The sequence below is a fragment of the Odocoileus virginianus genome, chromosome 15, assembly GCF_023699985.2.
Source record: "Odocoileus virginianus isolate 20LAN1187 ecotype Illinois chromosome 15, Ovbor_1.2, whole genome shotgun sequence".
In the NCBI taxonomy this organism is placed as follows: domain Eukaryota; kingdom Metazoa; phylum Chordata; class Mammalia; order Artiodactyla; family Cervidae; genus Odocoileus; species Odocoileus virginianus.
Window position 1 is genome coordinate 12,099,299 of NC_069688.1, and position 72,089 is coordinate 12,171,387.

The following is a 72,089-nucleotide window of genomic DNA, read 5'->3' on the forward strand; positions in this document are numbered from 1 at the left end:
AACATAGACTTAGGTTTATTCTTCAAAAGCAGCACACAATAGAACTGGATGTCAAACTCTGGGCTACCTGACTCCAAAATCCACACTCAGTGCTATCTTTCCAGACCTATGTGAGAAGAGTGTAGAAGAACCTTGAGTGAGACAAGTCTCACAACAAATGGCATAGTTTGGGACGCAGTAAGAGAAGCTGTGCTCTGTGACGTTTAAGTTTAATCAAGGAGAGAAAGAGAGATAAAATAATTAGATACACAAGTAGGTGATAAAAGGAAAGGCAGAAAAAAGCCCAAAGATCAAAATGACTAGCTTCGCAATTTTCTTTTGTCTAAGAGTTCATGAAATAATGTACCAGGCTGTTCTGGCAAGTGCTTAGGACTAAATTCAAATTCCAGCTTTACAAAAGCCATTTCTACTGGCTTTGAATCATGAACATGTATTCAAACATGTATGAACATGAACATGTTCCTTTTGAGTCATAGAGGTGGAACATCCATGGTGAATTGACATTATTGATCTAGTAGCAGCAAAGATTAAAAACCAGGTTGGGCTTGGGTACCCTTAAGAGAGATTGTGCACAAAATGGGAAAAACTTACAGAAGCAGTGTCTGGGTCTTGAGCAAGTTCAAGGTCCAAAGCAAGTATAAAATAACTAGGTGAGTCAAGGAGATTTTTTTTCTACCTTTATATGAGGATATTACAAAGTTATAATTAACATTAAAGGAAAACAGTGTCATATTTACACATTTTTTCCAAGCATCAGTTTCTTTTATTGTACACTGGGGACTATTCTTTGTAAATACTTAGTATTCACTAAGAAAAAATCCACTTTTCTATTCAGCACAATTCGTGGACAATGGGACAAAGTCATTATGAGAACAACCCAGCTTATCCCTCTCCCTGCCATTAAAGGAAATTTCTGGATGAGCTCGTAAAATATCTTAATTTCTCTTGCTTTCCAATTTGCTAAGTGCTTGATAGCCTTACAATCTCATATTCTGGATTTTCAAGAATATGGAATTTCTGAGCTGGAATTCCAAACCCAGAAAAATGGGAAGAGAAAGAACCAGGACAAAGATCTCTGGGCTGAGCAAAAGCCCAGTCAGAGAAGGACTCAAATATGAGGTATAGAATTGGCAGGATATGTAATAGAATTTGATGAAAGAGAAAAAGAAATATTAAGAAATTTACATCTTGCTTACAAAATTTAGTATAACATTGACAGTTTTTTTTTATATTGATTATATTCTTTTGACATTGACACTGTTCCAAGATGGTGAAAAGACAGAAAAAGCTGTTTTTTAATCATTACTTTAGGCAGTGTCACCATAGCCTGTCACTTGCTCCCAGCCAAGAACCACTGCTTTCTTAGATGTTTCCACTTTCTCTTCATGTACAAACCAGCATTTTGCTTAAATTTCCTTTTTGCAAAGAAAAACAAAGCTATAATGGTTTGAGTATCTTAAATGGTTAGTCAGACTTACTGACTAGTTAAGTGACTTAAACATGACTTTCAAGATCTTACCTCAACAAAATTACCAGTGACTTTTTAAGTTCTGTCTTAGTCACTGGTGCAGTGATAAAACGCTTAGTTTAACCAATGACAGTTAGGTATATGTTGTATTAACAACCACATCATAGGGTCCTTATAAGATTTCAATGAGCTAGAATAAGTGAAAATACAATGCACGCTGTAAATTGCCTTCACAAATGCAGGTTTTTATGTGGAAGAGAACATAATTGCAACTTACCTTTATGAAAAAAAAATCAGCAAATATATGTTGAATACCTAAAATCACATATTTGTCATAAAAATAAATGATGTGTTAACTGCTTAGCTGTGCACAGCTCTGGCCTTGTTGCTGAGCAAAGGTTCCTTCCAACTTACTCTTCCATACTAATCATAGACTTGCATAAAATAATACTACGTGAGAACAGTGGGTGTTATGGAAATAACGTGGGCTTTAACTCCCTCCAGATGTTCACTCAGCTATGTATCCATTCATTTAACATTTTTTAATTGAAACTCCAGAGCCTCTTTCATTGAACAAATATTTTTGAGATCCCAGGTATGTTAAAAAAAAAAAAAAGGTAGCATGAGGACAGTATTCAGCTCAGATATGAAAAATAGGAATAATTAGAGGAATAAGAGAAGAATTTTTTTCCATGCAGAGAGAACACTTTGTGCATCAGGATCAAGGATGAACAAAAGTGAATGTGACTAGCCCAAACAGAAGAGATGGGGTTGTGGGCCTAAACTGGAGAGAAAGACAGAAGCACACCCATTCACTGTCCTGCCGACCGCACCAACGATTAGGAACTCATTGAAATAGGGATGACTTAGTCAGATTGACCTTATAGAGTGGACAGAAGTCCATCAGTTCAATGGCAGATGAGGTGGTCCCAGGAAGAGAAGAATGTAACTGGTTATAAAAAGGTAACAGTGAAAGTGATAGACATTGTTCCAGTAAAATGTTCCTGGATATGAGTTGCATATTGATTCTCCACACCTTAGCAGGATATCAAGGCAGCAGTCACTTTACATGTCCAAAACTCAGCTTCCTCATTTGAAAACTGGAATTATTAACCTAAGGATTTGGGGGAATTAAGTAAATGAATGTACATAAAAACACATTGTCAGATCCAAAGTGGAAAATAGCTTCAATCATGGAGCTTATTAGCCATGTTTACTTTAGAATTTTCAAACTAGAATTAAAAGCAAATTGATAAAGATTGTGTTCTGTGAGGAATATAGCTGCTATGAATGGAAGCCAATGACCATACAATGGCCTTGATGGCCCCTTAGGATCTGGTTCCTGTTGTCTGTCTTTCTTTATATTTCACAACTCTTTCTTTTACTTGAACAACACACCAGGCATCTCTTGAAGATACAAGGCATCTCTCATTGCACGGTCTTTCTATGTCAAGTGTAAAGTGCTAAAGTACTTTTAGCACAAGCAACACCGGCCAATTCCTCTACACATGGCTCAGTATTTTGTTTTTCATCTCACTCATCATGTTTTATGCATACCTTACAATTTATACATGTCTTATGTTTATTGCCTGTTTCCCGTTGAAGAATGTAAGCTCCGCGAGAGAAGGGAAATTTGAGTGTTTGTTCACTAATGTATTAAGTGAAATAGTAGCTGACCCATAAAAGATATTCAACAGATGTTTTTCGAATAATCTGAGAGGAATACAAAGACCATATATCCTGGAGCTAACATGTGACAGTTCCTATTCTCCTGCTTCTCAACAACATTCATCAAATTTGTAGATAGCCAAAAATATTACATTGAGATTTTATAAAGGAAGGAAGAACAGATACGAGTGAGCAAAGAAAATTTTAATTCTCAGTGTGTCTATGGAGAAAATAAGGTGGAAGTTAACACTAATCAAATCTCATTTCAGATGTCAGTGGGTAATTTAATAAACTATGGAAGAAAAAGTCCAGAAACTCATGAAATAATTGGTAATGGATATTGCAAGACTATGAAGAAAAAATTATGCCCCGTGAATCTGAAAAATTATATTCCATTAATTACGCTCTTTAGAAGGACTTGTTAAGTGTGCTTATAAACAGGTTCAAAAATTGGTTGAGAAGGTTTTGGCATATTTTAACTGTACCATCTTAATGTAACTTCATTTCTCATAGTATGTGCATCTCAGATCATAGCTCCCATTCTATCCCCACATTGTTACTCCATCATTATCCAACTTAAGTTTTCTTCACAGCACTTATTAAGTCTTGAAACATATTATTTTATGCCTGTTTACTCATTGTTTGTGTCTCCTTCAGGGCAGGATAAGCTTTATCAAGTCAAGAACTTTGTCTTTCTTAATCTCTGTTATAGCCCTAGTAACTCAAAAGTGACTGGCATACAACAGGCACTTGATGAATATAAGTTAAAAAGTTCTTTTTAACTCTTTTTTGTGTATGTGTGGGAGAGGAGGAAGAAAAGGAAGACCAGCTGGGCAGAGCCTCTCTATTGTCCAATCCATGGATTTGGAAATTAAGGTCTTTCATAATTTCATTCAACAACAACTCACTGACGTGTACACGCAGGTTGAAGATAATGAGATGTCGCTTCAGGATACAGGATGTCTATAATTTAGTGAGGAAGAAAGGCAAAGTTCTTAACAATCGGTCTAGATAGGCCAAACAAATGCTGAAGATTGAGCTATAGAACTGAGCCAAAGTAGGGCCAGTGCCTAGGGCAGAAGTGGCCAAGGAAGCCTGCAGTGGAGAAGGTGAAGGAATGAGGATCAGTCACTCCTCCTTCCATTGACTTCTCTGGCCTCTCCCTCAGTTCTACCCTATTCACTTGCTCTTCCATGAAAACATCTTTGCTCTCTGTCGTTCTCAAAGCACTGGCCTTGGTGTGCCAGTATCTCCTTTATTAAAGTACATATACTCCCCACCTTACAAATCTAACATTCACTTCACATTGACCTTCCTCAGGAAGCCCACCTTAATGAATTCCTCCTTACTTTAACTGTATTTCTACAGTTAAAAGCTGTTCACTATACCTGGTACATATAGGCTCCGGACATTGAATTGGTTAGGGAGACAGACATACAACTAATTATAACACAGGAAGCATTAAGTGTTATAACAAAAGCACAATGGGAACAAAGGAGTAGGAATGACCTATTTTCCAAAGAAGCAACACTGAGGCTAAAATCTGAAGGATTAACAGGATTTCACCTGCCAAGACCAGCAGTAAGGACAGAGAAAACAATCAGGAAGGAACACAGATATGAAAATGTATTGCAAAGCATGAGTCATTCAGAGAAGCTGATCTATAGCATACGGAGTGCTGGGAGATTGGATTAGAGTTGTATTTTGGAGGTTGATTGGGAAAACCTTTGGATGTCTCACCAAGGAGTTTAAACTTTGTACTATATACACATGGGAGCTATGTTTAAGAGAGAAATGTGGTATAATCAATTCTGGCTTTGGACAAATAACTCTGCAGAAGAGCAGGGTAGGGAGAGATCAGAAGCACAGTCATCACCCTAGGGATGGTAACTTTCACAGCGCTCTTAAACGACTGTCCAAAATGCTCTGATGTAAAAATCAAAAAGCTATTTTAAGGAGTGGAATTTTAGATGACTGTAATCTTTAGGTTACTTTTCTTATCTCTTTTAAGACCAGCATTATTTTACTTTTGCTATTGTTTTGAGGGATTGTTTTCAACACTTTTAAGTTTGTTAAAATATTTGCCAGTTATGTCCAACATCAAATTTTATGCTTGCTGGGCTATAAATTCCTGGAATTATTACAGTAATAAGGATGCAATAGTATAGAAGAAGGGAGGGAAAAACACAGTGCTATTTCAAAGTTTCCTATGCACCAAATGTTTTAAAAATACTTTATTTTTTATGAAGACCCTGTGAAGAAGGCATTATTATTTACATCTTACAGAAATTGAAACAAAGAGTTTAAAGAAATTGTCCAATATCTCACAGCTACAAAATGACAGGGATGGGATTCTAGATCACGCTTTGGCTCCCAAGCCCATTTATTTCCATGTTACCATTTTCCATTAAATAAACATGAATCGAGAGTTTGCTACGTCTCCTTCATGAGTACTGGACTTTAGGAACATACCATAAGTAAGTTGATTTTTCTTTATTTTCAACATCCCACCTCGTCATGCCCTCCAAAAAAAAACCAAAAAATGTTCTCTACTCTTGTCAGCCATACTCTGTGTTTGAGGAAGCTAAACTTTACAGGTTGTATCACCCACATTCCTTTACTCTCTGGTTACGAATGGTGTCCTGCCATTGGGGGCCATAGGCAACCATTCCAACAACAGGAAAATTCATTTCCCATACCTACTCCCTCTTTGTTTTGTAGTGATTTTTCCATCTCTGACCTTCTCTTGCCTCTTCTACCCTAGAGGACATATCAGCTCCGTAGCATTGTCAGCCCTAAGGTGCTTCTCTATTCCTTCCCTTTGCCCTTGCTCATAACTCAGTAAACTCATCATTAAACTTCTCCATCAGCCCTTTGATGTTGCTATTGCTTTCATTCTGGGGCCCTAACTAATTCCATAATCTCACATTAGACCATAAGCTGCATGAAAACAGGGACAATGATTGTCTTGTTTATTGATTTATTCTCAAGGATAACTAGTTCTTAAAAGGACTGTGATTGTATACAGCCTGACAACCTGATAAAAATAGGTCCTATTGTTTAAATTCCCATATCGAGATATCAACTATTTGCCTACCTTGCTCCCATCCCCAGGGGTTTTCCAATATATTTTGTCCAGCTGTGTTTTTGCCCAGATTTGTTCTTGCAACACCTTCTTTTCACAGAACACTTAATATTCCAACAGATAGAAAAATTCTACTTACTTGGAATAGTTGGAAGATGAAACATTCTGATCAAGTAAATGTAAAGAGCATGGTTGGGGCTAGTTCAATTTCTGTCATGTTATCCCAATTTCAATTGGGATGTGTCCTTCAAACTTTCTGAGCCTCTGCGTGTGTATAGCTAGAATAGCATAATACTAATATGTCATCATTTCCATCTACTCTTGTGAAAATGGGAAAGTTCTTCTTCTCTTACAAGGACTTCAGGTAATTTTCCCATGAGCCTCAGGATTGCAAATAGACCAAGTTTCTTTGAGCCAGTATACGTCCCACACCAACTGTGTATTCTCAAGTATTTGTCAGCTTCAACTCTCCAAGACAAGAAGTCCCAGCCATATGTTCTGAGCTGTTAGGTCTTGATTGAGCAATGCAGACAGATGGGCCCACTGGAAAGAGGCCGAGATGCTGGCAGAACCAGCTCCTAAAACTTGGGTGCTTTCTTTGAGAAATGAGAATTTTCTGGATGGTAGTAACAGTGATGGCAGTAGGGATAGTGTTGAGGGGAACCAGTCTTGTTAAAAGTTGGCTCTCACCCATGTAAAACTGTGCAAAAGCCTGCATCCTACAACACAGTCTTGAACCTTCATGGAAAAGAGTTGTAAGCATTTGATATTATAAGCATTTGTGGCTGTAGAAGGAAGCTTTGCCAAGTCTAGTTTATTCATTTTTAAAATATTTTAAAATAGGACTTGTTTATAAAAATATATGTTATGGGGAAGCTCAATATAATGTAATCTCTTTATTTTGACTTTGTTTATTGTTGCTATTGTTGTTTAGTCACTAAGTTTTGTCTGACTCTTTTGTGACTGCATGGACCATAGCTGGCCAGGCTCATCTGTCCATGGGATTTCCCAGGCAAGAATATTGGAGTGGGTTGCCATTTCCTTCTCCAAGGGATCTTCCCAACCCAGGGATCTAACCTGTGTCTCCTTCATTGCAGGCAGATTCTTTACCACTAAACCACCTTGTAAGCTTATATATATACATATATATGTATATATATATATATATATGCCTGACTATATACATATATATATATGTATATATATAATAGTATAATTATAATTTTGCAATTGACTAATCATCAAACAAAAAAATATGGAAATACTTGGTGATCAGTTAATAATAATAATAATAAAAGATAATACTTGTGAATCATTTACTGTATGTCTAGTAATGTTCTAAGCTATGAGTCCCTAAACTACAGCTGCAAGCCAAATCTAGCTTTGCACCTGTTTTTGTAAAGAAAATTTTATGGTAACACAGCCACAAACATTTGTTTACCTATTGTCTGTGATTGCTTTCCCCACAATAAGAGTAGGGTTGAGTAATTGTGACAGAGTCAGTGTCCTGCAAAACCAAGAATAGTTACTATCTGGCCCTTTACAGAGAAAATGTGCTGACCTCTAAGTACCAATCTAAGCACCTCGCATATTTTATCTTGTTTGCGCCTTTCCTCACCTAAAGTACAGTAGCACCACGCATACCCTGTCCGCCTAAGCTGCAGTTTCACTTGCCATGGTTTCACATACCTGAGATCAACCATGGTCCAAAAATATCAAATAAAAAAGTTCATAAATAAACAATTTGTAAGTTTTAAATCACATGCCTTCCTGAGTAATGCAATGAAATCTCAAGCTGTCTCACTGTCCCACCTGGGATGTGAATTATCTCTTGGTCCAACATATCCACACTGCATTCACTACCTGCCTGTTCATCACTTAGCAGCTGTTTTGGTTATCAGACCAACTGTCTCAGCATTGCAGTGCTTATGTTCAGGGAACCCTTATTTTGCTTAATAATGGCTTCCAAATGCAAGAGTAGTCATGCTGGCAATTTGGATATTCCATTACTTGCCTCATTTATAAATTAGTCTTTATCATAGGTATGTATGTATAGGAAAAACATGGTGTATGTGTAGGACTTGGTACTATCTGAGGTTTCAGGCATACCCTGGGGATCTTGGGATATAACCCCATGCATGGGGATTACTAATGTATGTAGTATATTTATCTTCATCTTGGCGATGAGAAAACTGAGAAATGGGGAAGTTAATTGGCCTAAAATCTCACAAGAGATTCAATCTCTGAGAGTCTGAATCTAGCACCCAGGTAGTCTTACCTTTTTTTCAGGCTTATTTTGACTATTATAACTCACAGAGCCTAGGAATTAGTGAAGAGTTGGAAATGATTCTCTATTCTGTTCTATTAATACCCAGACTGCCAGCTCCTGAGAGCACCAAGAGCCTTTAGCTATAACTGGCATGACCCAAATTTTAGCTTCTCTGAGTCCCTCCTCCCTTCAACTCCTCCTTCCTCCTCAGCTATGCCCCTGACTCCCAAATTCCTTTCTCCATCTTCCCCTACTCCTGGGTGCTCTGCCACATTACTTATTCTTCTGGTCTCACAAGTCTTTCCATTTCATTAGGGTTTTTTTCCCACTTGAGTATAGCTGAGAGGGTTTGAGTTATATGTAGGTAGAGAAGAAAAGTGAAGAGAATTCCTTTGCAGAGTCAAACATCCATAGGCAAAAGAACACTTACAGGATTTCCATCCATGCTATTTGATATTAATATTATTAAGTTAAAAGAGTTTTCATTTCTCTTCTATAGTTTGAATTGTAGTACAAAAGACCTCCTTTTTTTCTAATTTACTGTATGCTGGGCTTGTGGTAAAGAATCTGCCTACCAATGCAGGAGATGCAAGAGACGTAGGTTAGATCCTTGGGTTGGGAAGATCACCTGGAGTAGGAAATCCAGGTAATGGGGTAGTATGGAGTATTAATGGAGTATGCAACCCACTTCAGTATTCTTGCCTGGAAAATTCCATGGGCAGAGGAGCCTGGCAGGCTAATGTCCATGGGTCCCAATGAGCTGGTCACAACCAAGCGACTGAGCACATACACACTGGCTAACTAAAGAAGTGGGGTGGTTTTGGAAAACAGGTAGGTGGGACTGGAGAAACTCCTTATTTTGTGATAACATGAAATAAATGTGGAACTTTAAATCTGCGGGTGGGGAGCAGGAACTGAGCCTGACATACTCAGACTCCCCTCTCATGACTGAAGCAATTGTCCAGAATGTTGGTACCAAAGAATATAGTTTTAAAAGCAACCACTGGGAATTCTTTTGATAGAACATACATAAAGCTACTAGTTTTGGTGACGTTGTTCAAGATTTTACAGTTACTAAAATGAGGACGATGGTAATAATAATGATTATCCTTGGAAGTCCCATGCCATGAAAGTTCCCATTACAGCTATTCAGGGGTGTGTTCTCTAGGAAGAGGGGTTTCTGAAGGAGGTTAAAGCAATTGTTGCAATAGACTCTTAACTGGTTACTACAGAGGCTTTTCTCTGTGGGTCTCCCCAGGACACTGCAGATGGAGTGATCATTCTAACAGGTGATATGATCAAGACAGCTCCACCAGCCCCCATCTCATTAGTACCAGGGCAGAAAAGAATAGTTCTTCTGTTGCATGAACTGCAAAGCCCTTTTAATAATGCACATCATTTTGTCAACACTCATGTGAATTAAATATTTTAATGACCCTGATGAAACTGGAACACTTGACATTGAAATTAAAAAAAAAAAAAAATTAAACAAGGGTCACTAAATGTAGGGGGAAATGAAGAAATTACTTTATAGCCTGAAAGATCTCTATGTTCTAAGGAGTTTTCTACTTTACTTCTCAGCCTTTTGGCCAAGATCAAGTGTAATATCTGTTCTAAGTAGTTTTATGATCCATGGAGTATCCAAAGCTTGCCCACTCAAAGTACCCATACCCTCTTTATTTTCAAAAGCATTTTAAGGTTAAAAACTTTATTAAAATCCATTTCTATAAAAATGCATATATATTATAATAGAAGCAGTACTGGAAGAATGTATGTTCTGAATGTCAAAAAGATTGGCTAGTGTAGAGGGGAGTAGGGTATCACAGTTCAGTGTTGTTTTCTCTGTTTGCAAATGGATAGTATTTGTATGGTGAGAAGAAAACAGTCTTTGAAAAAGCTATGCCCTGGATGGAAAAGGAAAAGAAGGGCTATGTTGTTGGTTTTCATTTGTTTTGTCCCGGTTTGCTTGAAATGTGTGATTATCTTTGAAAGTCTAAGTGTTTCTCTTCTGCACAGGGTAGTAGGGCCAATGTCAAGGTGTTCTGAGTATTAAAAAATGGCAGGTATTAAACTATCTCCCTTTACTTCCTCCATAGTATTTTTCGTATATTTTAGGTACTTTTCTCCCTTCAGGAGGAACAATGACTTGGCCATCTTATCAAATGTGGCTTTATTGCAGAAAAGCTTATATAACACCCTATACTTTATACATAAGGATATCCCCAATGTTGGAGGAACATGGTTCTATGTGAAATTATTCTTTCATTATTGGGTGGGAACTCATGCTGTTGGACTATCATTTCTCATATTTAGCTAAAATTTGCTTCTTTGTTCTTTTTACCCTCTTGATCTTTGTCCTGCAACTCACTACACAGAAAAACCCTGGGTGTGCTCTCTCTTTTACTCCTTGTTTTATATTAACCAGTTGTAGGTCTGAATATATGGATGAAGTTCACAAAGGCTATAGTGTTCTAACCCTAGAAATTCTAGCTTGAATGTCACCTGAGCTAAAGGACTGTCCTTCCTCTGCTACCTTTGTCTAGCATGCAGTGATTGAGAATATTGTATTAGAGAATTCATAAAATCCTAATACACAAAAACAGAAGAAAAATGTCATTTTCTTTAAATCCTATCACGGTCAATGAAAAAGAGTCTCAAGTCTTTATATCTTGAATTCCTTTTATATAATGTCATCACTTACCCCCATCCATGCTTTATCTTTTTTCATGCATTTATTCATTCAATAAATATTTATCAGCCACATATGCCAGGTGCAAGACCGAGTGCTAGGTGCTTTGGGGTATGAAACAATCAGTTAGACATGGGAGTCTAATACCTACATTAAAAAATAAAAAAATCAAACATCCACTTACTTGGTATATATGGAACCAGTATCTAGACAATTGATTTTTGTTCTTGTTATTTGATTTGTTATTTGTTGACTCCACCTAGTTCCTTGATGCTATGTAGACAGCTAGTAAAGGTATAATTCCTGGAAGCATTTTCTCTAGGACAGAACTCACAGAGGATATATATATATATATATATATATATATATATATATAAGCACAGTCAGATGGGAAGAAGAGAGAACAAAGGGGGGAAAGAAGATAAATTTTATTTTTTATATTAATTTTACAAGAAATATCCCATGTTTTATCACCCACATACCACGATGATAGATAATCTTTATTTTTTTTCCATTTATTTTTATTAGTTGGAGGCTAATTACTTTACAATATTGTAGTGGTTTTTTGCCATACATTGACATGAATCAGCCATGGATTTACATGTGCTACCCATCCTGAACCCCCCTCCCACCTCCCTCCCCATCCCATCCCTCTGGGTCATCCCAGTGCACCAGCCCCGGGCACTTGTCTCATGCATCCAACCTGGGCTGGCGATGTGTTTCACGCTTGATAATATACATGTTTTGATGCTGTTCTCTCAGATGATAGATGATCTTTAAAATCCATTGGTGGTAAGATTGATACTGGACTGATCATGAAAGATATTCATGGAAACAACACATCTCTTTTTAAATTTTAGGAAATAGCCTCTATAATATCTAGTGGCAAACACTTTCAGGTCAATGTACAATATATTATATGAGATTTACCTCTAATCCATTTTAAAGATAGAAGATCACCTTTAATCCAGGGGCGAGGTGCTGAAGGAGAATTCTCATCATTGCCTTCTAAGAGCCACTTACTTTGCTTTCTGTTAGAGTTATGAGCCAGTTACATTTGCTCTTCTCCTTAACAAAAGATTGTATCCCTAGTCCTGGCTATATCTATACTTTATCCATTCCCACATAGACAATGCCAATCCCCTCAATTAAAGTCCTGGAATGGAATGGAAGAGTCAGTGAAGAAAACATTGTATCTACTGCAAGAAAATCCACAGTATTCATGAAATTTAGGTGAACTTATTCTTATGGATATAGAATAGTCATTCTTTTTAGATGTCTGATGGCACACGCATGGTGCTAAGATAAGGATTGTTCATTAGAGGAAAGAGGAGCGATGAAGTACAGTAGAGAGTTTTCCTTGTTTGGCCTCCAGCCTCCTTTTCTTTAAGGATGTATGCCAGGTTCCAAGGGAAGAAGAGACTAAAAAGCAAAAATAAGTGTTTTCATAAGACACTACAGACCCTGAGATGGGACTTCTTTGTACTGTATGCCTGTGGTCACCAGAAACTGATTTGAGAGAAACCCCTTCAAGCACTTCTTGAATTTGTGGGTAGGTGATATACACAAGAGTAGAAAATTGAGCCTCTGAATTCACCCAGACTTGGGTCTGAATTAAAGCTCCTGGTTATCGCTTTACAGCTGTGTCTTGAGTGCATGTTACTCCTCCTCCATCTTGTCCTCATAAGAAGTGGGCTCATAGTCACGGGTCACAGATGATTGTGACGATTGTGTCTGTGGGGTAGAATGTTTTCTTTCTTTTTTCCTTATCTTCATATATGTGATGACAAAAATGATTTCACCTCAAGTGTTAGCTCTTTTTTCTTTTAACAACTAGTTCTTCTGAAACTTTTAGTTTAGAACCAAAATACAAACTGATGTGAAGGAAATTGGGTGATTTATAGTACACTGAGTCCCAGCATTATGAATGAATTTTATTCCAAAGGTTCATTTGTATGTAAGTCATCTACCACATTACAGGCACTGAACAGATGCTAATTGCTGGGTGCCTTCCGGTTCTAAATGGCATCTGGCATTTTAGCAGCTCCTCATGCAACTTTGTCCATTCTCCTGCTGCCCCTGAAGACAGTGAGTAAAGCAAAGGCTCACCTCCACTGAAATTAAAATGTGGGTTTTATAAGGATTCTTAATAATTTTCTACCCAGTGAAATATATTGCAAAAAATTGAAAAAAAAAAAAAAACAAAACCAACTAATCCTTATACTTATTCTTTAGCAAATAGTTTTATTCATGTTCAAAGTATTGTTTCAAAGAAACTGGAAGAGAATTCTTCCATCTCAGACTGTCCTCCTCATGAAGACACTTGGATCTCCATCAAATTAAAACTAGGCAATTCACAGGTACTGATTTTTTCCTTCAAATAATCATTCCTTCTCCTCCATCTATGTCTTCTACCAGTGAAGAATACAGTAAGGCAGAAAATGTCAGGATTTGAGGGAGAGAACTTGTGAGGTATGATCCTCAATAGTAAGCAGTGAAAGCATATACAAAAAAAAAGATATATGTAGAAGCATTGCATTTTTGGAGATTAGACAGAACATGTCATGTATGCTATAGAGATAGAAAGTTTCCAGCTCAATAAAATAGATTCCTTTTACCTGGATATCTTATAGAAACTAGGAAATGGGTTGGGAGCCTTGCCCATCACTCCATTTTAGACTGCAAACAGGAGTCCAGTTCAGTTCAGTTCAGTTGCTCAGTTGTGTCCGACTCTTTGTGACCCCATGAACCACACGATGCCAGGCCTCTCTGTCCGTCACCAACTCCCAGAGCTTACTCAAACTCATGTCCATCGAGTCAGTGATGCCATCCAGCCATCTCATCCTCTGTCATCCCCTTCTCCTCCTGCCCCCAATCCCTCCCAGCATTGGGGTCTTTTCCAATGAGTCAACTCTTCGCATGAGGTGGCCAAAGTACTGGAGTTTCAGCTTCAGCGTCAGTCCTTCCAATGAACACCCAGGACTGATCTCCTTCAGGATGGACTGGTTGGATCTCCTTGCAGTCCAAGGGACTCTCAAGAGTCTTCTCCAACACCACAGTTCAAAAGCATCAATTTTTCAGCGCTCAGCTTTCTTCACAGTCCAACTCTCACATCCATACATGACCACTGGAAAATCCATAGCCTTGACTAGATAGACCTTTGTTGGCAAAGTAATGTCTCTGCTTTTTAATATGCTGTCTAGGCTGGTCATAACTTTCCTTCCAAGGAGTAAGCCTCTTAATTTCATGGCTGCAATCACCAAACGGGAGTCCAGCCTTAGACAAATAAGTAGCAGAGTTAAGAGAAATTCTCACATAATCGGCAAACACCAAGTCTGGAGACACCTTACTTCATCGAAAGCTGATTCAAGTGAATTAAGAAAATATTGTTCATATACAAACTACAGAAAAAGAAAAGAAACTATAAGAAGTACAAAAATACGCTTTTTAAGATGACATATTGTAACTAAAAAGAAAATCTGAAAACTAAATATTCAATAAAATACACTGAGGAAAAAAAGCAAAAAGTCACACAGGAAAACTAGGCTGCAATAAAAGAGTAGCAGAATGGGATAAAAATGAAGTTAGGTAAGCTATAAAAAAAGCAAAAATACCAAAATTATAGTAGCAGAATTACAGACCATATTGAAGGCAGATGGAGGCAGAAAAGATGAGAATGTGGAAAATAAAATTAAAATGGTGGAGGAAAACCTGAGAAAACAAAGACATGAAAGTAGAAAGGGCAAGATGGCCACATGAGACTAGGAAAGAGAATCACCTGCCAGTGTCTGGATAATTGCTATACCTGAAAAGGAAGTTGAAAAATGCAACTAAATCAACGATGGCGTATTTAAGAGAAGAGACCTTCTCTGAGCCAATGACCTGAGGATGCAAATGGAAAGAGTTCAGTGTATGCTAAGCAAAATCAGAGAGTCATATGTATAGACACATCCTGGCAGAAACATGAATTTCAAGTTTAAAGAAAAACATTCTACAAACATCTAGACAGAGAGAAAAGTTTCTTCCCACAAGAACAGAGAGAGAATAGCTTCTTTTTAACAACACAATATTTCTCTTGTAATAGGACACTGATCTATAAAATATAAGCCATATGCTACTAAGAAAATTTGATCATGATTAAAAGTCCAGGTTCTAGAGTTAGTGAAATTAAATGCTATACAAAAGGGGATTCATGAGTCAAATGCTTATTTCACCCTAAAGCAATATATATTCCTAAAGGAAATATGTATGTATTCCTGTTTTGATATTATGACACACGCAAATAATTTTAGAATACACCCTAGGGGCCCTCATGCTACTAAGCTGTACCATACTTAACTTTAATTAAAATCTCATTTGTCTTCCTCCCTCATCAGTGTTTCAAAGATGACTTTGTTACATCTTTTTACTGAGCCCAAATAATCTTGACCATCTCCTCTCACAAACAGAAAGCAAAGGTCTCTCTTAAGAGTTCCCTAGGGACTCTTTCACTGAGTTTCAGTAAATGATCTCAATAAATTTGGAGACCATGAATATCTCCAAGATGTTTATTGTTTTTTCTTATGTTCATGACCCTTAAAGAGAGTGTGTTGAATCTTGTCTACTTACTCTTCACAGCTCCTACTTTTCCCCAAATCAGGTGACTTTTTTGGCTCATCATCAAACTATACTGGCTCAATTTATGGTTTGCTTTCTCCATCTCCTAGTTTATCGGTGGGCAACACTTTAACTAAACTCCATTAACAGACTCAGTGAATAGCTTGCACTATACCAGGGTTAATGAGAGAGTCACTGTCTTTAGAGTCCTGGTTTTCAGTGTGGTTTCATCCAACTAGACTGTTTTCTTTGGGAGAGAATATGGTTTTCAGATTCCTTCCCCCGTATGACATTGTGAGCTGAAGATGGTCTTCCCTTGGATTAATGCACTGCAGTAGGAGGAAAAAAATAATTAGCTGCACAGCATATGTCCTTAATGGTTTGATATAGGACCACAAGGGGCATCATGAAGAAGATGAGTGTGGAAAGGATTCCTTTTTATTAAGCTTAGCAGGGGAAGAGGTTTAAGATACTCATTTCCATAGATAAACAAACAAGCCGAAGGAAAGGAACATCTGCTGGGAAGGGCTCCTCCAACATGTAGCAGATGTGTTTCAATAACAAAGCATATCCTGGAAGCATTTTAGGATTTAATTATTTAGCTGTTTTATTGAACTGTGGAGCAAGGGAGTGGGCATGGATTGAGGAAGCATATTGTAAATTTACAGAGCCTGGAAATTCAATTCCGAATGTAGTTTAAGCCTCCACATGCTGACGTTTCTTTCAGAACATATGCTGACTGCTTTTTGGTACACAGATTCCAACTGCAGCCACCATTCTACATGCATGGTGGCAATCACTCTGAATTCTCCTCTCCTCTTCATCACCCCCATACTCCCATCTCTCCCCTGCATTTTTGCAACAACTTCCCATCTCCTTTCACTGCCTTTGGTTTTACCCTGTTCAAAACTATTGTCCACTGCCCACTCTTTCTAAAATGCAAATCTGATTATTGGATCTGTGAAACAAAAAGGGAGTGATGTGACAGAAGAGCTTAGGAAGGATTAATCCAAAGCAAAAGAAAATTGATCAGGAGCAGGAGGAAGAAGGAGAATAAAATAACAGCAGTGGAAACTGTAAAGTACCAAAAGGTTCAGACAGAACAGTTCGGAATCCTGTACAATATACACAGCCAGACTGCAGCTCTCCTGGGCAATACCTTCTCCTAGGAATGATACAGGTTTTACAGGGGAATGTCAGTAAAGAAGAAGATGCCAGTCTGTGTGCAGTTTTGTGAAATGCTAGACAAGTGAAGGAAAAGCAGTCTTATCACAACTGCCCAACAGAGACAAGAGCAACCTCATCCACCTGAATTCCTTCCTGTGGTCTTCCTTGCCCGTGGTATAGAAGTCCAAGAATTTCAGTGTGATATACCAGAACTGCCAGTTTTCTCTCTAGACTGTTCTTCCAAACTCCTACTGTGTACTTTGCACTCTGGCAAGTATTTGCATTTCTCCAAATATCTATCATCTCTATAATTTTACCTGTCTTCTCTCTTCTTAAGATTCTATATAATTTTTTGACTAGATAGTAAATTCCCACCAATCCTCTAAAAGTTAATTTAGATCTCTTTTCCCCTATGATGCCTTTCCTGCTCACCTTTACACTAACTCTTTGTCAGGGATAGCCCCCACAATCAATTGTCATGAAGTCTGGCACTCCAGTCTATGTTTAGCAGTTATCAATTCATATGGAATTCTCCAGGCAAGAATACTTGGAGTGGCTTGCCATGCCCTACTCCAGGGAATCTTCCTGACCCAGGGATTGAACCTGGCTCTCCTGCATTGCAGGCAGATTCTTTACCATCTAAGCCAACAAGGAAGCCCACAAAAATAGAATATAAATTTTTGAGGTATAATGTGCTCAGTTTATGTGCATTGAATGAATGAGTGGCCTGGTCAGGATTGCAAAGTCCAGTGTAAACTGAATTATATGTATGCAGTAGGATGGGGAGGTGAGGCAATGCGGAGACATACCTTCCCCTCTAACTTGGAGAATAAGTGTGACCCAGAAACAATGTTGGCTGGGGACTAGGACATTGGCACAAAGCGACTACTGCTTTTAATTTATTTTATTTTATTTTATTTGCAGTCAATACTTTATTTATGATGCTTTTAATCACAAGTATCAGAAAATTCATCTTATCTAAATTAAGCAAAAATATCCAGAGTTACTTTAGTTTTAAAGAGCCCTTAATCATGGACTCATGGTAAAAGATTAGAATTCAGTTTCTCCCGTCTCTTGGTTGCATTTTCTTTCATGTTGGTTTTATGCCCAAACTCCCTGCAGAAGCCCAAGGCAGTTCCAAGTATACAGCAACCTACTATTGGCCAGTCCAGGAGAGGAGAGAGCCCTCTTCTCATCTGGAAGTGCCACATTAGGTTTACTCTGACAACACCAGGATCCCCCTACCCATAGGTAAAGCAAGATACCATTGCCATATACATGTATTACCAGGTGAATATATACATACATATCTGTATGTGTATAATTATCACGTGTTTTAAGATTTTTATTTTACATAAGTTCACAGAAAGAACTCTGGACTGCTTTAATAAAACATGTCATTAGTTTTATCTTTTCTTCTAAGAAATCACTTCTCATGTCTTCTGTTTCCTCATCTTTTGAACCTAGAAATCTTTAGCATTCCTTCCTACTCTACAGTTCTCTGGAATGACATTATGATTCTAGGGCAAAGGCAGGTCTAATCCCAAGTGAACTGAGAGACAGATAACTCTTGAAATAGACTGAATCACACACTTATGTTTTTGGCTTATTGTGGCAGATTTTATATTTTCAGAGCCCTAAGAACAAAATTAAAATAACAGCAACCGTGTATCAGAGCTTATTATCTGCCAGCCTCAGTACTTAGCTCTTCATATGTTATCTCATTTGTCCTCACTCAACTCAATGAGAAAAGCATCATTACCCCCATTTTATAGATAAGGAAGCTAATATCAGTCACTCAGCTAACATTAATTGAATGCTTACTACATGCCAGATCGTATTCTAGGTACTGAGAAAATAGGGATGAACAAGACAGGGTAGGTCAGCCCTCACAGAATTTATATTCCCTGAAACTGACGCTATTAGGAGTTTGCCCAGCTCTGGTTCATTCCCCACTCTAGGGCAAGTCCAGCTTCGAGAGTGATGTAGAAGCCTATGGAATGCTGTGAGCTCTTCATGGCTCTACCTCTGTGAGTCTGCAGCACAGTCTCTGTAGTGGGCTTGTGGTCAGTGTTGGGCAGTAGGGCCAGAAGTCAGGAAGACCTGGACATGGGGCAAGGAAAAGTGAGGACACATTGGAACCTGCCAGCACCTTTCCATCTGTCCCGCAGCCCCTCTCACCAATGATGACCTAAGACAGTAAGTACTGCTTCACTCGCATCTACCAAACCTCATGCAAAATGTTCTGATGGCTCCATAAAGGAAGGGAATCCTGAGAGATCCAGTTCCAGCCTAGCCAAACGGACAACACAAGAGCACCACAGAGAGCAGGGGGAGGTTTGGAAGGTGGTGAGTTAAGAGAGACAGTGAACGGTTTTTAAAAGCTAGAATTAAAATGTCAGATGCCAACATGTAGCTGACGATTACAGGGTGATGCTGTGCTACAGGGTCACTGGTGGCGACTTTACCTGGGCGTCAGGAAACTTTTCAGGGTTGGTAAGTGGAAAAGCAGAGATGCCAACACAGTCAGTGTGGCTCTGGAATGAATTAATCTTCTAAACAAATTCTGTACAGACTTGAATGATAATAATAATTTCCTGGGGCTAGAGGTGGAGGAGGGCAGAGATATGTCTTAAACTCTCAGAATCCTTTCCAGAACAACAGGATCAAAGTCTCAAGGTCCTGGAACTTGTGGCTTTAACAAGTACCTGGAGTGGCATTTAGCAGACCAGGTTAGAGAACACTGCAACAGTGAGTCACTAGAGAGTAATAAATTCCTGAAACTGGACTGCTCACATCATCCTGAAAAGAAGACTGAGTTATCCCTGGGTGAGTTTGAACCACCAACCCTTTCAGTTAGCAACCAAATGTGCTCATCAGGTGTACCATGGAGACAGCCGTGCAGCTCAGCTCCGCGTCCGGCCCTAACAGATGGTCTCCTCTGTGTGCCGTTCTGTCTGGAATAACCCACAAGGACTCGGTAATACACACACACACCATCAACTTTTCTGATTCATCATAAAAACTGTGCTTGTGTATGTATATGTGTTCAAAACAAAGAACCTGCAAAGCTTTTCAACTCCTCAAAGGTACTTAAAAAAGCACTGTGGTTAGACATCTCAGCAACTCCTTCATACACTGGGGAGAGACATGTGAAACAAAATGTGCTTCATTTATATGGAAAGGGTTCCAGGCTTTAGAAACACAGCCTGAAAGGCGAAACTTCACCAATAGCAATAGCTATTTGTCAATGTTAACGGAAACATTCACTTCCCCCAATGCTGAGAACTTCCAGGGGGATTAATTGTTTAATATTCACAAAGGACTTTGAAGATGAAAAGACCCACATAAAGGCTGAAAATGAACACTCACTTTGTTTGCTTTTCTCATCCTGTAGTTGAATCTGCAAAACCACCGTGTCTTTGAAGACTCTCCAAGATTATAATCATGATGATCACCCTTGGAGTTGAGAGAACAGAGTGAGTAGGGAGGAATAATTTAGCCCAAGCTATAATTCCAGTAACTATAAGAGCAAGGACTTCGGTATCAAACACAGTCCTGACACTTTACCACCTGCCAGCTCTAATCTTAGGCCAGTTACTTACCCTCTCTGAGATTCTATTCCCTCAGCTGAAACATTAACTAATTATACATACCTGGCTATTGTCAAGTTAGAGATATTTTAAAGGACTGGCACATTACTGGTACTTGTACAATTAGAAGTATTGTTGCCATTCCAATACTTCCAAGAATATTAATAAATGAGATTTCCAAGGCTTAATGCTACAAAAGCAAACACTGATCCTAATTAAATAAAAATTACAAAAGTGTAGGACTGAGCCAAGTTGACAGACAAGAAATCTTTTGAATCATTTTTAAGTATGTGTGTGTGTGTGTGTGTGTGTGTCTAAGAGAGGACTATGCTATTATTTACTCAAGATTATATAACTTTAAATAGTCCTTTCTTTCATAATGTTTTCTTTTTCTTCTAATAGCCCAACTACTTTCTTTAATAAATCTCTGCTGTCGACTCCCATTCACACACTCACTCCCATCTTTAATGTTTATTTCAGTGTTTGTCAAGGTTGAGAACCTAAGAACTTCTGTGAAGCATCTGAGCAACTCAGCCTTGAAGAGATTGAGTATAGTAACTGAGCTATAAAATGATGTAGGAAGAGACACTTAGACCCAAATCCATCCCCATTTCATTTAGATGTTGGGGATTATCTTGCCACTTTTTCCAAATCAGGAGCACTCCAGGAAATGAGGTGGGAGTTAGCAAGAAAGGATAGGAGAAATATACTGTTTTCTCTGCTTTCAATTCTACCTGGATTTAGAATCCCCATGGCAGGGATTCGCTAAGTACCACTGTCCAGCTCCTATTTGCTGTCCCTTCAACTTAGAGGCTCCTTCTTTAGTAATCTCAGTGAAATAGTGACCCTGGCCTGGGATTCCTCGCCCAATGCTGATCACAACAACTCTGAACACCATAGCTATTATTACATGGATATAAAACCATACTACTATGGAGAGAAAAAATAAAATCAAGGATCCCCAATAGGTCCATTTTCTAAAATTTGGAAAACATTGTTCTGCACTGTACTGGTTTACAGAATAAGGTGCTCTGCTTCTCTGATATGTACAAATTAAGTAACTTTAAATCCTAAAAGTTGTAGTGCCAGTATGTGATGCCTGAAAGTTTGAAGCAGTCAGTGCTGTGGTACTTCATAAATCAGAAAAGAGTTAAGGAAAAGAAGAGAACCAAGAGTTTCTCTCTGGTCTCCCTTAGATCGCCATGATATAGAAAGGAGTGAAATTAGAGGGAAGCTTACTAAGGTAGCATACAATATCTTTAGGAAAATATTCTTTAAGTCAGGTTTAGAGAAATTTATAAAACCACATAATTGGTTTGGTTGGGAGCAATATTATTATTAAATATCATTAAGGAACAATATAATATTAAATATCATTTAGGAACAATATTAATAATAAATAGTTGGCAAAAGAACTACCTAAAAGAGTTGCTGACCCAGAAGAAAAGAATGTAAATCAGAATGCAGAAGACCTGAGTTTGAGTACTACCATTAACATTAATAAGTTCTGTGATATTGGGAAATTCTATTAAACTTTGCTGGCTTTGTTTTCTGCTTGTTTGCCTCCACTTTTAGTCACTTGAGAATTGAGATAGTGGAAGAATTTTAACTCGACAACTTACTAAATTTTGACAATAATTTCTCTGCACATGAATATCTCCCTTCAAGAACAAGACCCATTGTCACTATCTTCTCAGTGTCCTTAGCTGGGGGGTTCAAAGTACCCTGGATCCTCAGCACATGGTAAGAATGGATGTCAGGCAGAGTACCAGGGATATAGATTTGGCTCAAGAGTCTAGAACATTGCAATAAATTCTGTCTTAGTTTGGTAAGAATTGATGCCCATTAATGTCCAAGATGGAATCAAGATTTCTGAGAGAAATATAAACAACCTTGGATATGTAGATGATACGACTCTAATGGCAGAAAATGAAGAGGACCTAAAGACCCTCCTGATGAGTGTGAAAGTGGGGAATGAAAAAGCTGGCTTAAAACTCAACATTCAGAACTAAGATCATAGAAACAACAACAGGGAAAACTAAGACCATGACATCTGGTCCCATCATTTCATGGCAAATAGAAGGCAAAAAAGTGGAAAACTTTATTTCCTTGGGCTCCATAATCACTACGGACAGTGACTGCAGCCATGATATTAAAAGATGCTTGCTCCTTGGAAGGAAAACTACAACCAACCTAGACAGCATATTAAAAAGTACTTTGCTGACAAAGGTCCATGTAGTCAAAGCTATGGTTTTTCCAGTGTTCATGTACAGATGTGAGAGTTGGACCCTAAAGAAGGCTGAGCACTCAAGAATTTATGCTTTTGAACTGTGCTGCTGGAGAAGTCTCTTGAGAGTCCCTTGGACTTCAAGGAGATCAGTCAATCCTAAAGGAAATCAACTGTGAATATTCATTGGAAGGACTGATGCTGAAACTGAAGCTCCAATACTTTAGCCACCTCATGCGAAGAGCCAACTCATTGGAAAAGTTCTGATGCTGGGAAAGATTGAGGGCAGGAAGGGAAGGGGGTGACAGAGGATGATAGTTGGATAGCATCACCAACTCAGTGGATATGAGTTTGAGCAAACATAAGGAGATATTGAAGGACAGGGAAGTCTAATTCACTGAGGCACGGGGTCACAATGAGTCAAACACAACTTAGCTCAGTTCAGTTCAGTCGCTCACTCGTGTCCAACTCTTTGTGACCCCATGAACCACAGCATGCTAGGCCTCCCTGTCCGTCACCAACTCCTGGAGTCCACCCAAACCCATTCCCATTGTGTCAGTGATGCCATCCAACCATCTCATCCTCTGTCATCCCCTTCTCCTCCTGCCCTCAATCTTTCCCAGTATCAGGGTCTTTTCAAATGAGTCAGCTCTCTGCATCATGTGGCCAAAGTAACTACTTAACAACTTAATTACTGAACAACAAAAACAAAATATATAAGTATCCAGGAATACTTAATGTAGAAGTAATTAATGTATTTCAGAGAGTGCTGAGGTAACAGTAAAACAACTGAGCATTCAGTAATTACTCAGTATGAATACTAATCACAGGCAACATGTATAAAGTGTGAGTCATCTGGCTAGAAAAAGTAGAAACCAGTCTCAGTGGCTTCAGAGGAGGGTTGTACTAGGAAAGTAGAGCTGAAAAGAGGAAAACTAAGACAGAAATACAGACAAACAGGGCAAAACAGTGGCAGAGAGGGCAAAGTGGTTAAGAAAGTTTCCATCTGGTAGGATGACAACACTTTGAGACAGTGTTGACTAAGTCTTGAATCTTCTCCCTGATGAACCAAGGCTACAAATGTCTAAGCTGAAAATACTGTGATGGGTGAATCACCGGAATGAAAAAATCACCAGATTTTTGCTTTCAACCAAGATGGAGTGACATCAATCAGATTTACCCCTCTACCTAAAACAAATACAAAATTAAACTAAAATAGCTAAAACAATGATTTCAAAACAGTGGAGATGGGAAATGAAGGGCTGAATCTCTAGAGTCTGGGAGACAAATGATCCAGTGAACCCTACAATTGCCCTAGTGGGAGAATTTTCAGGCTGTGGTTACAAGGAGTAAACCTTGAGTTGAAGAAGTGAAGTCTGGGAAGACCAAGGTGATTGTATTTTCAAGTGTTGGAAAAGAGAAAGCTGCACAGAGAGGACTTCACACACTTGAAGAGAATCCCTGTTGAATATCCAGTGGAATACTGACCGGTGAATGCCTGTGAGGCTAAATTCCGGATGCCAGAGAAAGCTTCATCTAAAAGGATTAGAGAGAATAGCACGCGATGCTAACACAGGACCATTAGTATTTCCTGCAGTTATGAATATCCTGCGTATAAAGAAGAACCAATAAGCCAGCTTAAGAAGAGGAGAGATGTAGTGAGACTGACCACTTAGAAGTAGAGCTCAGGGTACAGTGTGGAGAGCTGATTAAAAGGAAAGAAACCCAAATCAAAATAAATGTACAAAAATGACAGGGATTATTAACCTTTTTAAAATATGGAAATATAGGCACTTACTATGCTCTAGACACTGTGTTAGGTTAACTCCATGTACAATCTTACTTAATCCAGACACTAAGGTTGGTCAGAGAAGGCCAGAGAAGACACATAAATTGCCCTGGTCACATAGCTAATAAGTAGATAAAATGGGATTCAAGTCCAAGTATGTGGTTTCAAAATCTGGTCCATAAGCCATACTGCTTCCTTTCCTGGCATTGGCTAATTCAGCCCTGAGACTACAAATCAACGTCCTACATCTGTCCTGGAAGCAGAATATTGAGAGCACCATCTTTTACTTGACACCTGACCATACATAAAAACATTAATATGACAATAATAACAGCTGGTGTTTGTTTAATATTTAGTATGCATCAAGTCTATGTGCTGTACCTACATCCATTCATTTAATGCTCCTAACAAGCAAGAAAGAAGTCTATTTATTTTTCCTTCTGAAGAGTCTGGCCACTGGAGCAAGTATATTACCCACCCAGGCATTTCACAGTTCACTGCCCTTGCATCAGCCAGACCCCCTGACTTCACTGCAGAAAAGACATCAGCACCATGCCAAAGATTAATGTGTAAGAAAAGGCAGCACTAAAAGAAGAAGAATATCACAGCTAATAAACTAGCTTCTCTTTAACTATTTTAAGATCTTTATTTATGTACAAAATGCTGAGACCAGAGTGGTTGCTTAATATTATGGGACAGTTGAAGCCCTAACCAGGATAATGTGAACTTGGATTATTTTTTTTTTAATAATCACAAAATTTAAATATCATGCACCAAGACTTGTTTTGCTGTTTTCTTAGTAAGCCAAATGTTTAGCAAAATATACAAAACTTATTCAGTATTGCTCCCCAGGAATAAGCCTCTGGGTGTTCTTTGAATCTGTGACTTCCTAGCATATCATTTTTTGTCCAAAGCCATACACTCGCCTCTTTTTTTTTGCTGTTTAGAGTCAAAAACTAATGAGTAGAGCAAGTCAACTGTTACGAAACTACTATTTTCCAGTTAAAAGAAGCAATTGTGAACACTAAATTTTTCCATTAACTCAAAAAATAAGAGTTTCCAGGCACTGTACCCAATGAGGGGCTATTTTGACTGAAGAAATGATAGCCTCTTATTACGAGTTTCATCTGATACTCTGTGTGTGTGTGTGTGTGTGTGTGTGTGTGTGTTTGTATGTGTGTGTACGTGCACACACACATGGTGAATAACACATAAGCAGGAATGTAGAAGGGCAGATATGGACCATTACAGTGTATTCCTATCATAAGATCATAAAAACATGGTACTTATTTTTTTTAATCACCCAGGATATTATGCAAGCATGACTTCCATGTTCAAACTGAAGTCTGTGGGGCATAATGAAGATAGATAGGGCTCTGAGGTCAGACAATTCTGTAGCAAAGTGGGGAGAAGAGGAATGGTTGACATATAGAAGTCTCAAGTAAAACTTCAAGTAGATGAGTAGATGGTTAGGCTGATAGGTTTGGCAGAAAATAGTGGATATTAGTTAAAAAGATTCAGAGTTCAAGGATTAGATTTTCCTCTTAAGAATGATGAGGGAAGAGAAGGCAGACTGTAATTCCAGTCCATTCAATTCAATATGTAATCCTTGTGACCGTGTATGCTCCATCCCAATGCTTGGCAATGGGAATACAAAGGTAAATGAGATCTTTTCCCTGTCTTTGTGAAGCTCATGTTCTGAAGAAAGAGAGATTAGAGAGAAACAGAGGAATATTTACAAACAATTAACTCCAATTCATTTTGAAAAGTGTTGCCAAAGAGGTATAAACAAGATGCATAAAATAGGAAACTCCAGCTTCTATGGAAGTTATGAAAGACTTTGGAGTGATATATTGGTTAGCAATGTGCTAGGTGCTATAATTAATTAATCCCAGCTGTATAATAGCTCAAAACAAATTTATTTGGGCTTGTGTAACAGTTATCAGTGGGTGAATGGGTCAGTAAATCAAGTCTCCACCATGGAGTATTTCAGAAAGCCAGATTGACAGAGGTTCCGCCATCTTCAATGCAAATCTCCCCAGATCTTCATGTATTTCTCCTAGTCAGTAGGCAGAAGGGGAAAAAACATGGATACACCAATTCAAGAGGCTTTTATAAATCATGTCCAGGAATGGTAATGTCACTATATTTATGTTCCATGACTAGATATAAGACACATGGCTACCCTACCAACACAGGAGGTTGAGAAATTTAAAATAGCTGTGTAGACCATGAAGAAGAGGAGAGCATGAATTTTTGTAAACAGCTAGCAGTATCTGTCCCAGGCAGTAATATCTGAGCTGAATTTTGTAGGACAAGAAAGAGTTCACTAGTTAGAAGGCCTGAGGGTGCACTCTGACTATACATAGAAACAGTCCAGGCAAAACTGAACATTCTGTTCATCCTTTCTCTTCTATGACCTACCAATCACCCTTCCCTGTCACCTCTGAAAAGTTTGTTTTCACAATTGTCCCCAAATACATCGGAGAGAAAAGTAAAGAATCAATCATGTGCTCCTAGTGTTACACGCATTTATAGCAGGGTAGATAATTGTGGGGCTATAGTTTTTCAATGCTATGCTGTATATTAAGGGCAATCAATCTTCTCTGAGGCTAGAAATTCAGAAAAATTTGAAAACATTTAGGCCTTCTTCCATGCAGAGACAAAATAATTTCACTGAGTGATTCAATAAAGGTTCATCCAGAAAAATAAAAGTTATGCCAAATAAATTAGAGAAACATAAATATAGGGAATTAGTAACAAAGATGCTAGAAGAAGGTATATCCCTGGTGGCTCAGGCAGTAAGAACCTGCCAGCAATGCAGAGACCCAAGGTCTATCCCTGCGCCAGGAAAATCCCCTGGAGAAGGGAATGGCAACCCACTCCCGTATTCTTGCCTGGGAAATCCCATGGACAGAGGAGCCTGGCAGGTTACAATCCAAGAGGTTACAAAGAGTTGGACACCACTGAGCAACTAATACTTTAATGCTAGAAGAAATAAAAAAAAAAAAAAATGGGAAAGGTTTAAAAAAATGAAATTAAAAACTCTAGGAACCAAACCTTATCTTGAGGGCTGGATGTACAATAGGTCGGGGCTGGGTAACCAGATCAGGACAAAACATCAGAAGCTAGAATCTAGAATCACAGTGATTCTGGTCAACAGGGCCTGAACCCAGGGAGGGAGGGATTGTATGTTGGGAGGGAAGGTGCTGAAGCACAGAGGAAACATAGTCCCTTCTAAAGACTCTGCCCACCGCAGAGAGAGAAAGCAGCGAGCTCCCCAGCCCCCCTCTTCACTGTCTTTTCAGTCAGTCTCCAGGGATTCCTACTGGCTCTTCTAAGGCCTCTATTGTTTTCAGAGATCTGCTCTTTCCTTTCCTGATAGGGAAAGTGCAGGAAGTGGATCTGAGAGCACGTAAGCAAATGACTGTTCACTTGACTTAATTGTATTCAAAACAGCTAGTTCTTCCACTTGAGGCTAGACTGAAGGGTAATTTTTATTCCCTGCAGTTGAAGGTCATAAGAGCCCTGTTTTGTTTCCTTTTGACTGTTGTTCTTTTCCTGAAGTGGCAGAATCTTTAACCAGCTAGGTTAATAGGAAAATTGAAATGGAATTTTTCCATTATAGGCTCTGCAGTTAGGTTAAGAAAAGTATACAAATTTAAACTTTGGAAATGAAAGAGCTATTTGATTTCCTCATCGCATATGTGAAGAATCTAGTTCACAAAATTAAAAATGTAAGTGATTAGATTAGTTTATATTTCCATAATCATCTATGATAAAGGATTGAATAGTTCTAGACTTCTCAAAATATTTCACATTTTGCTGTCAGTCCCTATTCCTTTGAAAAGTAGTAAGTCCAGAGAAATTATTCCTTTTGTATAGGACAAGAAAACGGCCAGGAGAGAGTAAGTGCCTTGCACTTTACCACTTGGTTGGAGTATCACTTCTTTCTCTCAGTTTTTCATAAGAAAAACAGATCTCTTATTCGTTGTACTGCCTATATCACCAGTACATTTACATCTTGCAAAGAGTTAAGTGCACTGAAAATTCTGTGTGATACAGAATTATAGGTTTTACTGGTTTTATGGAAAGCAGTCATCACTCATTACTTTCAAAGATAATATAATTAGGATTACAAGTATCCAAGAGAGATGCATCTGTCCAGACTGTTTCAAACTCTGCAAAATATTGAAATAAAAAAATATATTTTAGTGTAAATTTTGATGTTTCTACCATAACTTGGGCTTCCCAGGTGGTGCTAGTAGTAAAGAACCTGCCTGCCAAAGCAGGAGACATAAAAGACATGGGTTCGATCCCTGGGTCGAGCATATCCCCTGTAGAAAGACATGGCAACCCACTCCAGTATTCTTGCCTGGAGAATTCCATGGAGAGAGGAGCCTGGCAGGCACAGTCCATAGGGTTGCAAAGAGTCGGACATGATATGCACACCATAGCCTTATAGGGAGACACAATAAATAAAATAGATGAAAGTAGAGCTATTCTTGGTGGAGTAGTTGTGTGGGATAGAGTTATCATGACTTGTCTCCACCGCCCTTATCTTTCTAGGCAGCTTTCAAGGCAATTCTTCAAAAACTTTGGAGTACAATTTAGTGCATCTTGAATACCATAGGATAAAAAGACATTTTAGATATTATAGTTTCATCCATTGCTAAAATTTTGATTAAAGATTTTGATATTGCATTTTTGGTACTGAAGAAATTCTCAGGTTCACGTAAGTGTTCAACTGGCATTGGCCCTTAGTAATAAAGAAACTATTTATGAACTCTAGTCCATTGATCTGGTTTCCCTTGTAGCTCAGTTGGTAAAGAATCTGCCTGCACTGCAGGAGACCTGGATTCAATCCCTGGGTTTGGAAGATCCCCTGGAGAAGAAAATGGCAACCCCTCCAGTATCCTTGCCTGGAAAATCTCATGGACAGAGGAGCCTGGTGGGCTGCAGTCCATGGGGTTGCAAAGAGTAGGGAATGACTGAGTGACTAACACTTACATTTCTACTTACAGTCCATTGATCAATGTTTACCTTGAAGCCAGTATCACAGTTTTTGATGCAATTACAAATGTAAATGTTCACTTTTATTTGGGGATTGTCTATTGTTTTTATATACATCTAAAACTGATTTCTGTTTGTTGACCTTGTATCCTACACTTTGCTGAATTAATTTATCACAGCTAATAGAGTTTTGTGGGTTTTAAAGGATTTTATGGGAATAAATATAATTTTACCTCTTTCTTTCCAATTTGATTGCATGTTCTTTTTGTCTTGCCTAGTTTCTCTAGCTAGAACCTCCATGTAGTGCTGAATAGGCATCACAAAGGCACCCACACTTGTCTTTTTCCTGATTTTAAGGGGAAGGAAAGCTTTCAGTCCTTAACCATTCAGTACAGTGTTCCTTGTGGGTTTTTAATAAATACCCTTTGTCATGTTGAGTGAGTTACATTCTATTTTTAGTTTTTTCTATGTTTTCATTATGAAAAACTGCTGTATTTTGTCAAAAGCTTTTTCTTCATGATTAGAGATAATTCTGTTTTTTTTCTTTGTAATATGTAATGTTAATATTACATATTAATATGCTGTATTATATTGAATTATTTCTTATTGCAACTCTTACATTTCTGAAATAAATCCCACTTAGTTATATATAATTCTCATAATCTGGGACTGGATTCATTTTGCTAGTATTTTGTTGAGGCTTTTAAGGTCTTTCCCTTTTTAAAAGCCATTTATCTATCTGGCTATACCAGGTCTTAGCTGCAGTTTGCAGGCCCTTTTGTCTTCATTGCAGCACATGTGATCTTTAATTGCAGCATGTGAACTCTTAGTTGCAGCATGTGGAATCTAGTTCCCTGACCAGGGATTGAACCTAGGCCCCCTATATTGGAAGCATGGAGTCTTAGCAACTGGACTACAAGGAAAGACCCTAAGATCTTTCCTTTTTAAATGGAATAAAGTTATAATTACATTGTGATACAACTAATATTTGTTGAGTGACTTTGTATCAGCTAGAAAATCCTAATCCTAATTTTTGGGTAGAAAATTTGTTTCTATCTAAACTTTAAGGTAATTACCTCTGTATTGCTTTGAAATATACTATAGTTTAGAATATCTAGTCATCCACACTGAAATTTCTCCAAAATTAGTCTGAAATCTAGTCTGCCTTGCCCAAACACAGATGATTTCAGAGAAAATGAATTTAATATCAAAATGCCTTTGATATTAAAATTACAGTCTTGACAATTTAAATATCCTAGGGATTGTCAATTAAGAAATTTGAGATTTTTTGAAAGTTATCTTCATGAATTATAGTGTTATAGACTTAGGTTCTAGAATCAGACAGGCTTAGATTTAAAACAAAACCCAGTACTTGAGACTTCTTATATAAGTTATTTAACATCTCTATGCACCTATTTCCTCATTACTATTCATATTATAACAGTAGTATGTATTTAGTAGCATTCCCAAAGCATTAAATGAGAAAATGCAAGTAAGTCATTTAGAATCACGACTGGCACACACTGAACACTCAGTTAATGATGGCTTTTATGATAATTATCTTATTGGATTCCAGACAGTCAACTTCTCTTTTCTCACTTAGGTTTAAATCTATTTAGAGAGAATTGGTTAGTTACTAAATTACGTATGTTTATAAATTTCCTGTACATATATCTAAGCAAATATTAAATAATAGAAGAAAAGGAGGAGTGAGTATGGGCAAAACAATGATATAGTAAATAATGCTTTCACTTTTCCCAGAAATATGTGATGTGATACTAACTATAAAGTAAAAGTAGCTCAAAGTGTTCTTGACTGGAATTAAGAGGCATGAAGTTGCAGAGGGATAAGGGCACAGCCGAGTCAAGCAAAATGAGTGGGCTACCTTAACGTTTCCATGAAAACTTTATTGTACATTAAGTTAATGTGTTTTCATATTAATGTACCATTCTATAAGAGGTAATTTAAAGTGCTATTTAGGACCTGTGATAAATATTATTCTGTTAAAAATAATTATAAACCTTTCTTATGATATCTTCTCTCTGGGAAAATTTTACTTTCTATTTCACTGACATCAGGTTTGTCGATGTGTCTGACTGTAGCCAGTGAAATGTGAGTGGATGTGATATGAGACTTCTCAGCAAAAATTTAAGAACCAAGAGTAGATGTAACATCTCTCTTCTTTCCTCTGTTGTAAGATTTGTACTGTCTCAAATAGAGGCTGTTCCTTGAGTTCAGGTCTGAAAATGGAAACAATATGGAACAGAGCTTCAAACAACTTGGCAGTAGACAGGTTTCCTAAAAAGAAATTAGCCTTTGTTATTGAAAGTGATACAGACTTTTGGGTTAATTATTGCTATAATATAATTTTGTCTAAGGGAAAAAATGTTCTTCCAAAACAGCTTAAGTGTTATTCACAGCAAAAGGATATTTTAATAATGCAAATGCATAATTTTATAGGATTATTATAAATGTGTATGCACTTTTATGTGCTATAAGAGGGATAAGCTCAAGATGGTGGAGTGGTACTTATTCCAGGGACACAAAGATGGTTCAATATCCTCAAATCAACCAATGTATTATACTGCATTAACAAAAGAAAGGATAAAAGTCATATGATTATCTCAATAGATGCAGAAAAAACATTTCACAAAATTCAAAATCCTTCATGATAAAAACTCTCCAACAAAGTTGGTATAGAGAAAACATATCTCAACATAATGAAAGTCATTTATGGCAAATTCACAGCTAACACCACACTCAGTGGTGAAAATGTAAAACCTTTCCTCTAAATTTAAGAATAAGACAAGGATGACCACTCTCACCACTTCTATTTAGCACAGTTTTGGATGTCCGAACCATGCAATCAGTTAAAAAAGAAATATAAAAGGCATTCAAATTGGAAGAGAAGAAGTAAACTGTTCCCTATTTGCAGATGATATGATACGTTATATACAAAACCCTAAAAGTCTCCACCAGAAACTATTAGAATTAATAAATGAATTTAGTAAAGTTGCTGGGTAAAACATAAATATACAGAAATCTGTTGCTTTTCTGTACACTAATAATGAATTATCAGATAAAGCAATGAACTTCATGAAAAATCATATCAGAAAGAAAAAATACTTAGGAGTAAACTTAACCAAGGAGATGAAAGAACTATATTTTGAAAAGTATAAAACACTGATGAATGAAATTGAAGATGGTACAAAGAAATGGAAAGATATTTTGTGTTTATGGACTGGAAGACTTAATATTGCTAAAGTGACCATATTATTCAAAGCTATCTGCAGATTTACTGCAATCTCTATCAAATTATCCATAGTATTTTTCACGGACCTAGAACGAATTATGCTAAAATTCATATGAAACCATGAAAGACCCACAATAGCCAGAGCATTTTTGAGAAAAAAAGAACAAAGCTGGAAGCATCATTCTCCCTGACTTCAGTCTATACTACAAACCCATAGTAATCAAAACAGCCTGATACTGGCACAAAAACAGACACATAAATCAGTGGAATATAATAGAGACCCTAGAAATAAACCCACACACTTAGGTCAGTTAATTTAAAACAAAGGAGGAAAAAAGATACAAAGGAGAAAAAACAGTCTCTTCAATCAGTGGTACTAGGAAAACTAGACAGGTAGGTACATATAAAAGAATGAAATGTAACATTTTCATTGTACAGAAATAAACTCAAGATTATTAAAGACCTAAATGTAAGACCTGATGCCATAAAAATCCTAGAAGAGAACACAGGCAAAACACTCTTTGACATAAATGCTAGCAATAGTTTTTTGGATCTGTCTCCTAAAGCAAAAGAAACAAGAGTATACTTAAAACTCTTGCACAGCAAAGAAAACCATTGACAAAACAAGAAGCCTGAATGGGAGAAAATATTAGCAAATGATACGACTGATAAGAGGTTAATATCCAAAATACATAAACAGTTCAAACAACTCAATATAAAAAAAAAAAAAATGAAAACCCAGATGAGCAGATATTTTTCCAAGGAAGCTATACAGATGGTGAAGAGGCACATGAAAAGATGCTCAACATCACTAACCATCAGAGAAATGCAAATCAAGCCCACAGTAAGATATCACTTCACACCTGTGCAAATGGCTATCATCAAAAAGTCTATGAATAACAAATGGCTAGACTGTGCTTAGTGAAATATGTCAGAGAATGATACTGTATGTTATCACTCATATGTAGAATCTAAAAAATAGACAAATGAATTTAACAAAACAGAAACAGATTCACAACTATGGAAATGGGTGGTAGGAAGAAATATTTAGTTATTACTCTATCAGAACCACTATATATGATATAAATTGTAACAAATTGTTTCTCACAGACTGGATGATTCAAACAGAAAATCATGTGAGAAATCAGCCTGAAAGTACTAGAGGGAGAATGGGTCAGAGGGGATGGGGAAGGAGAAAGAGAAAGTAAAGAGAATGAGAGAGAAAGAGAGAGAAAGACTGGGGACAAGGGGAGGTTTTAGGCATCTATTAGAAAAAGCAGAAGAAAAATTCCTGGAGAATCAAGTCATTACGCCCTCCTTAGAGCAAAAGACCAGAAATAGCATTCATCTATGGAAATAAAGGTCAAAGAGTGCATATCATCTGTACCAGTTGAGCAGCTAGAGGGAATGGGGTTTGAATTTCCACATTTGGTCCAGCGGAAGGGAGTGTTTTCTCCTCTGAAACTGCTTTAACTGCATGTCTGTTGAAGCCGCACCTGCCTTTGTCTGAGTTCTGGAGAGCCCTTCTCCCTCTGCGTTTATTTACTGTCTCCTCTTCTGCCGCCCACATTGCATTTTCCTTTACTTACAGGAGTCCTAAAGACCTGAAACAGCAGCAAGCAGATTAAAAATTAATAAAAGTCTCAGAGGGAGAGTACCAAGAGGCGGCTAGTGATCGGCAATTTTTTGAGGTTCTTTAAATACCCAATTATTTTCAGGACCCCTACAGAACAGAAACTACAGGACATGGGAAATAGGTTTTCAGGCCAGAGGGAATATATTTTTAAGCAAAAATTCTTTTAACTTGGAGAAGAGAAGAATTATGTTTTATAGTATTGCTCTTCATTGCCAACCCCTCTCCCCTAAATCTCTATTTTTTTTTCTCTCTCTTTTATAGTTTCAGGTGATGCACCCAGCAGGAGTGAGGAGAATTTATCTTCAGTATAAACTTCATTATTCTACAGTGTCTCTTCATTTGCCCAGGAGGTAAGGATGCTGTGTAGGGAAGAAGAAGAAAAAAAAAAGCATAAACAAACAAAAAAGGCAGTGAATGAATTAAAATCAGGCCTGAGAATATTTGATGATATATTACATCCCAGCTCAAACAGGAAGAAAATTTAAATCTGATATGTCAAGGAATTGAGAAGCACATGTTTTTAGATTACTATGTTTCGTTGGATGAAAAACACTTTGTTAAAGAGCCTAATGAATGTACCAAGCCATAAAATGACCTCTAAATACTGTAAAAACAAATCTATAGGAAATATTTCTCTACCACTTTCATTTTGCATTTCCTAAAACCTATATTGTGGTTAGTAAAATATTTATGCATTGCACTCCAGAAACGTATTATTTATGATGCGCAATCAGAAAAGATTGCATCTGATGACCACATTTTCATTTAGCCATGGGAAGGAACAAATTGTAGTTGAATTACAAACACGGAAACCAATCAGGCAGGGTGCAAATAATTTGTTCAGCCTGAGACAGGGTTGTCAGGAAGCAGTGCTGTAATGTGATTCAGAGGAGAATCTGTGTTATCATTACCTTCCAACAGGTTGTCAGAAATCAGCAGACTGAAAGGGAGTTTTCAGCAAAGGCAGGAAAGATAAAACCAAGAAAGAAAAAAATAATTTTTTTTTAAAGAAATGTGTTGTTAATGGAATGCTGAATTATTAGCATTGCAGAAAGAAACAAATGTAAATTTTGGTACCTAGCAGAGTCAATTGACTATGACTTTTTTATACTGTGTGTGTTATTTTTCAATCAAATCTAATGTTCCTTTCCACCAGTAACTGTTAGCTTTAAAAAAGCAGAAACCTCAGGAGATCTGAATTATGTGTTCAGAATTGTCTATTAGGTCTTACTGTAAATCACTTAGCTGTCTGAAACAAGACCTTTGTATGCCATTCTCCTGCCATAAGAAAAAATTATTATGTATACATTCTTGCATGCTACAATTGTAAATTGGTTGGCGAAATTGCTTAGGAGAGCAAAACTGGAGGATAAGGGAACTTAACTGCAAAATAATATCCCACTTAACATTTACTAGCCATGTATTGAGAACTTGAGTAAGGAAAAAATTACTTGGAACTCTGATTGGTTATGACTTACATGACTCATGCTTCCTCTTTCTCTTTCTTTGGTTTTTGTTTTGTTTTGTTTTGCTTTTGTTAATTGTATTCTTTATTTTTGGTTCACCACAGTATACTTCTCACCAGACAAAAACAAACCTCACTTATTAGTTGAAAAGAGGTTACCCATAGGCGATAATATGTCAGTCTATTGCTCAAAAAGGCCTCCCTGATAGCTCAGTTGGTAAAGAATCTGCCTGCAATGCAGGAGAACCAGATTCAATTCCAAGGTTGGAAAGATTCACTGGAAAAGGGATAAGCTACCCACTCTAGTATTCTTGGGCTTCCCCTGTGGCTCAGCTAGTAAAGAATCTGCCTGCAATGTGGGAGACCTGGGTTTGATCCCTTGGTTGGGAAGATCCCATAGAGAAGGGAAAGGCTACCCACTCCAGTATTCTGGCCTGGAGAATTCCATGGGCTGTATTGTCCATGAGGTTGCAAAGAGTCGGACACGACTGAGCCTCTTTCACTTTTACTTCCATTGCTCAAAAAATGTCAGTGGTTCCCTGTTGCCTAAAATGTCAAAAAAATGTTTTCAGTGTAGCATTCAAGGACCTTCATAGTCTGTCCCCAAACTGCATGATAGAAAACATAGATAGTCTTGGAGGTCTGAATGTCAAGTCCTCACTACTGGGCAATTGGATCAGATTTGGCAATATACTTTGTCTGCATCTTGGGACCAGCACAGAGTTTCTGTGAAGGATATGGCACAATCTACTCAGGTTTATTCTGACTGTGACATTAGCGCCAAAGCGATAGCCTGAATGTCTAGCTTCTGTCATTCTTATGATTGATCCTTCTTCTCTTTGTGTGTTTCCAGGTTATCAGGGAGGTCTGATTTTCTTTTCTCAGTGTTCCAATCTTCTAGCTGCTTCTCAGCATACAACAAAAACTTCTGGATTCTTATTGCTAAATCTTGCTCATTTTGTTCTAAGTTCACAAACTGTTATTTTCTCTTGTAGCATGTCTTTTCCAATATGCTAGAGTTAGACAGGAAGAAAGGCCACACTCATGGCACAGGGCCATTCCCAAATTGTAACCTAACTTCCATATTTAGACTTTGGTAGTGGCATTTTAAAATCAGTAGGTGTCTAAGGTATGCCACTGAGGACTGTAAAAGTTTTTACCATAAAAAGCTTTTAGAAGAGTAAGTGCTCAATGGTCTTTAATAAGTGCTTTCTATTATCATTGATGTTGACTTAAGAGCTCTAGACTCAGGCAATACTTTATCAAGGATAACCTTAAGCTGATGGACAGAGAAGGAAAAGTCCAAAGCATCAATAATTACCATACCTGGAGAAGAAAAATTCTAATTTGGGATAACTCACCTGCCATCCTCACAAATATTGACTCTTTGAAAAACAGGGTCAGTGGAGACTGAGGAATGAATGCATTTTTCTCCGTCCAGAAATATTTCCATGTCACTTGTCTCCAGAGAACCAGAATACTAAGAGAGAGAGAGAGAGATTAGACAAAACATCAGAAACTTGTGACTTAAGACTCTAGGGGAGAAAACATTTCAGAATATCCAGAAATCAATGATGAAAGAACATTACTGTGAAGCTCCTCTGGGATGAAGAGGAAGCCTTCAGAAGGTACTTGATGTGTTTCCCTTTATAAGAAAAGGGTAGAAGGGAAAAGGAGGTAACACTTTGATCAGCTGGAAAAAAAATAATTTAGCAGTCATTATACCATGCAAACACACCTAGCCTCTTCAATATAAATGCATTACTAAGTGTCCATCAATGCTGATAAATTTAAATAAGACTAACCATGGTGATAAAAGGAGAGATGTGTAAGTATGGGGAAGTCTGTGTATTACCTATCTCCTATATTTAAGCAGTTTACCCAACATCTATAGATGTTTCAACATGGAAAAATAATATTTTCAGGCTTCTTAGACATATTGATTGGTTATTTATTTTTTTAATTTTACTTTTTAAGTTATGAAAGTATGATAACACATTTCCAGGAGACTTGGAAAATACAGAACAAGGTCACATATAGTTTCACTATATATTAATTATTTTTTAAGTAGATAAATTAAGACTTTTTAATTGGAGTTTCAACATCAAACTCTCAAATATTAGTAGAATGAAAATACAGAGAAGTAGGATTTAGTAGACCTGAAAATCACTGTGAACCAATTCAGCATAATCAAGATTTACAATTTTCACACAGCAGTAGGATACAAATTCTATTCAAGTTCCCATAGACTATAAACTAGGAGACACTGAAGCATATCCAAAGACATAAAACAAACTGCAAAATTTTCGTAGTCTAAAGGTATTGAAATCATATCGAATCTGTTGATTGGTTATTTCAATCAAATTGTTATTGTCACAGATTTTTCCCTAAAGAACTGCCTGAAATTCTCCTATTTCCTTTCTTTCTGTATCTTTCTTTCTGTTCCCTCTGTCATTTTGTCATGCATTTAAGCAAACTCAAAACATTTATCCTTATTTAAGGCAGCATTCTACATGTGTGAGGCATGCAGTTCTTCACCTGAGACACCACTTTAAGGAAGAATCATGGCTGCCAAAGTTACAGGTAGTTCAGTTCTTCAAGAACTGATTCGTAGTGATACTGGGAGGTCTCTTTAATCCCAGACTTTATGAAACAACCAAAAGATTTCTTGGAAATGGCTGAAGCCTTACACACTTATCCACTTTACACCAAATGCTTTCTATGTGCCCTGGAAGACAGTTAAACTCCAGTAATGTAAGAAGATGATAATGCATCTTTCCTGTCTTCTAAAGGGTCGCAGTTTGGTTGCACAGTTAGTGAAGTAAAGCTGAGACATGAACCTAGGATTTCTGAGGATAAATTTAGGGCTGTTTAGAATGAAAATAATTTCAATGAAATATTTGTCTTAGGGAAATTTGGGGGAGCCCCCAGAACATCCATTCTGAGCTCATATCAACATCAGGGCATCATCAGAGGGTTTGGAATGATTCTTCTTGACCAGATCGCATAGATGGCATGCTTTGATAGATGCAAGAATTCAGGTAGCCTGTGTAACCCAACTACTTTGCGGCTAGTGCTACACAGAGTCACAGAAAAAAAAAGTCCAGCAACTAAGAATAATTCAAAAGCAATATTTAGTGAAGTATGTCTCAAAAAAGGCAGTAGAAGCAGAAGTTTTAAAGGGGTAAATGCATTCTTTGAAGCCAGCAAATCTCCTTTAAAGATCCCCTTCTCCCACATCAATTCCTTTCAGTTTCTCTTTCACCCCTTAGTCGTCCCAGTCTCTTGTTTCCCACACTACACACACCTCAGAAACTTCCATCCTCCTCAGGCTTGCCTGTCTGGCTCAGGTCTTTTCTTTTTTTTTCCTTTTCTTTTCTTTTGTGTTATCCTTTGTCTTTTGTCCTGATTCGTACATAAGTAAAGAAGAATCCAGAACTGACCTAACAAATGACACATTATTTGTTAATACATCTCTGAAGGGGGAGAAAGAAGATGACAAATGCTTATACTTTAATGTCATTCCTTTTATCCCCTTCACACACAGACTTTTAAAAATTGAGTTAATATTGCATCCCACACCTTCAGAAAGGTGCTAAAAGGCCCATCCTGCTTTTTTACTCACATAAGAAATTGCTGTTCTGAGTCACCTAGAAGATAGCTGTTAGGCTTGGATGTACAATAGATTCACTGGGAGCTTACTAACGTCTTCAGTAGCAGCTGGTTTTCACAGAAAATCTGAGCAAATAAGATCTCCCAGTATGGACTTCAGTAGTGTACTGGGAGGTGAACGGCATGTGAGAGAAAATTTTACTCACTTCCCTGTCTCTTAGGGACCCTTGAGCCACAAGTTAAATCTATTCTAAAGGGAAGGTGGATGGTGGACTTTTGTGATTAAAGCTTAAGAACAACCTGGACAGAATATAGATTGTTTTTATAATCATAATGCTTAAAGTGGCTGCTAACCAGCGGGGAAGGAAGATTCAACAGAGCAGTTAACAGTAACTATGAGAAGAAGACATTTCATGTTTTCACACCTTGCAGAATTGAAGTTGCCCTGTCACCAGGCGAAATATTCTTCCCATATACCATTGTGTTTGCTGTGTGTATGTGTGTGTGTGAACATTTGACAAGATAAAACCTCTCCTGTTTCTCTTCTTGAAAAGAAAAAGGCAATTTTCTTCTTTCAGCTGAATTTTACAAGAACTTTTCAAGTTTCAAAACAAGATGTCAATTTTCGAGTGGAAATGCTGTAAATTCATCTATTATTAGGGAATTGGACATCTTTACAGTGACCACTTTCCAACCAGAAACACGTTAGTGCTCTCCTTTTATCAGATCTTCATTATATCTCTACACAATTGCCTTTTAGTTACTTTCTTCACATTTGAGAATGCGTTTATTCATTCATTAAATATTGATTGAACATTTGCCACATGCTAAGCACTGTTTTAGAAACTGAAGATATGAAATTGAAGAGACTAGACATGATCCTTACCCTGATGAAGCTTAAATCCTACCGAAAGGAAACAGAGCATAAAAGGAAAGCAAAGAGAGAGTTGTTTTTGATGGTCATGCCTCGGAATTTTATATAGCTTTGTACTGAAAATTCGTATGTATATTTTGAATTATTTCCTTAGGATAGAATTTCGGAGGTTAAATTCTTGTATCTAAAATTATGAACATGGATAAAGTTTAAACACATTAGAATTCTTTATAGAAGTAACCAGTTGTAACTGGATGGCACTACAGGTCACATTTCTTCAAGCCTCAAAGAGTCTGCAGGATTTTCAGGGCAGAAAATGGGAGAAGATGTAGAAGAATGGAAGCCACATTTGAAGAAAGGTGTTGGTAATAACTGGAGGTGAGGGAATTTGATCAGAGATGTAGACCTCATGATGACATATTGTCCAAGTTCCCCACCCCTGAGATGGTCCTGCTCTGCCCTTCACATACCACACCCCTAAGAAATGCAGTTGTGTACCATGCGATTTCCACACTCAGAAGAGGTTCAGAAATATTCTCTTGCTGCCATAGCACCTGGAGGGCAACCCTGTGGCCATAGTGACTCAACTTCAAAGGGAACCCTCGGGGGCCTGTAGAGACAGAAACAAATTGAGAGGACGAAGCTTCTGAAACACTGAGCAGAAGAGTAACGCTGCGCCATTTGTTTAGTAGTGATTAAGATTTGTCCACGCTGTCCTGCACGTTCAAGAGCCCAGAGATTAAGTAATGTTAATGAACATGCTCACACAACCTGGAGTTCTGTTGGGACCACTGACTTAGCGTCTGACAACAGCTAAATCACTCCTCCTTGGAAATCAATAAATATTTCCATTCCGATGCTTGTAAAAATGCACCTGATATTTACTATGTTCTGATGTATTCACTTGATGCTACAATAAATATTTGACAGATCATTAGAACTTAGAAATACAGGGAGTACCTGGAGTTGGCCGCCACAACAAAGCCTGCTTTACCTATATTGCAACTCAGGTTTCCTGGGAAATCGACTCTGAAGCATTGATTTGTGTGCAGGAAATTCACTGGGTGGTGCTGTTAGGGTGAATACCTGTGGCCAAGCGAAGGCAAACAGGCAAGTGGAAAGAGAAGTAGCTGGAACCTTAGCTGATTCATAAGGAGGCAGTTGAGGGGTTCTGGAGCTGGGTGGCCCTGCAGAGTGTCCCACCTGCAAGGAGGGCAGTCCTTTATACTTCTGCATTGACCTGTCATTGGATGTCCACTGAGCTTGGATGAGTGGGCTCTCTTCAGCTGGTGGCAGTGCTCAGAGAGGGGTGAAGGGAGAGTTGTCAGCAGTCAACATTCCTGGCATCTGGAGGATAATTTATTTTGGTCCTGAAGGGAGGGAGGTGGTGACATATTGCAGCATCCACTACATATCTTAAAAAAGAGAAAGCTGCAAGTTTTCATTGCTTCACTCTTCCTTGCGTTTCACTCATGTCTATGAAGTTGACGCTGCTTGCTCTGTCTTCTGCAGCCTGTGCTCCTAGTCTAGCCCTCACCCTATGGAATTTAAGATCCTACTCTTTAATTAAAACAAAGAACTATGAAAGTCCATTGCAGATGTTGATGTGATTTATGCCCAAGACTTCTTCAATCTCATTTTCTGGCACCCATAATTACTATTACTACTGTGTATGTTTGACCCCAAATGTTTTCTCCTGGGTTTTACATGGGTTTTAAATGCTGTCTCTGGTCCAAAGTAATACAGTATAGAGAAAAGGTGTAAGAACCAGACCAGGGTTCCAGCCCCACCTTTATCCCTTGTAACATTGGCAATTGTAACAATTGGCTCTGTAACACTGGCAATTCATTCACCCATTCTGAATCATGGTTTTTTCCAACTGTAAGATGCCATACTAATCATGATTCTAATAGTTAGCCTAGGATTTTATGAGATGACATCTGTGACCCAGATGAAAGCTTTCTATCCCTTGAGAAGTAATGGTAAAAATTAAAAATAATATTTATAACAGAATCCAGTATTTCCAAATGCTTTCTGCATGCCTTATGCAGTACCAAGAGCTTTGTATTGGTTACCTATTTAATCATTTAATCTTCACACAGAACCCATAGGATGTGGTTATTTTATGGCTAATACCAAATCATTTAACAAATGGATAAAAAAGTATTTGAGAAGTGATAGGTTAAAAATCAATCAGAATGGATACAATTGAAACAGCTATCAGGATAGATTGTTATATTTTTATATACCCACTTTACAGATGGGGTATTGAGACGTAGAAACTTTAGTTGGCCTAAGAACTCATGGCCTGTAGGTGGCAGAGATAGGTTTAAATAGATTGACTTCCCAAACTATAAAATTAAAGGTTGCTTTTTGTTGTTGTTGTTTGTTTGATACTATCCCCAAATCTCAAGATCTAGCTAAGGTTGCTTTAAACCTTTAATTTTATTACCCCAGGAAGCCTTAAGCCTTCCTGATCTCTCAATATAGCTCTGATCCACCAGATACATCCATCAAAGTTATTTTCTTTCTAAAAACAGCCAGACCTTTCACCAAATACAACTGCCAAGGTTTATTGGACTGAAGGCTAATGTTGTAAGTCACTCTGAGCCAAAGTGATTTTTGTAATTATACAAGGTAATAGTAACTATTAAGAGTGATTTTGGTAAAAGCAAGCTAAAAATTGAGTTTATTTAAATAGTTCAATCAAGAGTGACATTTGAATCCAGATTTGGGGAGAAAGTGACCCTGAGGTCTGCAAAAGAGTGAGGGTGGCTTGAGTGACAAAGAAACCTTCAATAATAAAATGACTTGAAATACCATAACCTTGTCAATTCCATAGCACACGGGCTCTTTCACAATGGTGGAACCAGAAATTAACACAGTAGGCTGTTCCCTGAGGCAAAATAGATTGATTCAGTTTCAGAAAGCAAAACACAGAGCATCATGATGGAGACACTGGATAAACAGAGAGAAGATACACTTTTTTAATTATTGTTTAAATTGAAAGAAACACAAAAACTGGAATTCCTAGAGAAGCAGTCCCTGGAAACCACAGATGGCATCTCTGCAGCCACTCTAAGATACTTGTGCCAATTATTCTGGAGTAGAATTGTGGTGTGTGTGTGTGTGTGTGTGTGTGTGTGTGTGTATTTAGTACTATTTGTATGGTGTGTGGTATGTATGTACCTATGTGTGTATATGTATGTAGTTTGGTGGTAGTGGTGATGGAAGATGTGAAAGTAAGTTAAATAAGTAAGTTAAACTTACTTGAACACATTCATTCATATTTACAAATACATATCACAAAGTCATACGTGAAAGACTGACTCCTTGAATCCGTAAATGTTCCTGACTCCTTCTGGGGCAAATTCACTATATATGTAAACTCTCACCTTCTACTTCCCTCTGTTTCTAAATCTAAGCACTTCCTGCATTTTCTTCAACTGCTTTGACCTTGGCCACTTGTGCCTCTGACCTCTCTTGCTCAACACTTTATCTCCTGCTCATGCCTTTTCTGTCTCCTGGGAAACCTGAGTGCAAACCACAGGACAAGGAATCCCATTGACACTATAGATACAGGCTGGCTTCCATGATGCAGAGTTAAGACATACAGAGAGAGGATTGGGGGATAATGTAAACAAAAAATATTCAGCAGATCTACCACATACCAGATCTGTGATATGTACTAAAAACACACAGATGAGCAAGGCAGCCTTGTCTTCAAGGAGCTTACAGTCTAGTGAGAGAGAATTATATCATCCCGTGGAATGTGTAATGAGAGCTGTAAGAAGTGGTTGTCATGGAAACACAGAGGCACCCACTAGGCAGAACAGAGGTTAGGCATTGGCACTAAGGAACGGCGGAATGCCGTGAAATGCTACATCTGAGCCTTAGAGGAGCTCATCAGGCAAAGGGAGCTGGTGCAACAGGGATGGAGGCACAGTTTGCCCCACTGAGAGAATGAATGCTACGAGCCAAGGCCTCAGACGGTCTTTTTGGTGTTTTATCAATAAAATCACAGACCATGGGTCTTAGTCTTACAGTGGTGAGATCTGACAAACATGAAATCCATGACATCAAAGCCAATTTTAAAATAATGCAAGTTATCTGCTTATATTTCTTGAACACCATGGGGAAGCCCCATGCTAGAACTCAATAGTTTCCAGAATATTTCACAATATGTGTTTTTTTCTCTCATCTTTAAGACTCTCACACCGCAGGTTTTCCAAAACCCGTCCTAAACAAACAAAAATAAAGAAAGGAAAAATCGTCCCATCTTAATACTTAAAGTAGGATACTTTCCATTACAGATGGCCCAAACCAACTCCTCCTCCCTCAAATGAAAGGAAATTAATTAGCTCATATTCCCTGGTGGCTCAGCTGGTAAAGAATCCACCCACAATGCAGGTGAACTGGGTTCGATCCCTAGGTTGGGAAGACCCCTGGAGAAGGGAATGGCTACCCACTCCAGTATTCTGACCTGGAGAATTCCATGGACTGTATAGTCCATGGGGTTGCAAAGAGTCAGACTCGACTGAGCAATGTTCACTCTCACAACTGATATACTGGGACCCAGATGAATTAAACAGGTTGAATGCTATCCTCCTGACCTTCTCTTTGTGTTGGTTCCATTCCTAGGTGCCCTCTTACCTTAGAATGGTGAGATGGAGTGGTGGTTCTAGGCTTCAGCCCCCCAATTTGAATCTAAAAGACAGAAACCATTTTCCTTAAGCTGTTCAGAGAGCTGGGATTTCTCAACCATCTGACTCAAGTCCTGTGTTTATCTCTGAATAAGCAGATAAGCTTACTTTCCAAGTAAGGATTTCAACTCTACCTGAACCACATAAAATGGGAACCAGGGCTGATTCACCTGCAAGAAAGTTTGGACATATTTTTCTGAAGAAGTGGGAGGTGTACTATCAATTTCACCACAATAGTCAAACTCTACAGCCAGTTGTTATTTATTTTCTCCTCACTTAATTCCCAATTAACCATTATTAAATCTCAAATTTAGCTTGGAAAAGCAGACACTTTTGGTGGGAGGGATGCAGATGTGGACTCAGTCCTATGATAGCTTTGATCTTATCAAATACACTATTTCATTCCATTATTGCAGCCACACTCTGGCATAGCACTGTTTCCCAAGTATTGTTGATGAGACAAATAATTTTAAGAAATAAATCAAGAGGCCTCTATGTCTATGCCCCAACCAGTAATGCTGAAGAAGCTGAAATTGAAGAAGATCTACAAGACCTTCTAGAACTAACACCCAAAAAAGATGTCCTTTTCATTATAGAGGACTGGAATGCAAAAGTCAGAAGTCAAGAAATACCTGGAATAACAGGCAAATTTGGCCTTGGAGTACAGAATGAAGCAGGGCAAAGGCTAATAGAGTTTTGCCAAGAGAACACACTGGTGATAGCAAACACCCTCTTCCAACAACACAAGAGTCTACACATGGACATCATCAGATGGTCAATAACAAAATCATATTAATTATATTCTTTGCAGCCAAAGATGGAAAAGCTCTATATAGTCAGCAAAAACAAGACTGGGAGCTGACTGTGGCTCAGATCATGAACTCCTTATTGCCAAATTCAGACTTAAATTGAAGAAAGTAGGGAAAACCACTAGACCATTCAGGTATGACCTAAATCAAATCCCTTACAATTATACAGTGGAAGTGACAAATAGATTCAAGGGATTAGATCTGATAGACAGAGTGCCTGAAGAACTATGGATGGAGATTCTTGATATTGTACAGGAGACAGTGATCAAGACCATCCCCAAGCAAAATAAATGCAAAAAGGCAAAATGTTTGTCTGAGGAGGCCTTACAAATGGTTGAGGAAAGAAGAGAAGCTAAAGACAAAGGAGAAAAGGAAACATACATTTTCCCATTTGAATGCAGAGTTCCAAAGAATAGCAAGGAGAGATAAGAAAGCCTTTTTTCAGTGATCAATGCAAAAAAAGAGAAAAACAATAGAATGTGAAAGACCAGAGATCTCTTCAAGAAAATTAGAGATACCAAGAGAATATTTCATGCAAAGATGGGCACAACAAAGGACAGAAATGGTATGGACCTAACAGAAGCAGAAGACATTAAGAAGAGGTGGCAAGAATACACAGAAGACCTATACAAAAATGATCTTAATGACCTAGATAACCACGATGGGGTGATCATTCACCTAGAGCCAGACATCCTGGAATGCGAAGTCAAATGGGCTTTATGAAGCATCACCATGAACAAAGCTAGTGGAGGTGATGGAATTCCAGTCAAGCTATTTCAAATCCTAAAAGATTTGAAGTTAAAGTGCTGTTAAAGTGTTGCACTCAGTATGCCAGCAAATCTGGAAAACTCAGCAGTGGCCACAGGACAGGAAAAGGTCAGTTTTCATTCCAATCCCAAAGAAGGGCAATGCCAAAGAATGTTCAAACTACAGCGTGATTGCACTCATCTCACAAGCTAGTAAATTAATGCTCAAAATTCTCCAAGCCAGGCTTCAACAATATGTGAACCGTGAACTTCCAAATGCTCAAGCTGGATTTAGAAAAGGCAGAGGAACCAGAGATCAAACTGCCAACATCTGTTGGAGCATATAAAAAGCAAGAGAGTTCCAGAGAAATATCTACTTCTGCTTTATTGATTATGCCAAAGCCTTTGTGTGGATCACAGCAAACTGTGGAAAATTCTTTAAGAGATGGGAATACCAGACCACCTGACTTTCCCTAAGAAATCTGTATGCAGGTCAAGAAGCAACAGTTAGAACTGGACATGGAACTATAGACTGGTTCCAAATTGGAAAAGGAGTATGTCAAGGCTGTATAATGTCACCCTGCTTATTTAACTTATGTGCTGAGTACATCATGTGAAATGCCAGGCTGAATGAAGCACAAGCTGTAGTCATGATTGCCGGGAGAAACATCAATAACCTCAGATATGCAGATGACACCTCCCTTATGGTAGAAAGTGAAGAGGAACTCAAGAGCCTCTTGGTGAAAGTGAAAGAGGAGAGTGAAAAAGTTGGCTTAAAATTCAACATTCAGAAAACTAAGATTACGGCATCTGGTCCCATCACTTCATGCGAATAGATGGAGCATCAGTGGAAACAGTGAGAGACTTTATTTTCTTGGGCTGCAAAATCACCACAGATGGTGACAGCAGCCATGAAATTAAAAGACACTTGCTCCTTGGAAGAAAAGCTCTGACCAACCTAGACAGCATATTAAAAAGAGACATTATTTTGCTGGCAAATGTCCATCTAGTAAAAGCTATGGTTTTTCCAGTAGGCATATATGGATGTGAGAGTTGGACTATAAAGAAAGCTGAGCACCAAAGAATGGATGCTTTTGAACTGTGGTGTTGGAGAAGACTCTTGAGAGTCCCTTGGACTGCAAGAAGATCCAACTAGTCAGTCCTAAAGGAAATCAGTCCTGAATATTCATTGGAAGGACTGATGCTGAAGCTGAAACTCCAATCATTTGGCCGCCTGATGTGAAGAACTGACTCAGTAGAAAAGACCCTGATGCTGGGCAAGACTGAAGGCTGGAGGAGAACAGAACAACAGAGGATGAAATGGTTGGATGGCATCACCAGCTGGATGGATATAAGTTAGAGCAAGCTCCGGGAATTGGTGATGGGGAGGGAACCCTCTCATGCTGCAGGCCATGGGGTCGCAAAGAGTTGGACACTACTGAGCAACTGAACTGAGCTGTAATGTCTATGAGGTTACAGAGAAGGAGCTCCAAGTTTAGATTTCTGTTTCCAGAAACAATGCTTCTTCTACCATGTCAAGCTGATAGAATATTTCCTTCCTCTTTCTACCTTCTATCTCTTTGTCTCTACCTGCGTTGGCTTACAGTAAGCTAAGACTTAAATTTTTTGTCCTGTTCTTCAAATGCAACAATCAAGACTTGGCTTCACACTAAATTTACATTTCTTATTTTCCAAATCAAGGAATACCAACTAATAAAAAAAAATGCACATCTTTTTAAAACACCACCTAGAAATACTACTAATAACTAACATTAAGTAGTATTCAATTTGGGCTTCCCCAATAAATGCTGGAGAGGGTGTGGAGAAAAGGGAACCCTCTTAAACTGTTGGTGGGAATGCAAATTAGTACAGCCGCTATGGAAAACAGTGTGGAGATTTCTTAAAAAGCTGGAAATAGAACTGCCATATGACCCAGCAATCCCACTTCTGGGCATACACACCAAGGAAACCAGATCTGAAAGAGACACGTGCACCCCAATGTTCATCGCAGCACTGTTTATAATAGCCAGGGCATGGAAGGAACCTAGATGCCCATCAGCAGACGAATGGATCAGGAAGCTGTGGTACATACACACCATGGAATATTACTCAGCCATTAAAAAGAATTCATTTGAATCAGTTCTAATGAGATGGATGAAACTGGAGCCCATTATACAGAGTGAAGTAAGCCAGAAAGATAAAGACCATTACAGTATACTAACACATGTATATGGAATTTAGAAAGATGGTAACGATAACCTATATGCAGAACAGAAAAAGAGACTCAGATGTATAGAACAGACTTGTGGACTCCGTGGGAGAAGGCGAGGGTGGGATGTTTCAAGAGAACAGCACTGAAACATGTATATTATCTAGGGTGAAACAGATCACCAGCCCAGGTTGGATGCATGAGACAAGTGCTCGGGTCTGGCACACTGGGAAGACCCAGAGGGATTGGGTGGAGAGGGAGGTGGGAGGGGGGACCGGGACGGGGAATATATGTAAATCCATGGCTGATTCATTTCAATGTATGACAGAAACCACTGCAATGTTGTAAAGTAATTAGCCTCCAACTAATAAAAATAAATGGAAAAAAAATGGGGGCTTCCCTGGTGGCTCTGTGATAAAGAATCTGACTGCCAATGCAGGAGGGATGGATTTGATCCCTGGGTTGGAATGATTCCCTAGAGAAGGAAATGGCAACACACTCCAGAATTCTTGCCTAGGAAATTCTGTGGATAGAGGAGACTGGGGGTACAGTCCATGGGGTCACAAAAGAGTCAGGCACAACTTAGTGACTAAACAACAAGTATTCAGTTTATCTCTACATACAGATATAGCAATGAGAATAAAGATTATTATTATTTTATATTCTTCATGTTTTTAAATATTCCCATTATGGATTATTTTGCATACTAATTAAAATAAATTATTATTCTCACTTTTCTTTTAACTTAGCAAAAGAGAAGGAAACTGCTTTGACACTGAAAGATATTTCTCAACTTCAGACAAAGCTCTATTTATTACCATATATATATATATATATATATGTATACATATATATATATATATGAAAGTCATTCAGTTGTGTCCAGCTCTTTGCGACCCACGGACTGTAGACTGCCAGGCTCCTCTGTCCATCAAATTCTCCAGGCCAGAATACTGGAATGCTGGAGTGGGTGGCCTTTCCCTTCTCCAGGGGAATATTCCCAACCCAGGGATTGCACTCAGGTCTCCTGTATTGCAGGTAGACTCTTTAAACACCTTTTGGTTGACAAGATTTCATCAGTTGTTTTTACTCAGTAAGGCTCATGTTTGAGAATATTTGCTTGTTGCTTTGCATTTGGTGTATTATTTGGCTGTGTTTAATTTTCTTTTAGAATTGTATAGACTTAGTTTCATTGTCCTCTGACACTAATTGGTGGCACAGAGAATTTCAGGGGTAAATCTGATTTTCCTCCTTATTTGCAATTTTGTCATTATGCCTGGATGCCTAGCAGGTCTATCTTGTATAAGTCGTTATTTCTGGGAACATGCAGTATTATTTTGTTCTGAATATTCAGTTCCTCTTTTCTTTAAAGTTCTCTGTTTTACAAATTATCCTATGATTTAATGCCACCTAGTCTGAGTCTCTAAGATAATTTCTCTCCTTTCATAAATAATCACCCTGATATCACAAAGCTTTCTTGTGTCACAAATGTCAATTATCTAATACTTATCTGTTTTCTTTTTGTTTCTAATTTATCTATGTTTCATAATGATATTGTTTTATTGTCCATCTTTTTCATATAATTCTCTTATTTAGGCATTTTCAACTAAAATATTAAATCTGTAAATATGTAGAATACATATTGAATATATATATTTGAAGACATATTTTTGTTTGGCATATTTTTCTCAGACTGAATTCATCTGTCTTTTTCATGTCATGTTCATTTCTTGGGTGTATATTTGAATATGTGTTTAGCTATAGTCATTTTGCTTTAAAAGTCATGTCATTTTGAGGATCAGTTTTCTCAAATCTGCCATAATCATCCTGGCTTTCCACTGAACTCCTAAGTTATTGGGGATCTATTTGTCTTCTCATAGAAATAGTCTGCAGTTAGATCAGTCTAGTGTAAGGGAGGAGGCAATCTCTGTGAGGCTTTAGTTCCATCTTTGTTGGGAGTGTTGCTTTGTTTTCTGATATATTTTAAAATTCCTTATATCATTCATATCCCATAGTAGGAACTATATATCTCATTTCCATGTATGGATATTCTTAAGTTTCAATCATTATCCCAGAATGGAACTCTAAGAAAAATGTACATGTATATGTATATATATATATATATTTTTTTTTAATCCTACAGATTTGAAAAGAAATGTATTTCCTTGGTGTGCCTATTAATAATCTCAGATTAAGGAATATTGATAAGACATCTCAGAATTTTACTGACTTTGCCTATATTCTCGTATCATACTTTTAAGCACCAGGATTGAGAGCAGGGGCTGTCAAAAATACTCAGTGCCTTCTTTCGCAATCACTTCTACTCTTTGTGAGCCTAATAATATATTTAGTTTCTTGCTTACTTGCTGCTGGTGGATTTTTTTTTTTTTTTTTTTTTGCTGACACTTTTTATTTTGTTGCTAGTGGTTGTGTTAGGTAATTGGAACTAAGATGCGTGACCCAGATTTACTCTGCCATCTAACCTACAGGTTTTCAGAGCTAAATTTCATGCTTACTTGTAGTAATCATTTCAGTTCTAGTTCGTGGCAAAACTATTTCCCAGCTTCATCTATGTGGTATTGAATCATCACAGTCCTCATCACCATTCTCATCACCATCAAATTCCATATGTGTTTTAAATCAAACTTGCCTCAAATAACTGTAGGGATATGGAACTGTAGAAGGTAAGAGGGAAAACAGATATTATCTAGTTAGGTCTTTCCAGTTTGCTGTTGAAGAAAATGAACCCAGACAAATTAAGTGGAAGTGACATTCACACAGCTGACTATTTTCCAAGGAAGTTCCAGATTATGAATGAGACCATATCAATATAACAGAAAGAGCACAACTTTGGACACAGATAAACTTATGTTTGCATCTCACCTCTGCCACATACAAGCATGTGAACTTAAGTTATTTCATCTCCATTTATCTCATTCTTCTCATCTGTGAAAACCTTAGAGAATTTTGAGAAAGGTTTAAGGGAGTGATGATGTAAAATGTTTAGCACTGTGTCTTATGCAGTAAGCTCTTAATAAATGGTGGTAAGCATTATTATTGAGCGAGTTTGTAGAGCTAATTACTGGCTGTACTAACAAAACATTACTGTGACAGAAAATCTCATAATTCACTGGTTAAATGACAGTAGTTCCTCATTTGCCCTGAGTGTGTGGATTAGGTAGAAGTTGAGTGATCTAGACTGAGCTCAGGTAGTCAGTTCTGCTACCCTTGGCTGGGCTGCTCTACCTGTGTGTGGCCTACTGGCGTTTAGTTGATCTTGACTGGCCTCAGCTAGCCTGTTCTGCTTTTCTTGGATGGGTTCACTCACATGCATTTAGCTTTCTGGAGGTTTGATGATTATGACTAGGCCCAGCTCAGGGTGGTTCTGTTCTATGTCTCTCATTGTCTCCTGAGACCAAGGAACTCATCCAGGCACATTGTTCTCATGGCTACAGCAGAGAAATAAGAGAGTAAGCAGAAGGATGTGAACTTCTTAGGGTCCAGGCTCAAAGCCAGAGCTCCTACCTAATGCTTTTGGCCAAAGTCAGTTTCACAGCTTAAGCCAAAGTCAAGAGACTAAAGTATGAAACAGGATGAGATAAAGAATTGCTATCCAAAACACAATCCATTGTAAGACCAAGTGAGATCTAGAATGCTGCAGAGAGACAGATATAAAGCTTGAACTTTGGAATCAGACTGACCAAGATTTAAGGCCTAGATTACCTAGTTTACAAGTGATCTCTGTGACTTTGGTCGAGTTATAGAATTCTTATAAAAAATCATTTTCTTAATCTGGAAAATGGAGAAAATCACTTGCCATGCAATACTGTGAGCTCAGAATTTATTTTATTGTTTGGCACATAATATTTAATAGTTGCTATTGGTAGCATTACTTCCTACTTTCAGTCTTGGGTTCTTCCATTTATACAACATCAGGATGTGTTATTATTTTAAAACTTTAAAAAATACTTCTCCCTCCATGTTAACAAATGCTTATTTATTTTCATCTTAAGAGGAAAAATAGTTGCTAATACTTCTTGTTGACGTTTTCCTCTACTAAATGCAAACAAGTAAATACTGACCCTAATGAAAGCATGTTTAATGGGAAATTCAGTTTGATTTATTCACTAATTAGCACCAATTAGACTTTGAAGGGACAGGTGAATGATGTTTTCATACAAATATTTGAATGTGATACAGCCCATCAGATTTACAGAAAAGAGTGCCGAAAAGTCAGAAACTGATGAAATGTGTCATATTTATGAGAATTCACTGGGAACATGAGGTAGCATGCATGCTTGCATAATGTGGAGGTCAGGAGAACACTGTACAGGGGTAAACAGAAAGATGAGATGAATGGTTGGAAAATACCATTAATCAGAAGAGAAAGTTGGCATTCTGCATTATGAATCTATTAGCAGTTTAGCTAAGTCGCCTCCAGGATTCTGTAATTAAGTGGGGTTTACCCAGCACTTTGCCTTCGGAAGGAATTCAGTGCAATTCAGTAAATGTTTCCTGAGTGTGTTCCCTACACCCACCATTGGAGCCAGAGAGAATCTCTGCTCTCAAGTAACACATAATCTAGTGGAGGCATCAATCACATATACAAAGTAATCAATTAATTGGTGGTAAGTATTATGAGAATAATAACCAAGAGCTGTGGAAGCACAGAGAAAATATAAATGAATGTGAGTGTATTTAAGTTGAGTGTTGATTAATGAAGAAGATTTTGACAGATTTGGAAAGGAGGTAAAGTTATAATTAATCAAATTAATATCAAACCAGTCCACCCTAAAGGAAATCAGCCCTGAATATTCATTGGAATATTCATTTATCTAGTTGAAGCTGAAACTCCAATACTTTGGCCACCTAGTGCAAAGAACTGACTCATTAGAAAAGACCCTGATGCTGGGAAAGATGGAAAGCAGGAGGAGAAGGGGATGACAGAAGATGAGAATGTTGGATGGCATCACTGACTCGATGGACATTAGTTTGAGCTTGCTCTGAGAGTTGGTGATGGACAGGGAACCCTGGCTTGCTGTAGTCCATGGGGTCACAAAGAGTCAGACACAACTGAGCAACTGAACTGAACTGAAATTAATATGAGATTTCTGGCTCTTCCAAGAGATGAGAGGAGAGAGGGTTTTAGAACATCCACAGCAGAAAGATGCATAGTTCAGGTTGTATTAAAACATGTACTGAAACTGGTAAGCATTGCACTGAGAGACCTTGTCCTTATCTCTCTTGCACTTCTGGTGAGGCTGGTACAACGCAGGCTCTTGGGCACCAAAGAAACTGATTTCTCTGATTTTTTGAGGCAGTGAACTTACCCATGATGAGCTGTGTTTTAAAAGGATAACTGACTGAATTGGGACTGAGAACTAGCCCCCTGATAACATGGTACTTGCTTTCACTGAGCTTGCATGCCAATGAGTGTAGCAGACACTAACTAAACAAACAGAAAAGATAAAAGCAGATGGCAACAAATGCACTGAAAAAGAAGGGGCACTGGGGAGAACTCGGAAGGGACTCTTCAAAGTGTTGAGATAAAAGGAATGTGAAAATCAAGGAGAAAGACGTTCTGGGCAGAAGGGAGAGTAGATACAAGAATATAAGAAATCTAAGGTAAGAAACTATTTGGCATGTTGAAGAACCAGAATGCAAACCAGTGAATATAATGGTTCAATTTGAAGGCTGGAATGAGATGAAATTGAAGAGGTAGCAGGAAAAAGGTCAAGTAAGCTTTGTAGGTCATGGGGGCAAGTTACGGTTTTATCATCAGAGGAAGCCATTGAATTATTTTAAGCATGGTTATAAAATATTCTGTATTTAGAGTTTAAAGATAATCTAGCTGCTGTGTAGCAAATAGCGGGACAGGCTATCTGTTGTCAACTGAGTGCCACCACCATGTCCTTCTAGGGCTGCTGATTCTGTTTCTCAGCATCACCTCCCATGTTTGATCCTGGGCTACATTTTGCCAAGGAATGCAAAATATGTGATATCTGTAGCGTGGAGGTGAATTAGAAGCTTTGTTCTCTAGAGGTGAAGGCAGCAGATGAATGTGCACATGTGGGCATCACAGAACTCCCAGCCAAGTCCTGAAAACTACTCATTTCATGGCTATTGGTTAAGACTCTTGGGGAGCTTCTCAGACTTTCCCAGAATGATGACAACTTTCAGACAAGCTTAGAAAACCCACCAGATTTTGTCCTGCAGGCTGAGGTCTTCAGTGTTGTCTTCTCTGACCTTCAGCTTCTATTTCTCTGGCATCTGCCCCCACTCCCCAGCTCTTTCAACAACCCCATAAGCCCCTACACTATGTTAAACTCTTTGTTTCTGGAATGCACAGCTTCTGTTTACCAACTGATAGAAAAATATATATATATATTGCAAAGTATTAGAGCTATGAGAGGGCACAATTAGGATTCTACAGAGTACTGGAGAAAAATGATGGACTTGAGACATACATGGTAGAAGCACAAAAAATATTACATATGGATTGTTTGGGACAAAGAAGTAAAGAAGGAATGGAGGATTTCTTCTATATTATTAGCTTGATTAGGGTGCCACTTAATGAGATGAGGAAGTTTAGTATTGAACAGATTATATAGACATATATCCTAAAAAAAACCTTGAAGAGCAAAATAGCTGGCCAGGACCAAGAACTTTCTAGAAGGCATTATGGCTCTAGCATCATTAGGGATGTAGGGAGATTTGTGGGTGAAGATCAGTCAGGAGAAGATACAGTTTTACTTTTTTATGTTCACTAAAGGAAAAGAATTGATAAGTTGGCTTGAGGAATCTCAGGAGCAAGTCCCTTGTAGCAGGAAGACCATTTTTTCTTGAGTCGAAGAGAACTGAGTTCAACCTTGACTAAAACTTATTAGCTATGTGTAACTTTGAGGGAGCTGTCTAGCCTGTTTGAGCCTGCTTTATCTGTATATTCACCTGGCCAGGTGACATAGTGGTAAAGAATCTGCCTGCCAATGCAGGAAATGCAAGAGATGCAGGTTCAGTCCCTGGGTTGAGAAGATCCGCTAGAGTAGGAAATGGCAACCCACTTCAGGATTCTTGCCTGGAGAATTCCACGGACAGAGGGGGCTTGGTAGGCTAGAGTCCATGGGGTTGCCAAGAGTCAGACATGAGTAGCACTATATTTATGTTAGAAACAACTTCAACGCTTACCGTAAAATAGCAAATTAAATTAGTATCAAGTACTTGGTGATAAATAATATCGTTTATACCTGGATGCATATTTGTTGAAAAACTACTAAATCCTAGACATTGTGCCAAGCAATTTGGATATAAATTCTCCTAAAAAGTGAAGGGTGCTACAAATCAGATTATGAAAAGCCTTGGCCCACTCTGGAGTCTTGGGGAAAGTTTCCTGTGAAGTGATGTTTGAACGAGACTCTGGAAGTTGAATAGGAATCACCTTGATATACACAAACGAAGTTTTTATCAGGTGGAGGGTGAAAAAAAGATGAAGAACATTCCCAGTCACGAGTACAACATTGTAGAAGGCGCTAACACAGGGTCAGAAAAATACATTTGGTCCTCAGAAAAGACAAGTGTGGCTGCTGCTACAAGCCTGCGGGCAAAGAGAATAGAAATGCTTCTAGGATTTTTCCTCCTGATCCAGGCCAGCTCTCCAGAGTGAGATAAAGACAACGATTAACAGCAGACATTTTGTTCAGCCAAAATCACAACCATTACTTGATGAGCACTTACCATTTGTCAAGCACTGCATTAAGCACCTAATTCTTGTTTTGAGAACTATTATGTCTCAGACACTGCCATATGATGATGAAAAAGACAAGCAGTTGCTCTGTCTTAACTCAAATTTTACTTATTTAATTCTCATAACAATCAACTGATGTTAGAGATGAAGCTTAGATAGATCAACAGCTTGCCAAGCTCATACAGCTAGGAAATATAGTTATTTTTCCATCTATTCACTTGCTTTACACTTATTTATTATGCACCTACTCTGTGCTGGACACTGTTCTAGGTTCTTCAGACATAGCTGGAAGCAAAGAAGATTTCTCAAAGAATATACATCCTAGTAGGTTAGTCCAACAATAAACTATAGACATAATATATGAATTACATCATGGGCTAGAAAATGATACATTCTTTGAACAAGGAATAACAGCAGAGTACAGGAAACTGGAAATTCTAGCATCTCAATGATAATGGGATACTGTGGTGAGATTCTTTGAAGAGATGGCATTTGAGAACTCAGTGAAGGTGTGGGGAAGTTAGACTTGTGGCAACCTGGTGCCTTAGTTTGCTCAGGCTACCATAACCAAATACCATAGTGTGTGTTGTGGGTTGTTTAAACAAGAATTTATTTCTCAGTTTTGGAGACTGGGAAGTCCAAGATCAAGGTATCAGCTGATTCAGTTTCTGTGGAAGACTGTCTTCCTGGTTTGCATATGGCTGCCTGCTAATTGTGCCCTCTCAAGGCAGACAGAGAGAGAGAGGTTCTTCCTCTTGTTATAAGGCCATAGTTCTATCCCATTAGGGTCCTGCCCTTTCAACTTCATTTCACCTTAATTACCTCCTAAAGACCTATCTCCTAATACAGTCAAACTAAGGGATTTTTTTTTTTTTAGGGCTTTAACATAGGATTTTGGAGGGAATATGATTCAATCTGTAGCATCTGGGGAAGTGCCTTCAAGCAGAGGGAACAGCCATGGCAAAGGCACAAAGACAAGAGTCAGCCTGGTGAGTTGAGGCCAACAAAGAGCCTAATGTGGCTGCAGGTGATGGAGGTGTGGGAGAACATGAAGTCAGAGAGGCAAAGCGCACTAGTGTGTGAGGAACTAGCTGGCTGGGGGCTCTGAATTCTATTTGAGTGAAACAGGGGCCAGTGCAGAGCCCCAAGCAGAGGAGTGACCCGATTTGGCTCATTTCAATAATGTAACTGTGACTGCAAAGGGAGTTGTCCCTAGAAGTGGCGAGCACTTTGATACCACTGTTAGTTACCTGGACAAGAGATGATGCAGGCTCAGCCTAGGTGATAACAATAGAAATGGTATGAAGTAAACATATTCTGGTTATAGCTTTTAAGTAAAATAAACAGTACTTCCTGGAAGAAAATAGATTTGGGACGTGAAAAAAGCAAGTGAAAGATAGCATCAAGTTTTTTGACTTGGGTAACATAAAATTTGGTTTGTCATCAATTAAGATGGAGAAGGCAGAGGCAGAGCTTGTCTGGGGACAAGATAAGGTATCATCATCCCAGTGGAGTGCTTGTTTTCTCCAGGTCCCTGCATGTGACTAATACTTGGGGGGTGATGAGCAGAGGTTGGGTTACTAGTAAGGATGTTGCTTCCATCTTCTCAAAACTGCTCAGATTTTACTTGAACAAAGGGTTTCCTGGATGAAAACTAGTCTGGAAAACCACTTACAAAGATCAGCCACTTCTCTATTTTACTAGAGAGAAGACTTAAGCCATGCAGGCTTAACAGCTTAGCCCTGGCTGTACCCCAAGGTTTGGGTAGGAGAGAACACAGAAAATCCACAGACAGAATATCTAGAAAAAGAGAAAGGAAGTCTCTGCCCAGTCTTGATGTTAGACGTTTTGAAGAGGCAATCTCTCCAATACTGCCAACCGGACATACATAATGATAAGGAAAGGAATACCATCTACTGAATTGCAGGTACCAATATTATATCATTTAATTCTACAGCAACTCAGCATCACAGATAATAAAAATCAAGGTTTCACAAAATTAATTAAGTGGACCCTCGAATGTGATTTAATGGACATAACTGGAAAGCACAGAGTCGGGGCTAGAACCCCAGCCTCATTTCCAACCTCACATTCTTTGCACTATGCCAGAATGAATGTAGCACCATTATTTTATTTTAAGTGCTCAAATATAGCTATGTCCATGCTGAAATACTGATCTGGAAATATAGACCAAAGCCCTATGATGGGTATATTATTCACTGATAGATGATGTGAAGAACAAAGAATTGAGTAAGAATTCATGACATAAACTGTAAGTGACATCCCCAGCTGCTGAGTCTTTGTCAAACAACACTTTATCCACTGGACAGCTTGACATCTACTAGGTGATGGCTGTGGCATGGGGGACTTCATAAGAAGAGAGGAGAAAAGAATGTGGGGTATAAATAATATGCACGAATTACTGGGAGCTCAATAGCTCATGAAGAATGAACCTTTGTGATATACGGTGCCCCTCATCTGGGACCATAGGGCAGTCATAAATGCCAGAGTGACAAATGACTATAAAATCTCCAAGCCAAGCCTTCAAGAAGCCAACCTCCTGAGCTTCAGCAAGTGGTAGGGCAGGTAGCAAAATGACAGAGGGCCGCCCACTGCCCACTGTGTGAACTCATCACTGCCTCCTTCATCACACCTCACACTCCAGCATCCCCAGAGTAACTACTTTTTCACAGATGCCCATCATTTCTTTCTTCTTTTACGCTGTTCCCTTGCCCAGAATACTCTCCCCTGCTTTTCACTATGACCAAAGCCTTTTTGTGTGTTCAGAGCCTGTCCAAGCACCACTTGCCCAGACTTTCCCTGCCCCATCTGGGTTAGTAGTCATCTTTCTTTTCCTGATTTTCTATGCATATTTTCTCCCTGTCCTTACAGCGCACTGGAAAGTATGTTTCCCTTTGTATGCTTATCTCCTTTGCTAGACATTGACCTCCCAAATGTCAGGGAACCTATTTTTTTTCCTTTTAAATCCTAGTGCCCAGGCTACAACCTATACACTAGTGGTTCATAAACCTTAGTGTCCATCTGAATCACTCAGAGGGCTTCCTGGACCTCATTCTCAAAGATTCTGATTCAGCTGAGTCTGTGGTAGGGCCTGAAAATGTGCATTTCTGACAAGTTCTCAGGTTTTGCTAATAACGCTGGTCTGAAGACAAATTTTGAGAACCATTGTTGTATACCATAGTTAGTTTTTGCTAAATACATTTATGTTCTATTACATAAGTGATTATAAACATCCACTAAGGAGTCACCCAGGACCTGGGTCTAAATCATAGTTCTCCAAGCTAGAAGTCCTTAGAAAAGTGACTTAAGCTCTCTGAGCCTCAGTTTCTTTATCTAAAAAGTAAGTTCAACTAGTTAATGCTAAAGTACTTACCCTGATGCTCCATAGCTCCTGCTGATATTGAGCTGAAGATAGAAGCACCAGGATGAAGGGAAATAAGAGAGAAGGCAGGATGCAACAGTCTGGTAATCCCTGAATGAGGACCAGCCTCACACACAGAGCCCAGCCATGAGTTTAATTAATTACTCCGCACATTTACTTACTGAAGTATCCTATTTCCTGAACATAAACAGATAAGAGAGCAGTGGTGCATGGCAGCCTCTAGAGTGCTGGGAAGAATCTGTTTTGAATTTTTTTCACATCAATCAAATGATTCATATACACCTCCTCTTCAGTGGATGGCTTTCAGAATTGAGTCTGGTGGGTTTTCCACCAGGGCTCATCGCTAAAACCTTCTCATTAATAGATAATCAGCTTGTGCTGATCTGCTCCTAGGCTGCCTTCCAGAGCAGCTGTTCCCTCCTGTGTTGTGATTTAAGCTATGTTAACAGTGATGAAAACAGATTTGTGTTGCTTCTCTTCTCATTAACCTTATTACAGATTTTTACTCCCAAGACACATACTTTCTATAAATATATCAAATTTATAAAAGGGGTAAAACTTTTTAACCCTCATTGGCTTGAAATTTCTCAATATCTGAATGAAGGGTAAATGATTTGGTAAATCTTCAAATTATGGGTTTGATTGGAGGTGACGGATGGTCTGTAGTCCAGCCTCTGTGCCCTCCAATTTAGCTGACCCTCTACATCTCTACAGCATTCCCTGGGGCTGCCCAAACTCTTCCCACACCATTGGCCTGCCTCACAGGGCTTATCACATTATGGCCAGTTAGATCACCAGCCTTCCCTAGGGTGACCAACTCTTCCGTTTGCTTGGAACTAGGAGCGCTATGAAAGCAGGACTTTCCATTTTAAAACCAGAAAAGTTCAGGGAAAACCAGGATGAATTGGTCAATCTCCTGTCAATCCTGCAATTTGCAAGTAGCCAAGCCTGTCAAGTCCTGAGGTCATGACTGTTTTCAAGTCACCTTTGCTGTCTCTGCAACATTTATCTCTGGCAATTTTGAGTTTGCAAATAGCTTTTAATCATTAACGCTTCCCCCGTCTCTGCTTCCCATACCCATGGCACTACCAGGCAAACATACAATTAATTAATCACAAAAGTTGGGTGAAGATAATCATAAACAGTTGTAAATCCAGCCTGCAGCAATCAGCTGTCAGTAGGTTCAGAAAGATATGGACTAGTGTGGAGGTTGTGATAAAATTCCCCAAACACATTTTTAAATCCCTGATTTTTTTTTCTCTGCCTTGTCCTCTATTTTTTAGTGGGGAATAATATATATGCCTCAGCATCACTTTTACCCTTGTTATATTGTTCCAACGCCTCCAGCTATTTGTACTTTAGTGATTCCATTGCAACTAGACTCTGTTTACATATTTCAATTTTGAGGTGAGTCAGCCTCTGGCAGGTTTGTTCTCCTACCTGATCTCCCAGCCTGAATTTCTGCTTCCATTTCTGGGGCTACCTGGAGTTTGACTCAGTGGTGGGTGAGAAAGCATGCAGGTGCAGAAACACAAAGGATGAAAAACTCTCCGTACCTTGTAACAGCTTGAAGGTATTTTACTGAAATCTGAAATGTGCTCAGGTTAACAAATTTGAAAACATCATTTGAATTCCTACCCTCTTCAACTCCCAGGTATCATCTCCCTGGACTTTACCCTTTGAAGCAAACTGATTCCAGGCATATGTATCAGGGAGCTGCATCCTACAGCATGTGTGAAAATGGTTGTCGCTTTGGCCAGCACATGGAAAGCAGATGTTTTCCAAGAGAATCGATAGCATCCCAGGCTCATCACAATCTGTCCACAATCTGTCTTTCCAGACGTATTACCCCCCCACCCCCGTACATGCTCAGCCACACGAAATGATCCTCCAAAACCCATTATGCCTTTTCATGCCTCCACTCTTCTCTGCACTTGCTATTTTCATAACCCAGAATATTGTCTGTACTTCTGTTTCTTGTTCCTCGCCTGCTAAACCCTTACTGATTTTTTAGGATTTAGTCAAATGACATCTTTAAAGCCTTTCTGAACTCCAGCAAACAGTTGTTTATTCATGGCTCTTTACTCTCTTAGCATGTGAAACATGCCTCCATGTATCAGGCCCCAACAGGACCGTAGGGTCTGAAACCTGTGTCAATTCAAGTATGTCTGGGAGCTGCTAGAGATATGGTATGGTAATAAAATGGAGTGTTGGCAAGAGGAGCCTGCTGCTCTGTGGGAAAGCGGACGCATGGCTTCTTTGAGACTAGTAGCTTACTCAATACCTAAGACTCCTCAAAAGTTGATAATTATTTCCCTCTTTGACCCTACTGTCAACTGTACTCGCTTATATTTTTGCTGCTCCAGTACCCTTTCCCATGACTCTTCTTCCAGTAACAGGCAAACCTTATTCCTCACTACAGTGGGAAATGTTATATGATTCTCCCTACAAAAATTGATTGGCCCAAGGGATGGGCATACGACCCCAGTAGCCAATCAGAATCCTTCCCTGGGACAGATATCTAGGAAGAGCCACTGAGGAATCTGGTTCAGAGTGTGAAAAAAAGAAATCAAGCCCACTAATGCTTCAGGAGTTAAGAGTACTTTCGCCATGGTAACAGTAAAGCGCAAGGCAAGCTGGGCAAGGAGGATCAAATTCCTTGTCTCCAAACTTCTGCTTTTCCACCACTAGTGCCCCCTACTGTCAGAATCTTAAAGGAAGTCTGCTGGCAAAGGGAACACTGAGTTTGTAGTTTCAACTCAGCATCACAGAATAGACCCTGGAAAGGTGGTTCAGAGCTGAGATACAATCATTTGTACAGAGAAGAATGGAAGAAATAGGCATTTTTCCACTGGCCTGTATGGTTTCTCAGATGGTTGTGGAAGTGTGTGGGTCTTCTAGGGCCCTCTGGACATATAGATACAAAAGAAATGGTCAGTAAAATGATCTCGGAATCAGCAAGTCATGAAAGACTGTGTAAAAAGACTAGAAGTATGAAACCATCCCCATAGTCTATTATTAATTCTTCTCCACCTTTCTTTTTTTTTAAATAAACTTATTGTTGGGAGCAAATCCTGGAGTACCAGTATAGCAATTAGGATTATTTTGGCAATATTTCTTGCTATCCTATTTATTTCCCATACTTGAGAAACAACTTATCCATCTGTTATAGGCCTTTCTCATATGGCATTGTGTTTTTATGTCAATTTCTCCCACCAGCCTATGAACACTTTTATGGAGATGCTCTTATTAATCTTTGTACTAGTTAAATGCCCAGGATTCACTGAACATTCACTCATTTGTATTCATTCAACAAACATTTATTTAGCACATTTTATATGCCATATCCTGAACTACAAGTCAAGCATATAATAAATCTTAGCTGCTGCCCTCAAGATGTTCACAGTCTAATAGAGGAAAGGGATGGTAAAGAGGCAATAATAATGCAGACTGTATACATGCCCTGAGCATAATGAGAACACAATACTGGGGCCCCTAATCCAGGCCGAAGCAGGGAGACCAGATAGAAGATTGCTGAATTAATCCACTTTAGAGATTAGAAGGGTTTCCACCAAAATTGGCCAGTAGGAATGAAGATTAGTAGAAAGAACTGAGACCTCTTAGAAGTCAAATTTGATAGCGTATGAGTCAGCTGGAAGCTTACAAACATCACTACCCCGTTCCCCAGTGATCAAGCATTTTTCAAAACCAATTACAAAAGGGGTGGAACCTAAATGTCAGTATTTTTTAAAGTATCCAGGTGATTTCAATGTGCAGTTGTCTTTGCTGTTCAGTCGCCAAGTTATGTCTGAGTCTTTGCGACCCCACAGACAGCAGCTTGATGATTAATGGTATATATAGTAAGGAAATGGGGGATGTAGAGAGTGATTTTCTAGCTTCTGGTCTAGGCAACCACATGGTTGGTAGATGCTGAAAAAGTTGCCCTAGAATGATTGTGTATTGCTTTATCTTTCAAAGGGTGCCCTGTAAATGTGATATGTAAATAGCAACTACTCAATAATTTTTTTTTTTTTTTTTTGGATGAACAAGTACCTGGGATGTAATGGCTTCTCAGAGGAGAAGATTAAGAAGCAGAGTTTTGAATAGTATAGTTTCTACCAACAAGTACAGCTTCCACCAGCAGGTGCTTAATAACTGTTTGAAAGAAATCAGCACTGATGACTGTAAACAAATAACCTCCAGTGTGCAGGTAGTGGACTTAAGTAATAGGCTCATATACATGTGAAAATTCACACACAATCCTTATCAGCAATTTTTAACCAAAACTAGTGTTTAGAAAATATAGTATTTAAAATTGTTGATTTGTAATAATCACTGAAAAATAGATTACATTAGACTCTTGTAAGAATCTCATGGTGTTAATTACTACTTTTGTTGTTGCTGTTCAATCTCTAAGTTGTGTCCGACTCTTTGCAACCCCATGGACTGCAGCATGCCAGGCTTCTCTGTCTTCCAGTATTTCTCAGAGTTTGCTCAAACTCAAGTCCATTGAGTCAGTGATGCTGTCTAACCATCTCAACCTCTGCCACCCCCTTCTCCTATTGCCTTCAATCTTTCCCAGCATCAGAGTCTTTTCCAATGAAGCAGTTCTTCCCATCAGGTGACCACTTTGGTTGGAGCTTCAGCGTCAGAATCAGTCCTTCCAATGAATATTCAGGGTTGATTTCCTTTAGAATTGACTGGCTTGATCTCCATGTAGTCCAGGGAACTCTCAAGAGTCTTCTCCAGCACCACAATTTGAAGGCATCAGTTCCTCGGCACTCAGCTTTCTTTATGGTACAACTCTCACATCCATACATGACTACTGGAAATACCATAACTTTGACTATATGGACCTTTGTTGGTAAAGCAATGTCTCTGCTTTTTAATATGCTGTCTAGATTCATCATAGGTTCCTTTCAAGGAGCAAGCATCTTTTAATTTCATTGCTGTGGTCACTGTCCTCAGTGATTCTGAAGCTCAAGAAATACTGCTACTTACCAAATACTTCCAGATCCCCCTCTTCTCAGGCATAGAATGGAATTATGCTTTCTGGTCCTCTTGTGTTTGCAAAGGTGACATGACTAGTTCTGTCCAATGACTTGAAAGTGGAAGTGATCTGGACCACAGCATTCAATGGCCAAGCATTTAATTAGTCTTAATTAATAATAAGACTCTGGAGCTATTTTACCACTTTGGCACAGTTGCCAACAAGATCAAAGGCAACGGTATCTACATCAACCTGTTTTTCTAGGTAACTATGATGTGTCCGACCTGTGAGGGCCATGAGCTAAGGCTAAATCTTTGCTGCTTTAACTACTAGATTTGTGACTTGTTTGTTACTGCAGCATAAGACAGCTTTCCTGATTGATAAACACTTTAACCTAGGAAGATTTCTCCTTCTAAGTTCCTGGTGCTTATTGTCTGTATTTATTCAATTGTAGGTACTATATATGCCTTTTTAATTCTTCTTTTATTTTGTACACCTGTTTTGCTCTTCAGACACATATGACTCTTGTCTTCAAAAATATAAGCTCCTTCAGGTCAAGAACTGACACTGAATAAGGTGTTTAAATTCTCTGAGACACAATGGCTTAATCTGTTAAACGGGAATATTCAAAACTTCCCAACATATTTTCAGGAGAATTAAGATACACACACATAAAATATCAACCACAGAGCCTAAGCCAAAATAGAAAATCAAAAATTACAGTTTTCTTTTCTTCTGTTCATCTTTATGACCCCCATAAAGTTTAGCACATTGCTATCTGAAAAGGTATAGTCATGCACTGAATACCTACTATGTGCCAACCCTAACTAGATGCTATTTTAACTCTTATTAAATATGTATTATTTTTCCATTTTATAGATGAGAATATTGAGACTCAGAGATTAAGCAACAGAGTACTTTTTCTGCTCAAATGGTAAGAAACAATATTCAAATCTAGCCTAATTCCAAAGTTTGTCCTTGCTATCCCCTAAAGCACACTACTTCCTTTGTTGATTTAATTACAGACTTATGAATTAATTATGAATTTTATAGGAACAAATATAGTTTGAAGCAATAAGAAAAGTGATATCTTTATTTATATATTTATCTACCTATCTTTATAATAGTCTTCATTTCTGTGAAGCTATTGAATGAAAGATATACTATCAATACAGTTTTTGAAAAGAAAATACTAACATTGAAAGTAAATATAGATTTTGTTTCACCTTGGTTTTAGAAATTCAAGATGAAATGGAAAAAGGAGATAGGTTAAAATTTATGAAATACCTCGATAAAAATAGAGACAATGACAGCCACAATACCATGAGGGTATTTTACTTGTATATTAATAACAAATCCCCAAAACAATCCTGAGAAAAAGTATCATTGTCTTCATTTAGAACTGAGAAAACAGAATAACTGAGTTACTTTCCCAAGTCCCACAACTAGTGAGAGGCAATCCACCTGACTTGTCAACGCTATCTTGTCTTTATGTGTTGGGCAGCTGCTGCTGCTGCTAAATCACTTCAGTCGTGTCTGACTCTGTGTGACCCCTTAGATAGCAGCCCACCAGGCTCCATTCTCCAGGCAAGAATACTGGAGTGGGCTGCCATTTCCTTCTCCAATGCATGAAAGTGAAAAGTGAAGTCGCTCAGTCATGTCCGACTCTTTGCGACCCCATGGACTGCAGCCTACCAGGCTCCTCTGCCCATGGGATTTTCCAGGCAAGATTACTGGAGTGGGTTGGCATTGCCTTCTCCGGTGTTGGGCAGAGTTGGTGACTATTTGTGGGGAGTGGTTTGAGATTTCAAACCTGTTAGCCAGTCTCTTAAAAACACCTTCTCATTTCCTTGGATCCTGTGATTGAGTGTACTGACTGCACAACTTGATAGTGCAAGATCCCTCAGTTCGGTTCAGTTCAGTTGCTCAGTCATGTCCGATTCTTTGTGACCCCATGGACTGCGGCACACCAGGCTTCCTTGTCCATCACCACCTCCTGGAGCTTGCTCAAACTCATGTCCATCCAGTTGATGATGCCATCCAACCATCTCACCCTCTGTCGTCCCCTTCTCCTCTGGCCTTCAGTCTTGCCAAGCATCAGGGTCTTTTCCAGTGAGTCAGTTCTTCACATCATGTGGCCAAAGGATTGAAGCTTCAGCTTCAGCATCAGTCCTTCCAATGAATATTCAGGACTGATTTCCTTTAGGATGGACTGGTTGGATCTCCTTGCAGTCCAAGGGACTCTCAAGAGTCTTCTCCAACACCACAGTTCAAAAGCATCAATTCTTTGGCACTCAGTTTTCTTTATAGTCCAATTCTCACATCCATACATGACCACTGGAAAAACCATAGCTTTGACTAGATGGACCTTTGTCACCAAAGTAATGTCTCTGCTTTTTAATATGCTGTTTAGGTTTGTCAGCAAGATCCCTAGGGACATATTACTGCAGAGCAAGGGAGGAGCACACTTTCCTGCCTAAGGCTTCCTCCGCAGGCCTCCCACTGCTCTGCCCAGAAAAGGGTTATCACTGTGTGTGTCTAAAACCTTGTGAGATAAGATAAGGTCACTCACGGAGAGCCAGAGAGGGCAGTTTCCTTAGCCTCACAAGATAAGAAGCTCTGAGCAAGAAAATTAAAGCTGCAGACTGTTTGGCACCAGAAAACTAGAAGATCAAATGCCCAGGATGCTAAGAAGTTGATGCTATCAAAGGGCTTGTGCTAATAAAATGGTCCAACACAGAACAGGGATCTTTTTACGTTGGAAGCGTGCCATTTGCCCCGTCACTACCAAGACCTCCTAATGCTGTCATCTGTGCTGTGAAGGCCTGTGCCCCTCTGTTCAGAGGGGACAACTCTGGGGCTGATAGCAGACAGATTTTCCTGCAAATGAGTTTTTTAAGCAAAGGTATTCAACTCCACTCTGCTCAACCATTTTGTCTGCCTAGAAATTGACCAGTAAGGTTCATGTCAGCCCAGCCCTGAGCTCAGTTACTGACTAGGCATGTGTGTCTGTTTTTAGCTAGCTACACGGAATTAAACTGACTTTCAAATGTTTGTCAGACAGTGTAACATGGGATGCATTGCTGCCTGATGGAATACAGCCTCAGAGCTTTATCTGACGAGGGACATAGCCAAGAATAGCCTGATGGATATTCCATCCCCACCATTCCACTAAACAGGCTGAAATATACCCCCAGATTAGGCTCAATCAATTTAAGCACAACCCGACTGTACCCAATCAGTACCTGAGGGCACTGTTTTCACTGCCTTGCCCTTTTACTGAATTGTGTCTTTAAGAGAGAGCATTAAACTGGATTGAGGGTTACTGCAAGAAACTGCTCATGGTACTCATCGCTGAGTCTACTGAGAGGTGTTGTTGAACACATCAGTCTTTACATCACATATTTTACTCTTCTTGAGGATCCTGGGGAGAAAGACCCGTCTGCTCTCAGCAATAAGAATAGAACTAATCCATTTATAGCTTATCAGTCCTGTGAACTATGTAAAAGGCAGTGTTTTAAAATTTTCCTTTTAGTTGCCAACTTTTATAAAATAATTTTTGGAGCATGAGTATTTATAATATGCACATTAAGTTTCATCATTGCTATTCTTAGCTCTCCTGCCTTGCTTCTCTTTATTATTTCACTCCTAAGTTTAACCTATTCCATCTTGCTCTATATTATGCAAGTTACCTTAAATCCCTTCTGGAAAAAAAAATTGCAGTTCTAAATAGGCTCATTATATGTTGACAGTAGTGCTCTAACAAGATCCATTCCTTCATCTTTAAAGTATTGTTTTAACAAATTTATTTTATTGGAATGAAAATGGTTCTGGACAGAAATAAGTAAAGTAACATATTAAACTGTCATCAATCTCTTACATCTCATTTTCTATTATTTGAATAAAGAAATAGATATCTGGTTGGGCCTCATATTTGCTGTTGACACAGAATGGATGAGGGTGAGAAAATAGAAATTATGGTTTTTATAAAAAAAACAGAATAACAATTTTCTAAGTTCCTCATAGATCAGAATGATGGGATGACTTCAAAAAAGCTGAAAGTTAGCTGAATCCTATGTCATGCCCTTCATTTTCCTAGTCATATATGTCATGTCCTTCAAGTAACTAGTCACACAAATAGAGAAGAAGGCTTCAATTAACTAGAACTGGAATGGAAAAAAAGATCCAAGGAATTTGATTAATTATTAGTTTACTATTTAAGTCAAAATGTGTCACTGACTGTGTGTGTGTGTGCTCGGTCATTTCAGTTGTGTCTGACACTTTGTGACCCTGTGGACTGTAGCTGTCAAGCTCCTCTGCCCATGGGATTCTCCAGGCAAGAATACTGGAGTGGGCTGCCATGTCCTTCTCCAGCGGATCTTCCCGACCCAGGGATCAAACCCATGTCTCTTATGTCTCCTACATTGGCAGGTGGGTTTCTTTACCACTAGTGCCATCTGGGAAGCCTCATCACCACTTATTATAAGGCTGTAAAGTATTAAGCAGGAGTCACAGAAGACTCATGCCTAGTTCATTGTAAGGTAATTACCTCTGAGCCATATTTGGCTCAGGTTAATCTCTCCCTGTGGCTTCTCTGGTGGCTCAGTGGTAAAGAATCTGCCTGCAATGCAGGATGTGCAGGTTCAGGTTGGAGAAAGAAATGGAAACACACTCCAGTATTCTTGCCTAGGAAATCTCATGAACAGAGGAGCCTGGCAGACTACAGTCCAGGGGGTCTCAAGGGGTCAGACACGACTTAGTGATTAACCAAGAACAACAATATTTCTGGAATAGGGAAGTAGTTCAGGATAATACTTCTCTGTTTAATTGAGCTAAGTTTTTAAAGAAGTTTCAGGTTCACAGTAATATTGAGAAGATATTTTATAATCCAACTCTTACATCCATACATGACTGCTGGAAAAACCATAGCTTTGACTAGACAGACCTTTATCGGCAAAGTAACATCTCTGCTTTTTAATATGCTGTCTAGGTTGGTCATAGTTTTTCTTCCAAGGAACAAGCGTCTTTTAATTTCATGGCTGCAGTCACCATCTGCAGTGATTTTGGAGCCCAAAAAATTAAAAAGTCGGTCACTGTTTCATTGGGTTATTCCACTGGCTATATTCTATGGGTTTGAATAAATGTATAATGACATGTATCAAACATTATAGTATCATACAAAGTATTTTTACTCTTAAAAATACTGCATTCCTCCACCAGCCCTTAACTTCTGATCATTTTACTGTCCATCGTTTTGCCTTTTCTAGAATCATACAGTTGAAATTATATAGTATGTAGCCCAACCTAGACAGCATATTAAAAAGCAGAGACATTACTTGGCTAACAAAGGTCCATCTAGTCAAGGCTTTGGTTTTTCCAGTAGTCATGTATGGATGTGAGAGTTGGACTATAAAGAAAACTGAGTGCCAAAGAATTGATGTTTTTGAACTGTGGTATTGGAGAAGACTCTTGACAGTCCCTTGGACTGCAAGGAGATCCAACCAGTACATCCTAAAGGAGATCAGTCCTGAATATTCATTGGAAGGACTGATGCTGAAGCTGAAACTTCAATACTTTGGCCACCTGATGAGAAGAGCTGACTCATTTGAAAAGACCCTGATGCTGGGAAAGACTGAAGGTGGGAGGAGAAGGGGACAACAGTAGATGAGATGGTTGGATGGTCATTGGATGGTTGGATGGTGATGGGATGGCTAGATGGCATCACCGACTCAATGGACATGAGTTTGAGTAATCTTCGGGAGTTGGTGATGGACAGGGAGGCCTGGCATGCTGCAGTCCATGGGGTCGCAAAGAGTCGGACATGACTGAGCGACTGAACTGAACTGAGCCTTTTCAGATTCACTTCTTTCACATAGTAATATGCATTCAAGTTTCCTCCGTATCTTTTCAGGATTTGATAGTTCATGTTTCTTCAGTACTGAATAATATACCATTGTCTTGATGTACCACCATTTATTTATCTGTTCACCTAAAGAAAGACATCTTGGTTATTTCCAGTTTGGAGTTTGTAAACAAGGCCGCCAAAAACATTTGTGTGCAAGTTTTTGTGTCCACCTAAGTTTCCAACTCCTTTGAGTAAGTCCCAAACAGCACTATTCCTGCATCATATAAGAGTATGCTTAGTTTTGTAAGAAACAGACAACTTGTCTTCCAAAGTAGCTGTGTCATTTTGCATTCCCAACAGCAACGACAGATAATTTCTGTTGCTTTGCATTCCCATCAGCATTTGGTGTTTCAGTGTTTTGGATTTTGGCCATTCAGGTAGGTGTGTAGTGGATATGTTATTGCTGTATTAATTTCCATTTCCCTAATGACATATGATGTGGAACATCTTTTTATGTGTATATTTGCTATCTGAATGTCTTTTTGGTGAAATGTCTTTTAAGGTTTTGGGCCCATCTTGAATTAGGCAGTTGTTTTTTTTATTGTTGAGTTTTAAGAGTTGTATTACATATTGGACAATAGTCCATTATCAGAAGTGTCTTTCACAAGTATTTCTCTTAGTCTGTGTTTTTTTCTTCTCATTCTCTTAACATTGTCTTTTATAGAGCAGAAATTTTGAATTAAAATTCCAGCTTATCAATATTTTTTTCATAGATCATGCCTTTGGTATTATATAACAAAAAGTGATTGCCTTACTCAAAGTCTTCTAGGTTTTCTCATATGTTATCTTCTATGAGTTTTACAGTTTTGCAATTTACATTTAGGTCTGTACTTCATTTTGAATTCATATTTGAGAAGGATGCAAGTTTTTGTGTCTAGGTTTTTTTTTTTTTTTTTTGTATATGGATGTCCAGTTATTCCAGCACTATTTGTTGAAATGACTTTTTTTTAACCCATTGTATTGCCTTTGTTTCTTTGCCAAAGATCAGTTGACTATATTTATGTGGGTCTATTTCTGGGCTCTCTATTCTGTTCTCTATTCTTTTATCAGTTACACACTGTCTTGATTATTGAAGCTTTATAATTCTTGAAGCTGAGTATTGTCAGTCCTCCAATTTTTCCTCCTCAACATTACTTTGGCTATTTTGGGTCTTTTGCTAATCCATATAAACTTTAGAAT

General features: G+C 38.5%; 1 long non-coding RNA gene and 1 pseudogene across 1 annotated transcript; one reads left to right on the forward strand and one right to left on the reverse strand.

Moving 5' to 3' along the window:
- Positions 1-10,059: 10,059 nt before the first annotated feature.
- On the forward strand, positions 10,060-10,213 carry LOC139038533 (U2 spliceosomal RNA; annotated as a pseudogene).
- Positions 10,214-34,319: 24,106 nt separating this feature from the next.
- LOC139038381 (uncharacterized) lies at positions 34,320-44,161 on the reverse strand. The gene is made up of 3 exons (XR_011491349.1): positions 44,076-44,161; positions 37,280-37,398; positions 34,320-34,812 (listed from the first exon to the last, which is right to left on the reverse strand). It is a non-coding gene; the product is annotated as an uncharacterized lncRNA (long non-coding RNA).
- Positions 44,162-72,089: the final 27,928 nt, after the last annotated feature.